The 60,948-nt window shown below is 42.2% G+C and overlaps 8 protein-coding genes across 13 annotated transcripts; 1 reads left to right on the top strand and 7 right to left on the bottom strand.

The window, feature by feature from the left end:
- Positions 1 to 5,238: 5,238 nt before the first annotated feature.
- LOC106571136 (cerebellin-2-like) lies at positions 5,239 to 6,657 on the bottom strand. The gene is made up of 3 exons (XM_014143848.2): positions 6,355 to 6,657; positions 5,900 to 6,037; positions 5,239 to 5,595 (listed from the first exon to the last, which is right to left on the bottom strand). Exons 1-3 carry the CDS (start codon positions 6,611 to 6,613, stop codon positions 5,309 to 5,311), a joined length of 684 nt encoding a protein of 227 aa, XP_013999323.2. The 5' UTR covers positions 6,614 to 6,657; the 3' UTR covers positions 5,239 to 5,308.
- Positions 6,658 to 8,217: 1,560 nt separating this feature from the next.
- Positions 8,218 to 10,104, bottom strand: LOC106571149 (complement C1q-like protein 2). Of its 2 annotated transcripts, none has more exons than XM_045695584.1 (3): positions 9,797 to 10,104; positions 9,500 to 9,631; positions 8,218 to 9,274 (listed from the first exon to the last, which is right to left on the bottom strand). In XM_045695584.1, exons 1-3 carry the CDS (start codon positions 10,044 to 10,046, stop codon positions 9,003 to 9,005), a joined length of 654 nt encoding a protein of 217 aa, XP_045551540.1. In that variant the 5' UTR covers positions 10,047 to 10,104; the 3' UTR covers positions 8,218 to 9,002. The 2 variants fall into 2 exon arrangements, with proteins under 2 accessions (XP_045551540.1, XP_013999359.2); XM_014143884.2 differs by having other exon boundaries at positions 9,791 to 10,099.
- Positions 10,105 to 13,525: 3,421 nt separating this feature from the next.
- Positions 13,526 to 14,909, bottom strand: LOC123727253 (cerebellin-2). Its single transcript, XM_045695582.1, has 3 exons — positions 14,607 to 14,909; positions 14,193 to 14,330; positions 13,526 to 13,888 (listed from the first exon to the last, which is right to left on the bottom strand). Exons 1-3 carry the CDS (start codon positions 14,863 to 14,865, stop codon positions 13,596 to 13,598), a joined length of 690 nt encoding a protein of 229 aa, XP_045551538.1. The 5' UTR covers positions 14,866 to 14,909; the 3' UTR covers positions 13,526 to 13,595.
- A 1,559-nt stretch (positions 14,910 to 16,468) lies between these two features.
- Positions 16,469 to 18,328, bottom strand: LOC106571137 (complement C1q-like protein 2). 2 transcript variants are annotated; one of them, XM_045695583.1, is made up of 3 exons: positions 18,048 to 18,328; positions 17,751 to 17,882; positions 16,469 to 17,525 (listed from the first exon to the last, which is right to left on the bottom strand). In XM_045695583.1, exons 1-3 carry the CDS (start codon positions 18,247 to 18,249, stop codon positions 17,254 to 17,256), a joined length of 606 nt encoding a protein of 201 aa, XP_045551539.1. In that variant the 5' UTR covers positions 18,250 to 18,328; the 3' UTR covers positions 16,469 to 17,253. The 2 variants fall into 2 exon arrangements, with proteins under 2 accessions (XP_045551539.1, XP_013999325.2); XM_014143850.2 differs by having other exon boundaries at positions 18,042 to 18,323.
- A 2,494-nt stretch (positions 18,329 to 20,822) lies between these two features.
- LOC106571132 (uncharacterized) lies at positions 20,823 to 34,841 on the bottom strand. Of its 3 annotated transcripts, none has more exons than XM_045695579.1 (6): positions 34,619 to 34,841; positions 34,211 to 34,368; positions 33,928 to 34,035; positions 33,518 to 33,664; positions 33,027 to 33,179; positions 20,823 to 21,362 (listed from the first exon to the last, which is right to left on the bottom strand). In XM_045695579.1, the coding sequence occupies exons 1-6, from the start codon at positions 34,635 to 34,637 to the stop codon at positions 20,958 to 20,960; spliced, it is 990 nt and encodes a 329-aa protein (XP_045551535.1). In that variant the 5' UTR covers positions 34,638 to 34,841; the 3' UTR covers positions 20,823 to 20,957. The 3 variants fall into 3 exon arrangements, with proteins under 3 accessions (XP_045551535.1, XP_045551537.1, XP_045551536.1); XM_045695581.1 differs by lacking the exon at positions 34,619 to 34,841 and adding an exon at positions 34,555 to 34,608; XM_045695580.1 differs by having other exon boundaries at positions 20,826 to 21,362; positions 33,027 to 33,176; positions 34,619 to 34,839.
- Positions 34,842 to 37,305: 2,464 nt separating this feature from the next.
- On the bottom strand, positions 37,306 to 44,524 carry zbtb1 (zinc finger and BTB domain containing 1). The gene is made up of 2 exons (XM_014143839.2): positions 43,988 to 44,524; positions 37,306 to 42,639 (listed from the first exon to the last, which is right to left on the bottom strand). Exon 2 carries the CDS (start codon positions 42,633 to 42,635, stop codon positions 40,542 to 40,544), a length of 2,094 nt encoding a protein of 697 aa, XP_013999314.1. The 5' UTR covers positions 42,636 to 42,639; positions 43,988 to 44,524; the 3' UTR covers positions 37,306 to 40,541.
- Positions 44,525 to 44,811: 287 nt separating this feature from the next.
- Positions 44,812 to 50,679, top strand: zbtb25 (zinc finger and BTB domain containing 25). 2 transcript variants are annotated; one of them, XM_014143842.2, is made up of 3 exons: positions 44,812 to 44,934; positions 46,095 to 46,231; positions 46,959 to 50,679. In XM_014143842.2, exons 2-3 carry the CDS (start codon positions 46,209 to 46,211, stop codon positions 48,205 to 48,207), a joined length of 1,272 nt encoding a protein of 423 aa, XP_013999317.1. In that variant the 5' UTR covers positions 44,812 to 44,934; positions 46,095 to 46,208; the 3' UTR covers positions 48,208 to 50,679. The 2 variants fall into 2 exon arrangements, with proteins under 2 accessions (XP_013999317.1, XP_013999316.1); XM_014143841.2 differs by having other exon boundaries at positions 46,042 to 46,231.
- On the bottom strand, positions 49,955 to 57,798 carry si:dkey-1h6.8 (uncharacterized). Its single transcript, XM_014143838.2, has 2 exons — positions 57,632 to 57,798; positions 49,955 to 55,983 (listed from the first exon to the last, which is right to left on the bottom strand). Exon 2 carries the CDS (start codon positions 55,847 to 55,849, stop codon positions 54,029 to 54,031), a length of 1,821 nt encoding a protein of 606 aa, XP_013999313.1. The 5' UTR covers positions 55,850 to 55,983; positions 57,632 to 57,798; the 3' UTR covers positions 49,955 to 54,028.
- Between the last annotated feature and the right edge of the window lie 3,150 nt (positions 57,799 to 60,948).

Below are 60,948 nucleotides of genomic sequence, written 5' to 3'. Positions count from 1 at the left end.
ATACTACTTCAGTAAAAGTCTAAAAGTATTTGCTTATAAATATACATAAGTATCAAAATTAAAGGTAATTGCTAAAATATACTTTAGTATCAAAAGTAAAAGTATAAATAGTTTTAAATCCCTTATATTAAGCAAACCAGATGGCACAACTAAGACAATCATTTACAAAGAAAGCATTTGTGTTTAGTGAGTCTGCCACATCAGAGGCAGTAGGGATGACCAGGGATGTTCTCTTGATAAGTGTGTGAATTTGAAAATGTTCTTGTCCTGCTAAGCATAAAAAATGTAACAAGAACTTTTAGGTGTCAGGGAAAATGTATGGAGTAAAAAGTATATACTTTTCTGTAGGAATGTAGTGGAGTAAAAGTAAAAGTTGTACAAAAAATAGAAATAGTAAAGTAAAGTACAGATACCCCACAAAAAAATACTTAAGTAGTACTTTAAAGTATTTTTACTTACACCACCACATTTTTGTGTTAATGGTGCAATCAGTTGGTTGTAGTTTTGGATAGAGCAGACCATATATTTATGTTAGCTGCATGTGTGACATAACTCCGCCAGTCCTATTTATGATATCATTAATAAAGATTATAGCGTTTGTAATTTTGTTTCTCCCCCCAAAAAAATATATACATCAATTTGTATATTTGAGTTGAACCATAATATTTGTTGTAATATGTGTTCTGTCTTTTAAGGTGGATTATACTGAAATTGCAACCAGCTTTCTATAGCTTGTTTTAAAAATAGCGATATTCTGTAAATGATATCATTTTTCATGACCTTAGTTTTGCTGCAGTTGATAACCAGGCCTTCTTGCTGGCCGAAGGACTGGATTTTGTCAATTTCTGGCTTGTATATGTTGGTGTGTGATAAAAGAGTTGTCATCGGTGAAGTCAAGGTCTTAGTAAAATACAAGGTCCATCGTATACCTCTTGCCTGATCTTCTGTTGTTCGCCGCATCACCCAGTCTATTGCCAGGTTGGAGAGTAGGGCTGAAATCACACAATCTTGACAAACTCCAGACTTCACAACAAAGCTCGTGTTGTTTGTTCCGACAGTGCATGAGAAGTTGCTGCAGAACTGTTTTATGATGTTAATGACATGGGTGGAGATTCCATAAATTCTTAATATCTTCCATAAACTTCCGCAGCAGATGCTGTCAAAAGTCTTCTGGAAGTCAATAAAGTTGATGTAGAGCTTCCAATGCAACTCACTGCATTGATCAATAATGTTCCTGAGGGCAAAGATCTGGTCTGTACAGCTCCTTCCTCCCCTAAAACCTGCTTGTTCGTTCATAAGCACTTTGTCTACAGCTGAAGACATCCGTTGTATGATAATCTTGCAATAGATCTTGTTGGGAACTGATACCCATCCTGTTTTTGCAGTTGTGTGCCCTTCTTAGGTACCTGTATGATGATCCTTTTGGTCCAATCTGAAGGTATCTTTCCTTTCATTCAGATGTCAATGAAGATTTTGAACAGCTCTTCATTGAGGCCATCAGGACCTGGAGCTTTTCCATTCTTACTGGACTTGATGGTAGTGATTATTTCTTCTTCGGTTGGTGGGTCGGTGTTTATGTCTAGATCTTCTGGAGCAGTTTCAGGTGTGTTAATTAGATCCACAGGGGGTTCTCTGTTGAGAACCTCTGAAATGTTCTGTCCATCTTGCTTCCTGTTCATTTTCTGTATTTGACTTGAAGTTTCAGTCACAGATTAGGTTAGTGATTTTGTATACTGTTCCTTACGCCTTTTTGTCTCTTCTTACTAGCCTGTTGTCTCTTCTTACTAGCCAGTTGTCTATTCTGACTAGCCTGTTGATTTTTCTGTACTGCTCTTCCAGTTTCTGTTTCAGCCTTTTTGATTTGGCATCTGTTGTTTTCTCTTACAGGTCCCCTCTTTCTTCAATCATTTTCCATGTTTCTGGGGTGATCCATTCCTCAATAATTTCCCATGCTTCTGGGGTGATTAATTCCTCAATAATTTCCCATGTTTCTGGGGTCATACATTCCTCAATTTCCCATGTTTCTGGGGTGATCCATTCCTTGCATTGCCGCCTTCTCTGTCCATGGTGTCCTTGCTGCTTTTACTGTAAGCCTTAATCTCTCTCTCTCTCTCTCTCTCTCTCTCTCTCTTCGCTCTCTCGCTCTCTCGCTCTCTCGCTCTCTCGCTCTCTCGCTCTCTCGCTCTCTCTCTCTCTCGCTCTCTCGCTCTCTCTCTCATATATATATATATATATATATATATATATATATATATATATATATATATAAATTGGATTTCCATTGATTATTTTTGTGTGATTTTGTTGTCAGCATATTCAACTATGTAAAGAAAAAGTATTTAATAAGATTATTTCTTTCATTCAGATCTAGGATGTGTTGTTTAAGTGTTCCCTTTATTTTTTTGAGCAGTATATATATATACTGCTCAAAAAAATAAAGGGAACACTTAAACACATCCTAGATCTGAATGAAAGAAATAATCTTATTAAATACTTTTGTCTTTACATAGTTGAATATGCTGACAACAAAATCACACAAAAATAATCAATGGAAATCCAATTTATCAACCCATGGAGATCTGGATTTGGAGTCACACTCAAAATTAAAGTGGAAAACCACACTACAGGCTGATCCAACTTTGATGTAATGTCCTTCAAACAAGTCAAAATGAGGCTCAGTAGTGTGTGTGGCCTCCACGTGCCTGTATGACCTCCCTACAATGCCTGGGCATGCTCCTGATGAGGTGGCGGATGGTCTCCTGAGGGATCTCCTCCCAGACCTGGACTAAAGCATCCGCCAACTCCTGGACAGTCTGTGGTGCAACGTGGCGTTGGTGGATGGAGCGAGACATGATGTCCCAGATGTGCTCAATTGGATTCAGGTCTGGGGAACGGGCGGGCCAGTCCATAGCATCAATGCCTTCCTCTTGCAGGAACTGCTGACACACTCCAGCCACATGAGGTCTAGCATTGTCTTGCATTAGGAGGAACCCAGGGCCAACCGCACCAGCATATGGTCTCACAAGGGGTCTGAGGATCTCATCTCAGTACCTAATGGCAGTCAGGCTACCTCTGGCGAGCACATGGAGGGCTGTGCGGCCCCCCCAAAGAAATGCCACCCCACACCATGACTGACCCACCACCAAACCGGTCATGCTGGAGGATGTTGCAGGCAGCAGAATGTTCTCCACGGCGTCTCCAGACTCTGTCACGTCTGTCAAGTGCTCAGTGTGAACCTGCTTTCATCTGTGAAGAGCACAGGGCGCCAGTGGTGAATTTGCCAATCTTGGTGTTCTCTGGCAAATGCCAAACGTCCTGCACGGTGTTGGGCTGTAAGCACAACCCCCACCTGTGGACGTCGGGCCCTCATACCACCCTCATGGAGTCTGTTTCTGACCGTTTGAGCAGACACATGCACATTTGTGGCCTGCTGGAGGTCATTTTGCAGGGCTCTGGCAGTGCTTCTCCTGCTCCTCCTTGCACAAAGGCGGAGGTAGCGGTCCTGCTGCTGGCTTGTTGCCCTCCTACGGCCTCCTCCATGTCTCCTGATGTACTGGCCTGTCTCCTGGTAGCGCCTCCATGCTCTGGACACTACGCTGACAGACACAGCAAACCTTCTTGCCACAGCTCACATTGATGTGCCATCCTGGATGAGCTGCACTACCTGAGCCACTTGTGTGGGTTGTAGACTCATGCTACCACTAGAGTGAAAGCACCGCCAGCATTCAAAAGTGACCAAAACATCAGCCAGGAAGCATAGGAACTGAGAAGTGGTCTGTGGTCCCCACCTGCAGTACCACTCCTTTATTGGGGGTGTCTTGCTAATTGCCTATAATTTCCACCTGTTGTCTATTCCATTTGCACAACAGCATGTGACATTTATTGTCAATCAGTGTTGCTTCCTAAGTCGACAGTTTGATTTCACAGAAGTGTGATTGACTTGTGTTGTTTAAGTGTTCCTTTTTGAGCAGTGTATATATATATATATATATATATATATATATATATCTTGATGGTTTGGTCTCTCAGCATGCCAACATGTTGGTGGTCCTGAACGTTTCAGCTGGCAGTCACAAGACGGTGGTCACTGGCAACATTTGCTCTCCTTCGCAACTTGACGTCCCTCAGCGAGCTTCTCCACTTGCCGTTGATCACCAGGTGGTCAATCTGGTTTGCCTCTTCCATTAGGAGAGTACCATGTCAGCTTGTGGATATTCTTGTGGGGAAACTAGCTGCCACCTATCACCAGGTTATTTGTGACGCAGAATGTTTCCAGTCTGTCACTGTTATCATTCATCTCTCCACAGCCGTGCTCCCCATTGCTCTCTCGTAGTTAGTGTTGTCGGTGCCAACCTTTGCATTCAGGTCACCAATGAAGAGGATCAGGTCTTTAATAGGTGTTTTCTCTACTTCAGATTGGAAGGTGTTAAAGAACAGGTATTTTTCTTCATCTTTGGCATCGTTTGTGGGAGCATAACACTGAATTATTGTTAGTTTGGTTGGTTGTCCATTGAGTCTGGCTGTTATCATTCTGCTGCTGATTAGTTTCCATTCCATTAGAGTTCTCTACACCTTTCTGTAGGATGATGTCGACACCGTCACAATGTTGTCCGTCCTCCTTTCCAGCATGTAGTACTGTTTCTCAAGTGCTAGTTCTTGTAGATTCAGAGCTAGTCCACCTGACTTCACTTACCCCCAGGATCTGTAGCTTGTATCTCCTCATTTTGTTGGAAACCTGTGCCAGCTTTCTGGACTCAAACATTGTTCAAAAATTACAAAAGCCAAAGTGCAGTTTGTTTTTGGTGTTCAGTGCTCCCATAAGTCAGTCACTAGTTTCCCGTAGGCTTTCACTGATGGTGCTCATACAAGTCTGGGACTCTGGGAGATCTTCACATCCAATTGTAGAATTGTAATTTGTTGCGGGTTCTGTAACACAAAGTTTTTGCGGTTTTGGGTTTTTAGCCCCATGCCCAACAGTCCAACCTTTCTGCTTTCTGTTTTCGGGAGATTTTGGAGATGATTTGTTAGTCCTCTCCCCTGACCTTTTGTCTTCCTGGTGATGGATTACAGTCTCATGCCATGTGAGGCCTGACAGGCTTTGGGTTGTGTACAAGCATCCCCGGCGCGTCAAGCCCAACAACTACTGCTATGTTAGTTTTACCAGTTCATACCAGCAGCGCAAAACATTTTGGGACTGTATCAACAGTGGACTAATTAAAAAAAATACCAGAAGATAGCTTTTGAGTGGATTATTCCTTTAATGAAATGTTGAAATAAGCATTGCCATGTAAATATCAGCCTTTTACTATTACTTAGTATTGATAGGAAATAGAAGGTAAAACATGCTAATTCTGCTGTTGTCAAAAATGCTACTGCCACTCCAGAGAACCACATTGATTTTGTCTCCTTCCACTAGGTCTAGTGTGACTCCATTGGCCCCGCTGTGGTAAATTCCGGATTTTGGGTTTGCAGTTTCATAGACGGCAATCATTTTCACACCGTTCTTAAGCAACGCTGCATTCGCCTTCCCTGAATTCCCAACATTGCAAGTGAATGTGAAGTAGTAGGCCCCTCCCACAGGTGCAGTAAAGACACTTGCATCAGGTAGGAAAGCAAGGTGGACAAAAACAACTTTGTGTGATTATGACACAACAGAACAAGGACATAAAGACACCTCAGTAACATACATAAAGGTGCAATCTGTATCTTTCATCATTGCCAGTGGCAACTCAAAGTACTACAAACACTTTCATCCAAGAACCGAAATATTAAACAAACTGTTTGATCCGCTAAGTCCCATCCCCTCAGTTTATAAGTGCAGGGCAGCGCTTGACACTAAATGAAATTACAGATTGCACCTTTAATATAATGTTGAGAGACGAATCTATTGGGTAAATACCTGTATCTGGGTTATATGCTTCACCGATGTTCGTAATGACCTTTTTATACACCACGGTGGTGTTCTCGTCGAAAGGTCCTAAGTGATAATGTTCATCATTGACCATAAGTGAAGTGGAGAAGGCCACTTTTGGTTTGCCTGTAGAAAGACATTATGTTCAGATTACTACACATCATACGTTTGAAGCCAGATAGCTTGACAGCCTGAACTTTTGCACTTCTTTCCAATGATGCTGTGAAATAATGACAGAGCATGAACACACACTTCCACTGATCATGCATGCGTACACACACACACACACACACACACACACACACACACACACACACACACACACACACACACACACACACACACACACACACACACACACACGTTCCTGCACACCCGTAGGAATACCGACACACATAAAGAAACTAAGTCTAGGGACAATGATAAGAAATGGCCAACATTACCGTTACACTCGCTCTCCAGTTTCTCCACTCTGGCTGTCAGTTCCCTCAGCAGCCTGTCAACCTCGGACGGGACAGCTGAGAAAGATGTTGAGATGGGAACCTGGTTTGGCCCAGGTGTTGGTGAGATTGGCTCACTCGCCATCTGAGTCTCAACCACACAACAGCAAAGCAACACCACCACAGCCAAAACAGACTCCATCGCAGGGCTTTCAATGAACCGGGTGAGAAAGGTTTGCTGAGATGTCTGACTGCTCCTCATATGTTGAGTTAGATATATATGGATTGGTTTATTTAAAATGTAACCAGGGTTGCACAATTCTGGGAACTTAAAAAAAAAAAAACAGCTTTTGCAGAAATCCTGGCTGGAAGATTCCTGGAATCAGGAGGGAATAAGCAGGAAATCCGGAACTCCTCCAACCGGGATTTCTGGACCACCTGGGAATTTTGTCAAAATTACCTGAATTTTGCAACCCTAGTATCAGCAAAGTTCACTCAACTCTGTGCGTCAACAAATTACATCAAACCGATCCTTCGCTTTTTACCGTAATAGAACAGCGAAGACAAATGTATATTTTGATTAGAGCGTCCCACAATATTTCTATAAAATGTATCTATAGTAGTAAAGGAAGAAAAAATCTAAACATAATACCCGTATGGCCAACTGACATAACCTTGAAATAGCAGATGTTGATGATAACAAGTGTAATACCCTTGTTTGAACCAGGTATTGAGTTTATTTGTTATAATTAATTGGTTATATATTTAAAAGATGATTGAATTGCTCCTAAACTGTAATGTTGTTAATGCATTATGCTTTTTGAAGAAATATTTATTTAATGTATAAATGAATAGTTTGTTTTACTTTGAAGTTTAAGTTTTGACCAATAAGGTCGCTTGTTAAGTTGTGGCCAATGGGAGTTGACCTGCTTAACGGGAGGCCTGGGAAAAAAGAGAGGGAAAAAGACGTTGATGAAAGGATGGACGTTTTACCTTAGGACGGTTGGTAAAGAAAAATTATAAAAGACGACAGAACTATTACAAAACCCATACTTACTAAGACATGAAGGGAAATACATGTTTTATTTTATAAAAGAGTTGTTATAATTTTGTTAAAACTTAGTAAAGACTGAAGCTACCGTCTCGTCGTGGAGGTATTTGCCAGCCTTGAGGTTAGCCTAGCATCGTGTGACACCGGGAGATAATTGCTTGGGAAGCTTAACGAGTTTGTGTTCCCATGGGGATATCGGTTACGGCTAAGGAGTACTGTCTGCATGGGTAGCTGTGCTTGCCTTGGACTTTGTGAGGAAACCTGCATGGAACTGCCATACTTCGCTGAGGGAATATCTACCAAGGAGTGAGTAACCACAACGTGAGGTGCTTCAGGATATTTTTGGGTGTCGTCATTTTTTTTTTTATAGCTCCAACGTGCGCCAACGGTTTATTTAAGCAAACTTGAAATAATTTGGACACGGGTTGTGCACGACTCATTGGGGATTATTTATTTTGATGTTGTGTTTGAAAATGTATTTGTGTTTGAAAATGTTTTAATACACATATGGAACGTTATGTATATTGCCTTGGTGGAGTCATTAATTGTTTCAATTTAATGTAATGCATGTGATGGTTTATCCTGATTCAATAACAGAAACCTATAATCATTTCATCTGAAGTTAATACCCTATTGTCATAATCCTAGATAGTTTACAATAGGAATTCTTATTGGAGATGTCCTTCTCACCTAACATCCCATGCTGCTGAGAAACTGAGTCATATTCGAGCCTGGTGAGAGGGTTACACAAGAAATACACGTGTTTCTCTATAACCAATGATTAAACAAATAAAACAACATTCTTGAGACATGGGTAGGTTGGATCCTTATATTTGCTTTATTTTCCAGAACAGAACAAAAAGCATTTTTTTAAATCAGGTTATGTGAACAAAACTGTTTTCTGTGAGGCTGCAGTATGCATGGTACATTCAGTTTCTGAGGCTCCTTGGTTACAAAAGCAGTAAAAAAAAAAGTTTAAAAAATCAACTAAACATATTGTCACGCCTGCTCCCGCTCTTCCCCCGAGCGCCAGGCTCCCCAGCACTTCACACTCCTGCCATCATCATTACTCACACCTGCCTTCCCCACGTCACGCGCATCAGCGATTACTGGACTCACCTAGACTCAATCACTTCTGTCATTACCTTCCCTATATCTGTCTGGTTCCCCGCTCTGTTCCCTGCTTCTGCATTGATTGTCATATGTCCATGTTTAACCGTGTGCTGACGCTGTCCTGTTACCTGTTTGTTCCTGATTGAGTGTTGACTCCCCGTACCTGCTTCTCATCGCTTGCGTCGGTCCTTACACATATGCTCTAGTACAGTGTGCTCAGGCAAACTGTAGTTAGTGCTGGATATGTTAGTGGGGGGATTCCTATGCATCTGTGACATCTGATAAACCAGTTACTGTATTGGTGATTAAGCATCTTTATAAATCATACATTTGTAAAACCTTCAGAATCCTGTTTGCATAAACGTTGGAGAAATGCACCTGCAGTATTTCCTGAAGGATGACGAACATCACGGTTTGATTATTGTACATACATTCCTACAAAACTTTACAATCATTATAGATACAACAAGCAAATGGTATGCTCTCCTCACATTGGAAAGAGCAGGACACCAGTGAATGTGCTCCTGTATCCATTGTCATAGATGCTGTTGCCACGCCAGAGGATAATGTTAACATGATCACCTTCATTTAACTGCAGTATTACACTATTTGACCCCATGCTGTCAACATTACCCTTTTCAATCACGACAGCCATATTTTGGCCATTCTTCAACAGTGCCGCATTCACTTTTCCTGTAGTCCCAGAATTGCAAGTGAACGTGAAGTAGTAGACCCCTCTCACCGGTGCAGCAAAGACACCTGCAGTGCAGAGAGAGGAGATGCATGCAATAGATGCATTCATTTCAACATCATACTCGTGATAAACATGAATTCCTTTTGGTTCAATTTATACAGAATAGTTGACTTGCATGTTTGATGTCCGAAGGTATATAAAAGTCACGGACAATCAAAGCCCTCAGAGCTCATATTACAATTCAAAATAAATTAAATTAGAAACAGTAATTATGCTGTAAAATAAACTACCTGTTCCAGAGTTGTAAGCTTGGCCAATGTTTGTGATAACATTTGTGAATATCAGGGTGGTGTCAATATTAAAGGGCCCTCTGTGTTGAGATGATGGGAAGAGTGATGCTGAGAAAGCCACCTTAGGTCTCTCTGTGAGGAAACAAGTGTAAATTATTTCAAGAACACACACACACAAACACCAAAACTGACTGAAATTAACTTTGGCTTTAGAAGTACCGGCCATTCGTGAAATTCACAATATTACAAAATGTAGCAAGAACACCATATCGTGCTCAGTCACTCACTCACCATTACCTGCCTTTTCCAGATTTTCCACTTTGGCAATAAGTTCTCTCAGCACAGTGTAGACGTCCGATTGGGAGCCGGTGGTGCCTGCCGCTTCACCGAGACTCTCCATCAGCTCTTTCATCCAGTCGTTTCCTACTTTGTCGTCAAAGTGTTGAGAGCTTTCGTTTGTGACGTTTCCCTTATTACTGCTCTCAACTTCCGCACCAGACAGATTGCAGCAGAACAGTAACAGCAGCAGAACACAGACAGCCTCCATCTCTTAATAAAGCAACAAATGAAGGTGTTTGTAACTTGTCATTCCTGTTGGATATTTATAAACATGCCTGGTAAAACATTAACATCGGGTTCTATGGAAAAGGAGTATGCCAAAATAATAATTCTTCTTCAGAACCATAAACTAAACATTAACTAGATGTTTCTCATCAACTTGGCATCCGATCTGACCTAATGCAGATATTTGTAAGGATACAAGTGAGTGTTTTTGGCCTGTGTCCCCACCCCCTGAGCAGCCATTGGACTCCTCACTGGTCATTACAAATATTTAACCATATTACGAGGAGGAAGTTAACCACAGGAAAAAAAAGTGTTTGTCCCTTCTCAAGTAAATAATTAATGGTTTTATCTGACAGATTGTAGATTAGATAGGCGACTGTGAACCAGATAAGATGTAAAACATTCTCAGATCATAAAAACAGGTTCCTCATCCTTGCATGACTCTTCCAAGGTTTAGATTGTTTACTCAAGGACTGATCAGTCAAAGACACTAAATGAAAATTGCCATGTCGCCCAGTCTCTTCCAACTTCTAGTATCTCCTTGGAGTGGACCCCAAGTGATGCAACTACCACTTCTTACTACATTTACTTAGCCAGGACGGTCCACTCAGTAACACTTGCCACTGTTCTCCCATTTAACCCTCATCTATTAGCGATACCATGTTTATAGACATGCTGGTAGCTGGTAGCATAGATTCTATCAGCATACAGTACACAACTAGGAGAGAGGCAACCAGATCAACTTCATGAGTCCCTAAGAGTATAGTTTGTGGGAGCATAACTGAATTATTGTTAGTTAGGTAGGTTGTCCTGTGAGTCTGGCTGTTTTCATTCTGCTGCTGATTAGTTTCCATTCCATTACAGTACTCTACACCTTTCTGTAGGATGATGTCGACACCAGTCAGGGGTGTGAAGTACTTAAGTAAAAATACTTTAAAGTACTACTTAAAAACCTCTTACATCTAGATGTTCCTCTAGCGGAACGCCTCACCAATATCCAATGGTAGAGCGTGGCGCGAATTACAAACTCCTCAAAAATCCATTTGCACCATTTTAAAGACAAGACTCTCCTTTATCTAACCACATTGTCCGATTTCAAAAAGGCTTTACAACGAAAGCAAAACATTAGATTATGTCAGAGTACCCAGCCAGAAATAATCAGACACCCATTTTTCAAGCTAGCATATAATGTCACAAAAACCCAAACCACAGCTAAATGCAGCACTAACCTTTGATGATCTTCATCAGATGACACTCCTAGGACATTATGTTATACAATACATGCATGTTTTGTTCAATCAAGTTCATATTTATATCAAAAACCAGCTTTTTACATTAGCATGTGACGTTCAGAACTAGCATACCCACCGAAACTTCCGGTGAATTTACTAAATTACTCACGATAAACGTTCATAAAAAACATAACAATTATTGTAAGAATTATAGATACAGAACTCCTTTATGCAATCGCGGTGTCCGATTTTTTAAATAGCTTTTCGGTGAAAGCACATTTTGCAATATTCTGAGTAGATAGCCCGGCCATCATGGCTAGCTATTTTGACACTGACCAAGTTTGGCACTCACCAAACTCAGATTTACTATAAGAAAAATTGGATTACCTTTGCTGTTCTTCGTCGGAATGCACTCCCAGGACTTCTACTTCAACACCCGATGTTGTTTTGGTTCCAAATAATCCATAGTTATATCCAAATAGCTGCGTTTGTTCTTGCGTTCAAGACACTATCCGAAGGGTGACGCGCCGGCGCGTATCGTGACAAAAAAATTCGAAATATTCCATTACCGTACTTCAAAGCATGTCAAACGCTGTTTAAAATCAATTTTTATGTGATTTTTCTCGTAAAATAGAGATAATATTCCGACCGGGAGACCTTGTTTTCATCCAAACACTGAAAATGTAAAATGGACTCTTCACATGCACGCGCGCGCCCGTGTCATTGTTCTCAGATCGACCACTTTCCAAATGCCCTACTGTTTTTCGCCCAGGGACTGCAGAGTCATCATTCCCCGTTCTGGCGCCTTCTGAGAGCCTTAGAAAATGTCACGTTACAGCAGAGATCCTCTGTTTTCGATAAAGAGGCTAGAAGGCCAAGAAATGGTCAGAGAGGGCACTTCCTGTATAGAATCTTCTCAGGTTTTGGCCTGCCATATGAGTTCTGTTATACTCACAGACACCATTCAAACAGTTTTAGAAACTTTAGGGTGTTTTCAATCCAAATCCTCTAATTATATGCATATTCTAGTTTCTGGGCAGGAGTAATAACCAGATTAAATCGGGTACGTTTTTTTATCCGGCCATGAAAATACTGCCCCCTATCCGCAACAGGTTGTCGTTTTTGGGGGGTATCTGTACTTTACTATTTATATTTGACAACTTTTACTTCACTACATTCCTAAAGAAAATAATGATGTACTTTTTACTCCATACATTTTTCCCTGACACCCAAAAGTACTTGTTGCATTTCAAATGCTTAGCAGGACAGGTAAATGGTACAATTCATACACTTCAAGAGAACATCCCTGGTCATCCCTACTGCCTCTGATCTGACCGACTCACTAAACACAAATGCTTCGTTTGTAAATTATGTCTGAGTGTTGAAGTGTGCCACGGGCTATTCTTAAAACAATAAAATGGTTCCGTCTGGTTTGCTTAATATAAGGAATGTGAAATGATTTATACTTTAACTTTTGATACTTAAGTATATCGAAAACCAAATACTTTTAGACTTTTACTCAAGTAGTATTTTACTGGGTGACTCACTTGAGTCATTTTCTATTAAGGTATCTTTACTTTTACTCAAGTATGACAATTGGGTACTTTTTCCACCACTGACACAAGCGTGTAGTACTGTTTCTCCAGTGCTGGTTCTCGTGGATTCAGAGCTAGTCCACCTGACTTCACTCACCCCCAGGATCTGTAGCTTGTATCTCCTCATTTCGTTGGAAACCTGTGCCAGCTTTCTGGACTCAAACATTGTTCAAAAATTACAAAAGCCAAAGTGCAGTTTGTTTTTGGTGTTCAGTGCTCCCATAAGTCAGTCACTAGTTTCCCGTAGGCTTTCACTGATGGTGCTCATACAAGTCTGGGACTCTGGGAGATCTTCACATCCAATTGTAGAATTGTAATTTGTTGCGGGTTCTGTAACACAAAGTTTTTGCGGTTTTGGGTTTTTAGCCCCATGCCCAACAGTCCAACCTTTCTGTTTTCGGGAGATTTTGGAGATGATTTGTTAGTCCTCTCCCCTGACCTTTTGTCTTCCTGGTGATGGATTACAGTCTCATGCCATGTGAGGCCTGACAGGCTTTGGGTTGTGTACAAGCATCCCCGGCGCGTCAAGCCCAACAACTACTGCTATGTTAGTTTTACCAGTTCATACCAGCAGCGCAAAACATTTTGGGACTGTATCAACAGTGGACTAATTAAAAAAAATACCAGAAGATAGCTTTTGAGTGGATTATTCCTTTAATGAAATGTTGAAATAAGCATTGCCATGTAAATATCAGCCTTTTACTATTACTTAGTATTGATAGGAAATAGAAGGTAACCACTAAACATGCTAATTCTGCTGTTGTCAAAAATGCTACTGCCACTCCAGAGAACCACATTGATTTTGTCTCCTTCCACTAGGTCTAGTGTGACTCCATTGGCCCCGCTGTGGTAAATTCCGGATTTTGGGTTTGCAGTTTCATAGACGGCAATCATTTTCACACCGTTCTTAAGCAACGCTGCATTCGCCTTCCCTGAATTCCCAACATTGCAAGTGAATGTGAAGTAGTAGGCCCCTCCCACAGGTGCAGTAAAGACACCTGCATCAGGTAGGAAAGCAAGGTGGACAAAAACAACTTTGTGTGATTATGACACAACAGAACAAGGACATAAAGACACCTCAGTAACATACATAAAGGTGCAATCTGTATCTTTCATCATTGCCAGTGGCAACTCAAAGTACTACAAACACTTTCATCCAAGAACCGAAATATTAAACAAACTGTTTGATCCGCTAAGTCCCATCCCCTCAGTTTATAAGTGCAGGGCAGCGCTTGACACTAAATGAAATTACAGATTGCACCTTTAATATAATGTTGAGAGACGAATCTATTGGGTAAATACCTGTATCTGGGTTATATGCTTCACCGATGTTCGTAATGACCTTTTTATACACCACGGTGGTGTTCTCGTCGAAAGGTCCTAAGTGATAATGTTCATCATTGACCATAAGTGAAGTGGAGAAGGCCACTTTTGGTTTGCCTGTAGAAAGACATTATGTTCAGATTACTACACATCATACGTTTGAAGCCAGATAGCTTGACAGCCTGAACTTTTGCACTTCTTTCCAATGATGCTGTGAAATAATGACAGAGCATGAACACACACTTCCACTGATCATGCATGCGTACACACACACACACACACACACACACACACACACACACACACACACACAGTTCCTGCACACCCGTAGGAATACCGACACACATAAAGAAACTAAGTCTAGGGACAATGATAAGAAATGGCCAACATTACCGTTACACTCGCTCTCCAGTTTCTCCACTCTGGCTGTCAGTTCCCTCAGCAGCCTGTCAACCTCGGACGGGACAGCTGAGAAAGATGTTGAGATGGGAACCTGGTTTGGCCCAGGTGTTGGTGAGATTGGCTCACTCGCCATCTGAGTCTCAACCACACAACAGCAAAGCAACACCACCACAGCCAAAACAGACTCCATCGCAGGGCTTTCAATGAACCGGGTGAGAAAGGTTTGCTGAGATGTCTGACTGCTCCTCATATGTTGAGTTAGATATATATGGATTGGTTTATTTAAAATGTAACCAGGGTTGCACAATTCTGGGAACTTTAAAAAAAAAAAACAGCTTTTGCAGAAATCCTGGCTGGAAGATTCCTGGAATCAGGAGGGAATAAGCAGGAAATCCGGAACTCCTCCAACCGGGATTTCTGGACCACCTGGGAATTTTGTCAAAATTACCTGAATTTTGCAACCCTAGTATCAGCAAAGTTCACTCAACTCTGTGCGTCAACAAATTACATCAAACCGATCCTTCGCTTTTTACCGTAATAGAACAGCGAAGACAAATGTATATTTTGATTAGAGCGTCCCACAATATTTCTATAAAATGTATCTATAGTAGTAAAGGAAGAAAAAATCTAAACATAATACCCGTATGGCCAACTGACATAACCTTGAAATAGCAGATGTTGATGATAACAAGTGTAATACCCTTGTTTGAACCAGGTATTGAGTTTATTTGTTATAATTAATTGGTTATATATTTAAAAGATGATTGAATTGCTCCTAAACTGTAATGTTGTTAATGCATTATGCTTTTTGAAGAAATATTTATTTAATGTATAAATGAATAGTTTGTTTTACTTTGAAGTTTAAGTTTTGACCAATAAGGTCGCTTGTTAAGTTGTGGCCAATGGGAGTTGACCTGCTTAACGGGAGGCCTGGGAAAAAAGAGAGGGAAAAAGACGTTGATGAAAGGATGGACGTTTTACCTTAGGACGGTTGGTAAAGAAAAATTATAAAAGACGACAGAACTATTACAAAACCCATACTTACTAAGACATGAAGGGAAATACATGTTTTATTTTATAAAAGAGTTGTTATAATTTTGTTAAAACTTAGTAAAGACTGAAGCTACCGTCTCGTCGTGGAGGTATTTGCCAGCCTTGAGGTTAGCCTAGCATCGTGTGACACCGGGAGATAATTGCTTGGGAAGCTTAACGAGTTCGTGTTCCCATGGGGATATCGGTTACGGCTAAGGAGTACTGTCTGCATGGGTAGCTGTGCTTGCCTTGGACTTTGTGAGGAAACCTGCATGGAACTGCCATACTTCGCTGAGGGAATATCTACCAAGGAGTGAGTAACCACAACGTGAGGTGCTTCAGGATATTTTTGGGTGTCGTCATTTTTTTTTTATAGCTCCAACGTGCGCCAACGGTTTATTTAAGCAAACTTGAAATAATTTGGACACGGGTTGTGCACGACTCATTGGGGATTATTTATTTTGATGTTGTGTTTGAAAATGTATTTGTGTTTGAAAATGTTTTAATACACATATGGAACGTTATGTATATTGCCTTGGTGGAGTCATTAATTGTTTCAATTTAATGTAATGCATGTGATGGTTTATCCTGATTCAATAACAGAAACCTATAATCATTTCATCTGAAGTTAATACCCTATTGTCATAATCCTAGATAGTTTACAATAGGAATTCTTATTGGAGATGTCCTTCTCACCTAACATCCCATGCTGCTGAGAAACTGAGTCATATTCGAGCCTGGTGAGAGGGTTACACAAGAAATACACGTGTTTCTCTATAACCAATGATTAAACAAATAAAACAACATTCTTGAGACATGGGTAGGTTGGATCCTTATATTTGCTTTATTTTCCAGAACAGAACAAAAAGCATTTTTTTAAATCAGGTTATGTGAACAAAACTGTTTTCTGTGAGGCTGCAGTATGCATGGTACATTCAGTTTCTGAGGCTCCTTGGTTACAAAAGCAGTAAAAAAAAAAGTTTAAAAAATCAACTAAACATATTGTCACGCCTGCTCCCGCTCTTCCCCCGAGCGCCAGGCTCCCCAGCACTTCACACTCCTGCCATCATCATTACTCACACCTGCCTTCCCCACGTCACGCGCATCAGCGATTACTGGACTCACCTAGACTCAATCACTTCTGTCATTACCTTCCCTATATCTGTCTGGTTCCCCGCTCTGTTCCCTGCTTCTGCATTGATTGTCATATGTCCATGTTTAACCGTGTGCTGACGCTGTCCTGTTACCTGTTTGTTCCTGATTAAGTGTTGACTCCCCGTACCTGCTTCTCATCGCTTGCGTCGGTCCTTACACATATGCTCTAGTACAGTGTGCTCAGGCAAACTGTAGTTAGTGCTGGATATGTTAGTGGGGGAATTCCTATGCATCTGTGACATCTGATAAACCAGTTACTGTATTGGTGATTAAGCATCTTTATAAATCATACATTTGTAAAACCTTCAGAATCCTGTTTGCATAAACGTTGGAGAAATGCACCTGCAGTATTTCCTGAAGGATGACGAACATCACGGTTTGATTATTGTACATACATTCCTACAAAACTTTACAATCATTATAGATACAACAAGCAAATGGTATGCTCTCCTCACATTGGAAAGAGCAGGACACCAGTGAATGTGCTCCTGTATCCATTGTCATAGATGCTGTTGTCACTCCAGAGGATAATGTTAACATGATCACCTTCATTTAACTGCAGTATTACACTATTTGACCCCATGCTGTCAACATTACCCTTTTCAATCACGGCAGCCATATTTTGGCCATTCTTCAACAGTGCCGCATTCACTTTTCCTGTAGTCCCAGAATTGCAAGTGAACGTGAAGTAGTAGACCCCTCTCACCGGTGCAGCAAAGACACCTGCAGTGCAGAGAGAGGAGATGCATGCAATAGATGCATTCATTTCAGCATCATACTCGTGATAAACATGAATTCCTTTTGGTTCAATTTATACAGAATAGTTGACTTGCATGTTTGATGTCCGAAGGTATATAAAAGTCACGGACAATCAAAGCCCTCAGAGCTCATATTACAATTCAAAATAAATTAAATTAGAAACAGTAATTATGCTGTAAAATAAACTACCTGTTCCAGAGTTGTAAGCTTGGCCAATGTTTGTGATAACATTTGTGAATATCAGGGTGGTGTCAATATTAAAGGGCCCTCTGTGTTGAGATGATGGGAAGAGTGATGCTGAGAAAGCCACCTTAGGTCTCTCTGTGAGGAAACAAGTGTAAATTATTTCAAGAACACACACACACAAACACCAAAACTGACTGAAATTAACTTTGGCTTTAGAAGTACCGGCCATTCGTGAAATTCACAATATTACAAAATGTAGCAAGAACATCATATCGTGCTCAGTCACTCACTCACCATTACCTGCCTTCTCCAGATTTTCCACTTTGGCAATAAGTTCTCTCAGCACAGTGTAGACGTCCGATTGGGAGCCGGTGGTGCCTGCCGCTTCACCGAGACTCTCCATCAGCTCTTTCATCCAGTCGCTTCCTACTTTGTCGTCAAAGTGTTGAGAGCTTTTGTTTCGAGTGTTTTTGGCCTGTGTCCCCACCCCCTGAGCAGCCATTGGACTCCTCACTGGTCATTACAAATATTTAACCATATTACGAGGAGGAAGTTAACCACAGGAAAAAAGTGTTTGTCCCTTCTCAAGTAAATAATTAATGGTTTTATCTGACAGATTGTAGATTAGATAGGCGACTGTGAACCAGATAAGATGTAAAACATTCTCAGATAATAAAAATAGGTTCCTCATCCTTGCATGACTCTTCCAAGGTTTAGATTGTTTACTCAAGGACTGATCAGTGAAAGACACTAAATGAAAATTGCCATGGTGCCCAGTCTCTTCCAACTTCTAGTATCTCCTTGGAGTGGACCCCAAGTGATGCAACTACCACTTCTTACTACATTTACTTAGCCAGGACGGTCCACTCAGTAACACTTGCCACTGTTCTCCCATTTAACCCTCATTTTTTAGCGATACCATGTTTATAGACATGCTGTTAGCATAGATTCTATCAGCATACAGTACACAACTAGGAGAAGCAACCAGAACAACGTCATGAGTCCCTAAGAGCATCGTGCCCCACTAGCAATGGTTTCGTTTGCACAGCAAGTGAAAAGATGCCAATACATACATGGATTCAGAGTAGGTCGACGAGGGCAAAGAGGATCAGGACACCTAGGTCTTTGCAATCAATTTTTAAATCATTGGGTGGGTTTTACGTAAGCCTGATAATATTGAGAGTGGACAGCGTTAGCAGCAGAGGCGTTTGTCCTCTTCAGGGCCCTAATCTCTGCAGGTGTCGAAGTGAAAACAAAATTACTTACAGGCATCATAATCCCAACGATGCCCGCAAACACAATACACACAAAGCCCCACACAAGCACACAGCTGCAGAGGAACTCCACCCCCACCAGCCAAGGTCTCAAGGGCTGTCCCTGCATGCCACTAGGGAACACTGAACCACAAAGGATTCAAAAAGGATGACGTGTGGCTATAGGGACCATACTTTCAGTGTTCTACATACCATGTGAGATTGGGACAACACAGAGCCCGGTTCAGTGATTGATGCCAATTTCTACAGATGTGAACAATTTACACTCACACTTGTGTCATGAAGACTAACCCAGAGAAGCCAAGTAGTTGTTTGATGTATATTTGTTAAGATGTTTGGGCCTATTCTAAGCATGGGGGTAAACAATAGCCAAAACAATTCAATGACACCCCAAAGTCAACATTGGCCAAAACAATTCAGAGGCAGGCTTATTCCATTTCCAAAAGACAAAGTCTCTTCAAGTTGTTAAGTGACTTTACACCTCATGAAGTACACCATGAAGTTATTAAAAGCCAGACAATGACCTGTCATAAAACAAATGGAATTGTGATTTAGAGACATTTGACCTTGATATAAAACATACCGACACTTTAGTCAATCATTTTGTAGTCCGCTTTCAACAGGCTTTTGGTTGAAGATTTAACACAAGGATTTGTCATCTTTACTACTCCCAAATATGGCGAGGCATTCCAACCCCATAGTAAAAATAGTCCCCCGCCAAACCATCCACACTGTATTGTCTGAGAACAAGCTTTTCTGGGAATTCATTTGCTTCCTCTCACCATTTAATTGCACGTCCTAATCTGTTGGTTTAATAACTACTCCAGATGCACACCGTGACTTGGGAAAGTTGTGAATAGCTTATGTAGGCTATTCTAAACTGTATTATGCACTTAGGTACTAGTCCCAATTGAATGTACTTATTAGGTTGCAATATACTGTATTTGCAGAGCTGGCAGACGGTCAGCCAAGTGGACATAGTGACAACGCAAAAAATCCCCCCCACTCGCTACGAGGGACAATGTTCAAGGTAGTTTGGTGTTCAAATAACTTAAATTGAAAAACATTAACCAGAGATAGCACATAAAGCAACTTGTCATTACAGTATCTGACAAATGTCTACACTACCCACCCACCCAGATCCATTAATGGTATAGTTCTCCCAATAACTTTGTTTCCTTACCCTGTAAGCAATCTATGGACAAGGTAAAACAGCAATCCATGCTTCGGTTTTTTCCCTGGGGATGTGTGAAAAATGCTAATATAGATACCATGACTTGGGATTTGTGTCAAACGCATCTAGTTACGCAGGCCCCTTTGATCTGGTCAAACGACATCAGAACAGCCACTATAATGAGGACCACTAAATTGCTTCCTCTATACAAATGAAAATGCCCCTTAAGAGGTTTCAATCAAAAATGGGTCACTGGCATATATAGTACCTAACATGACAGTCAGTAAACATCAGTTCTCCAGGTGAGTATTATTTTTGTCAAATGTTTAAAGAACCAAAAAGTGTATCAAATTGCACATCAGCTACGCAGACAAAAAAAATAACATTTACAACAGGGGAATTCAGGGAACACTTCATTACACAAACAGAACTGTGTCAGCGTACACACTAAGTTACGGTTTGGATACAAAACTCAGAGTAAAGACAACTTTTAGTCAAAGACCATGGCGGTCCATCTCCCCTGGGCATCATGCTAGAATAAGAAATTAGAGAAGTCAAGTACATTCAGACTGTTAACTTTATCTCTGTCAGAGAAAGTGTGAGGAAAGAGAAACAAAGCTTGTGGTTGCTCATTTTACAGATTGTTTATAAAGTACAGAAAATTGTAACATTAACAGTGAAAATATCAAGAAATAAAGTGCAATGCACAAATACAAACAGTGGTTAACTGAACAAGAAAATGAGAATTGTGTCATTGTCCAGCTAACGGGCCTTCTTACGCTGCTCCCTGCTGCTCTGTAGGTGAACTGCCAGGTCGTCCTGGTTGAGCAGTTCCATCTGCTCCTTGTTGCTCTGTAGGTGAACTGCCAGGTCGTCCTGGTCGAGTAGTTCCATCTGCTCCTTGTTGCTCTGTAGGTGAACTGCCAGGTCGTCCTGGTCGAGCAATTCCATCTGCTCCTTGTTGCTCTGTAGGTGAACTGCCAGGTCGTCCTGGTTGAGCAGTTCCATCTGCTCCTTGTTGCTCTGTAGGTGAACTGCCAGGTCGTCCTGGTGTTGGTCGAGCAGTTCCACAATCGAGTGGTTGCGTCTCTTCTTCCAGCGTAGGTACTCTCGCCTCTCTACGTCCGATGTGCTGCCACTGTGGTCTGTGCAGTAGTCTCCTGCATCCTGGGAGATGAAGAGAGATTACTTAGAAATAGGAGCCAGTTGAGGAACTCTGATGTTACGCTGTTATTTTGCTTCCAACGGTCTTGTGGCCTTTGTTAATAAGGTCAACAGCATCATGAACTTTACCAAGTACCAGTTTAGCCAAAAACCTGGTTGCCTCTGCCAGGAAGCTGACACTTGGCCGCAAGTGGCTCTACCAGCAAAACATCAAGCACACCAAAATATACAAAGAAATGGTTAAGACAAATCAACATTTTGCAATGGCTGTCTCAGTCTGCGGACTTGAACCCCATTGAAAACCTGTGGTTTGAATTGAGGAATTCCATAAGCGCAGACAAAGGATATCAAGGACCTGGAAAGCATCTGTGTGGAGGAATGATCTAAGATCACCCCCAATGTGTTCTGCAATTTCAAAACATTTTAGAAAAAGGCTCAGTCATTATCCTCACTTGTGGAGGGTGCTAGAGTATTGAAAACAGGGGTGCCAATCATTTTGACCCTCATCTTATTACTTGTTCAACAAAATCTGAGCAATTGTATCGGTCTAAAATATACTTTGATAATACATCTCAGCATTTGCATTACACAGTATTTTTTTTTTTTTAGCTCATCTTTGTCAAGAGTGCCAACAATTATGGACCTGACTATCAGTCAACAGCTAACTAGGTTTCCTCTTGACATTCAACTTTTAGCTACAAATCACAATATTTAAAATTGAAGGCAATGGAAGGACTAGTGAAGAATCTGCTTAGACTTGCTTTCTTTTTGGATAGCCAGCTAGCTAAGTTAACCGCGATAGCTAATATTAGCATGCTAGCTAACTGCTTCTAAAAACAGCCAGCAGACCAACTCTTACAAACAACAATTTGAAAAAGTAGTGACTGGCGAGAAAGCAAAATGCATATACAACTAAAACACCAGCTGTGGATTGGTTGGCTTGCTACATAGCGTGTGTGCAGTGTGCACTCCTGAGCCCATGTCTCTCCTAGGCTCCTTCTCCACCTGAGAATTTAAGTGGGGAAAAAAAAAAGAAAACTGCTGGACAAATCACCTACGGGCCTGTGTAAGCCAAAAGGGATGATGTCATGTTCCAAGCATAAAAAAATAAGTGAGATGGGTGTTACCATGTGTTTTATATCATTTCTAAAAACCTGTTTTCACTTTGTCATTATGGGGTATGTGTGTAGATTGCGGAGGATTTCAATTTATTTAATCCATTTCAGAATAAGGCTGTAACGTAACAAAATGTGGAAAAAGGGAAGGGGTCTGAATACTTTCCGAATGCACTGTATGCTTTGGCCACAACTGTAAATAAAAGGACAAGTCAACAACTATTTGGGTAAGAGCAAAAAAATTATTTCTCTGGACTGTTTAACTACTGGTGTGACTGTGGCGTTTGAGCTGGGGGGGGGGGGCACATACAGTGGTGAGGGACTGGTTGATTTCTGTGAAGGCACCAGAGCAGGTAAGCAGGGAAGTTGGGATAGGGTCTAGTGAGCAAGTGGTGAGCCTCATTGTCCTAACCAGCTTGTTACATCAGCTGCAGTAACTGTGGAGGAGAACCTTGACTCAGGGATCGAAGGAACTGGGTAGATCACCTACAGGGGCTGGAGAGGACAGGATGTTGTCGTTTCCAATATTGAAATTTGGAAGAAGCACAGGTATTGACGGCACCATTCTGAGGAGGCTGAGGTAGGTTGGAGAAGCTTGCTCACAGTAGAGAACAGCACCTGGGAGTTTGTATTTATTAGGGATCTAAGTCAGCAGCTACTCTTCCTGGGGTCCAGCAAAATTAAGGCAGTTATACATGTTAAAACATTACATTCACAGATTTCACAACATATTAAGTGTGCGCCTCTACCACATATCTTTAACACAAAATCCATGTCTACATGTGTGTATGGTGCGTTTGTATGCATGTGTCTGTGCTGCTTCACAGTCCCGCTGTTCCATAAGGTGTACTTTTGTATATCTACATTGTACTGTTGGCATGAGTTACTTGATGTGGTGGAATAGAGTTCCATGTAGTCATGGCTCTATGTAGTACTGTGCACCTCCCAGTCTGTTCTGGACTTGGGGACTGAAGAGACCTCTTGTGGCATGTCTTGTGGGGTATGCATGCATGCATGGCTGTCCGAGCTGTGTACCAGTAGTTCAAAACCGTCAGCTTGGTGCATTCAACATGTCAATACCGCTCACAAATACAAGAAGTGATGAAGTCAATCCCTCCTCCACTTTGAGCCAGAAGAGATTGACATGCATATTAATGTTAGCTCTGTGTTCACCACTGCCGTTGCTGATCAGTTGGGAGTAGTACAACACCCATTTGTAGTTTTGCTGATGTTGCTCAAACATCTGCAGTTTTCATATACTGTGTACAAAACATTAGGAACACCGTAATATTGAGTTGCACCCGCTTTTGTCCTATGAACAGCCTCAATTCGTCGAGGCATGGAGTGTACAATGTGTCAAAAGCATTCCACAGGGATGCTGGCCCATGTTGACTCCAATGCTTCCCACAGTTGTGTCAAGTTGGCTGGATGTCCATTCTTGTAACAAAGGAAACTGTTGAGCGTGAAAACGCCTTGAGGCATGGACTGTGTATGTGTGCCGTGCCTTTTGAACAGGGTATGGTAGTAGGTGCCAGGTGCACCGGTGTGTGTCAAGAACTGCAATGCTGCTGGATTTTTCCACACTCAGTTTCCCGTGTGTGTATCAAGAATGGTCCACCACCCAAAAGGACATCCAGCCAAATTGACAACTGTGGGAAGCATTTATTTACCTTTATTTAACCAGGTAGGCCAGTTGAGAACAAGTTCTCACTTACAACTGCGACCTGGCCAAGATAAAGCAAAGCAGTGCAACAAAAAAAAAACCAGTTACACACATGGGGTAAACAAACATACAGTCAATACAACAATAGAAAATCTGTATACAGTGTGTGCAAATGAAGTAAGGAGGACAGGCAATAAAATAGGCCATAGTGGCGAAGTAATTAATTTCAGCAATTAACACTGGAGTGAGATGTGCAAGTAGAAATACTGGTGTGCAAAAGAGCAGAAAAAATAAGGGGATGAGGTAGGTAGTTGGATGGGCTATTTACATATGGGCTGTGTACAGCGATCGGTGAGCTGCTCCGACAGCCAATGCTTGAAGTTAGCGAGGGAGTTATAAGTCTCCAACTTCAGTGATTTTTGTAATTCGTTCCTGTCATTGGCAGCAGAGAACTGGAAGGAAATGCAGCCAAAGGAGGTGTTGGCATTAGGGATGACCATTGAAATATACCTGCTGGAGCACGTGCTATGGGTGGATGTTGCTATGGTGACCAGTGAGCTGAGAAGGCGGAGCTTTACCTAGCATAGACTTATAGATGACCTGGAGCCAGTGGGTTTGGCAGCGAATATATAGCGAGGACCAGCCAACGAGAGCATACAGGTAGCAATGGTGGGTAGTATATGGGGCCTTGATGACGAAACGGATGGCAGGCTGATAGACTGCATCCAATTTGCTTAGTGGAGTGTGAGGCTATTTTGTAAATGACATCGCCGAAGTCAAGGATCGGCAGGATAGTCAGTTTTACAAGGGTATGTTTGGCAGCATGAGTGAAGGAGGCTTTTTTTTGCAAAATAGCAAGCCAATTCTAGATTTAATTTTGGATTGGAGATGTTTAATACGAGTCTGGAAGGAGAGTTTACAGTCTAGTCAGACACCTTCATATTTATAGTTGTCCACATATTCTAAGTCAGAACCGTCCAGAATGGTGCTAGGTGGGCGGGCAGCGATTGGTTGAAGAGCATGCACTTAGTTTTACTAGCATTTAAAAGCAGTTGGAGGACACGGAAGGAGTGTTGTATGACATTAAAGCTTGTTTGGAGGTTTGTTAGCACAGTGTCCAAAGAAGGGCCAGATGAATACAGAATGGTGTCGTCTGCATAGAGGTTGATTTAAAAAAAAAACAAAAAAAAACACACCTGCAGAAAGAGCGACGTCATTGATATATACAGAGAAGAGTCGGCCTAAGAATTGAACCCTGTGGCACCCCATAGACTGCCAAAAGTCCAGACAACAGGCCCTCCGATTTGACACACTGAACTCAGAAGTAGTTTGTGAACCAGGCGAGGCATTGGAGTCAACATGGGCCAGCCCTGTGGAACACTTGGCATCTTGTAGATTCCATGCCATAATGAATTGAGTCTGTTCCGAGGGCAAACCAGGGGTGCAACTCAACATTAGAAAGGTGTTCCTAATTTTTTGTAACATTCGTAACATGTATATTTCCACACCGAGTTTGGAATAATACTGTGACAATGATAATGCCCTTTTAGTGTAAGAGAGGTTTGACTTTCTGCCCGTTTTGGTGGGATGGAGTTTTGGCCTGTCTAGTCACCAGGCAGTAAATTATACTGAACAAAAATAGAAAAAAACTCAACATGTAAAGTGTTGGTCCCATGTTTCATGAGCTGAAATAAAAGATCCCAGAAATGTTCCATATGCACACATTTGTTAACATCCCTGTTAGTGATCATTTCTCATTTGCCAAGATAATCCATCCATCCAGCTGACAAGTGTGGCATATCAAGAAGCTGATTAACAGCATGATTACACAGGTGCACCTTGTGCTGGGGACAATAAAAGGTCACTACAAAATATGCAGTTGTGTCAACACAATGCCACAAATGTCTCAAGTTGAGGGAGTGTGCGCAATTGGCATGCTGACTGCAGGAATGTCCACCAGAGCTGTTGCCAGAAATTGTCCTGTTAATTTCTCTACCATAACCCACCTCTTAACGTCATTTTAGAGAATTTGGCAGTATATATCTATATTTAAAAAATGTCTTCATTGGACCTTTAAATAATTTACTAGGGTACTTTTGGAATTTCCCTGCGCCTTAAAGTTCAACCATACGTAAACTACCCTTGGGATCAATGAGCGTTTCACTTAGGGAGAAACTCTTGAAACACCAACACATCTCTATATTAAAATGGAAGATTTTTCCAGGTGTTCCATTTTCTAATCAAGGCTTCTTTCTTGGCAAGACCATTAGGTCTCTGAAGGCTCAGTTTACAGTGATCTACACGATGTGTGTTCTTTACGTGCTCCCTCTCCTTGCTCTGCTGACTGTGGGAAACTTGTGTAGGGATACACTCACCAGCAGACCAACATACAGTAAGTACAACTTATGGAGTGGGGCTAAGCCATGGTGGGGTACGTACATTTTTACAAAAAAAATTAAGTAAGATTCCCCCCCCCCCCCCCCCCCCATTTCCAATTCGTAAACTGAATCTACCGTCAAAATGCATTTGACGTTGACTTTTGTGCTGATAGGCAGAATACAGCGTCAGCCCTCAGGCACAATGCTCCACAGACAACTAAAACGATAAAGTATTAAAAGGAAATGACAGACCAGACGTCTGTCACGTGCTCAGTGTGAACCTGCTTTCATCTGTGAAGAGCACAGGGCGCCAGTGGCGAATTTGCCAATCTTGGTGTTCTCTGGCAAATGCCAAACGTCCTGCACGGTGTTGGGCTGTAAGCACACCCCCCACCTGTGGACGTCGGGCCCTCATACCACCCTCATGGAGTCTGTTTCTGACCGTTTGAGCAGACACATGCACATTTGTGGCCTGCTGGAGGTCATTTTGCAGGGCTCTGGCAGTGCTCCTCCTTGCACAAAGGCGGAGGTAGCGGTCCTGCTGCTGGGTTGTTGGCCTCCTCCACGTCTCCTGATGTACTGGCCTGTCTCCTGGTAGCGCCCCCATGCTCTGGACACTATGCTGACAGACACAGCAAACCTTCTTGCAACAGCTCGCATTGATGTGCCATCCTGGATGAGCTGCACTACCTGAGCCACTTGTGTGGGTTGTAGACTCCGTCTCATGCTACCACCAGAGTGAAAGCACCGGCAGCATTCAAGTGACCAAAACATCAGCCAGGAAGCATAGAAACTGAGAAGTGGTCTGTGGTCACCACCTGCAGAACCACTCCTTTATTGGGGGTGTCTTGCTAATTGCCTATAATTTCCACCTGTTGTCTATTCCATTTGCACAACAGCATGTGAATTTTGTCAGTGTTGCTTCCTAAGTGGACAGTTTGATTTCACAGAAGTGTGATTGACTTGGAGTTACATTGTGTTGTTTAAGTGTTCCCTTTATTTTTTTTGAGCAGTAATATATATATATATATATATATAATTATTCCCGGACCAAATTCCCGACACTCTGCGTCGACTGCGCTAGCGAGGCGTTGTGCGGGCTACCTGAACAGACTACGTTGGCGAGTGGATAAACTGCCTCTACCCTCCATTCTATTGGCGCACATGCAATTACTGGAGAAAAAAACTGCATGAGCTTCAATACAATATCGGAAGTATGAATACAATATCGCAAGTATGCGCTAGCTTCTGGGCAAACCAAGTTAACAGTTGATACAATGTTTCAAGTTCAGTTTTCCCCCCGTTCTGATTAGGCGATATTGATCTCTGGCTCCTTTAGTAATTTGTGCATCTTCAATTTTAAATCAGTGCTTAAACTATCTGACAAGCTCAGTAGCCTACATACAGTTGATTTTATTTAAACATGGGGTGTGTCACTATATGGAAGAAAAGAAGAAAAAAAAAAATCATCATGTTTCATGGACAGCCCTAATGTACACATTTACCTCGTACTCCTGCACATCGACTCGGTACTGGTACCCTGTGCATCTAGCCAAGTTACCGTTGTGTATTGATAACTTGTTCCTTGTGTTATTTTTGTATTATTTCTCTACATTGTTGGGAAGGGTCTGTAAGTAAGCATTTCACTATTAGTCTACACCGGTTTACCAAGCATGTGAAAAATTATATTTGAGGGGTTAGTAATTTGGCAACAAGGACAAATATATCCTCTGAGGCCAACCATAAAATCCCACACATAGCCTGGGTCGTGTTCATTGGGCATCAAATGGAAGAAAACTGACTGAAACTGGGAGGGACTACCAGGGCTTGCCCAATAAGGAATGCCTATTTTTGATTTATGTTGTAAAGCATTTTAAAATGTTCTCTTTTGCTAGCCTTAATGAACACAACCCTAGTCACGGACGATTAACTAGGACCGTAAGCACTGTGGTCTAAGACAGGGGTATTCAAGCCTCTCCTTGGGTATCCCGAGCCGTTCAACATATTTTAACTATGCCACAGCTAGCACACATGATTCAACTTGACTACTGTAATCAAGCCCTTGAATAGGACATTCAAGTGACCTAGTTAAGGGCTACAAAAAAAAAAGGGTCCCAGAGGACAGGTTTAAAAACCACTGGTCTAGGGCTCAGTGCCTGGGAGATAAGAGTTGGCGGCTGGGAAAGAGTAGATATTTCCAATTCTTATCCCTAAGGAAAGAGGGGTGGAGGGGATGTAACACAGGCAGGAAACAGCTGGTTAGTCTTCAGTAGGGCGTTCAGATAGAAACATAACGTAGAGCAGACAAGCCTTTGACATGTGGACAGAGGAATTGGTTTGGCTCTAGCTACAACATTCAGTTCTTTTCCCCCTGGGTGAACACTGCAGCCCTGATGTTTGGATAGCAAATCCCTTTCACTTCCCTCTTGTTACAGCTAAAAAGTGGTCATATTTCAGTTTAAAAAGGAGGACTTCAGGGAGAGAAAAGAAAACCAAAGAGAGCAGGGCTAGGGAGAAATCTGGAATGTGTCGAGATAAAAGCATGGAGGGAGAGAGATGAGAAATTTTGTTGCATGATGGGCTGCCCATCTCCTGAGATTTGGAGGGGGGTATTTTCCATTAGTGCTGGGGGACAGCATGAGGGACACTTAGGGCTGGGCGATATGGCCAGAATATCATATCACAACATTTAATAGTATGGCGGTATTTCATGTTTGTGAAGTTCTTAAATATTTTTTAAGAGTAGGGCAAGGACCCTAGGATGACATATGAAGTGGTTTTACTGGGTTCTCCACTCTGTTTTATACTCAACCAGACGAGAACAAAACTGACAGTGAATTAGTCCAATTTGTTGAACTTTTATTTATTTACTAAACATTCATACCAGTATGTGAATCCATACCGGTATATACACGATATTGCCCAGCCCTAGGGACAGTTGGCGGATTACCACTCTCGCTCCCAGGCCTCACCAGGCTCCCACAGCAACTAGTGCTTTCAATTTCCCTCTTCCTCCTGGGTCGCGGTGTGGGTGTGTGTGCGCAGTGTCCGTAGAGGCAGACAACGCCCCTGTTGCATAACCTGTAGAATAAAAAGGCAGACTTGGTGCCGTGCGCTTCCATGTGTGTGTCACACCTATCCCCTGGAAAAAGACTTCGATTGATCGTCACGACAGGGGTAGTGTCATTTGTTCCCAAGAAACACCAGAAGGCGTTTGTGCACATGCGAGCGTCAGTTAGTCACAATCCCCAGAGACTAGGGTGGCCCCGTCATACCCCATAATTCATCTCCATTAACAAGTCCCATTACTTTGTTTGTACAGATCCTCATGTTGAGAGCATAGCAGGAGGTATACAGTCTTGTGGCCTTAGAGCGTGCTTATGTTATGTTACTAGGCTGTGGGGGCAGAATGATGAATCAGGAATACAGACAAAACAGAATTCAAGAGATGTATTTAACTTAGTAGGGAATCAAATAAATGTACTTGCCCAAGTTTGTCATAAGACATGACAGAGATTCCTATCCCCCCACCAAAAAAAGTAATTGTGTACAACATCCTAAGTGGTGGTGGTACAAAACTGTTTTATTAAGACAGCAAGTTCGAGGTAGTTTCTCGAGCCAATGTTAACTAACACAACGACTGGAAGACTTGGCAGCAGGTACCTTAGCTGTTAGAAGCGTTGGGCCAGCAACCGAAAGGTCGCTGGTTTTGAATCCCCGAGCCGACAAGGTGGAAAAATCTGCCGTTCTGCCCTTGAGCAAGGCAGTATACCCCCAGCAACAACTGCTCCCTGGGAGCCGATGACATGGATGTCGATTAAGGAAGTCTCCCGCACCTCTTCGATTCAGAGGGGTTGGGTTAAATGCAGAAGACACATTTCAGTTGAATGCAATTAGTTGCGCAATTGACTAGGTATCCCCTTTCCCCTATGGGTAGTTACAGCATGTGGTGTGCAGTGTGGGAATTTGCTTGATGTCAGTATACAAAGCAACACACCAATGAGAAAGCTCAGCACCTACCAAATGAAAACAGTTGGCCTTCGCTACAGAATGATTTGCTGTCCATCAAAGCCTGGCCCCTCCCTACAATCAACCTGTGATCATAGGCCTCAAGCCTAACATGAGACATCTCCCATTGACATCAATGCATGATTTAGCCTACACGTGGGTTTGGAATTAAATGCGCATATCTCAAGTTCGGAGTCGGGCCTCACAAAGATTTGCCCAAACATCAGAAGGTGGTAGATGGCACCAGCAACCTACAGGGCTGTATAACCGAGAGGCTTGTTCAGAACAACCCAACAGACCACAACACATACCAGGACACTGTTGAATCCATAAGCTTTAGCCTATGGATTCAACAGTATGCAATACATAGAATCATTATAAGATTTCCATCGACAACACTCTGAACTTGGCATGATATAGGCCCATTATAGTAACAGGGTATGTACTATAAAATTAAAGTGAACACTGCTAGGCCTAGTGTGACATGTATGGTCTACGCACATTTATACCCGTGTATATCAGTCGGCAGATTATGGCCAGCAGTGAATTCTGCGTCATGTCTTGACCGGTGGGTGTAATCAGGCCTAATTGTTATCGCTCAGGAAACTGAGAGAGACTTCAGTCTCAGTGGGGGAGACATGTGACGTAGCAGCTTAGATTTTTGTTTTGTGGAGAGGGCTCCACAGCTGCCCAACAGAACAAGAGGCACTAGTTGTTGGTCCATTTGACATTTAATAGCTTCTGATCATGCACTTTAATAAGTGAAAAGTAGAATTCAAGAAATAAAATAAACTTCATTAAAAAGCTGCTACATGGGTAAATTAACATATGACTAAAACATGGGTCAATACATACAGTAGAAGAGCCCTGGCCAAATTCAAACAAACAAGTAGGAGAAACCTGCTCAGTGTACAACAGCACACTCAAGTGGACAAGATAGGAACCACAGTCCAGGAACCACAGCACAGTGTACCAATGTCAAAATATTGAAAAGACAGGACAACTTAAATTCATCACCGCCAGGATGATTCATTCATCCTTCCTATATTGCATCATATTAAAAGTGAACAATGTGCACCATCAAACACTAGGCCTACTGTGTTAATCAAGGCATAGTAAACAAGGACGACCATTCGACAACACATTTTGCAATAAGATTATGGCGGTAACATGCCTCCACAGGGATCTATTCAACTAGTCCAACAACAATCCCCATGGGGAATAAATAGTAACACCGCTGCAGTTGAATAGAGGTCAGATTGACATCCATCCCTGAGCTTCCATTCCAGCCCAATTCCACTGTCACAGCCAGTTACTCAAGTTTCTAAAAGTGGGGCATTTATGTACTGTGGCCTTGTCTGGGCCGTGCTCAAAAAGGACCAAAAAAAGGGTAGAAAATGCTTCAAAACAGTAAAATGGGGACGTACTGTGATCTTGTCCAATAAGAAACACTAGTTTCCCCATTGCAAAACAATTTGCCACACTGTGCCATAATAAACACCATCCTGATGTGTGGTGGAGCGTTTTCTGGCACAAAATGGCTGCCATGGCATCATCCAGGTGGGTACATCACATTAGCGGTGGATGAGGAGAGTATTCCCCATACAATGTTAAGTGCCAAGAGCACCACTAGCTGCCTATAAATCCAATATCAAGTTCAAATTCTCAACAGGACTACACACAACTGATGTACAGTGGGTTCCACAGTAGTGTATACTACTGCTGGCCCTATGATATAGCTGTAGGCCCTATAGTAGCTTCCCATATAGTACACTACATGGCAGAGCACTAGCTCCTACCAGTTAGCATGGGATAGCGTGCTATGCAGTTCGGCCTAGTGGATGACATGCTGCTTTCATTTCACTTGGCAGCCTACAGGGCACTGTGCTCTGCCTGTGAGTGGTTTCTCAGCATTCCATGGGGATCAAAGACAGCTGTTATAGAAACACGAGTAGAAAATGGTCACGAGTCTGAAATATCAGTTAATAGTGTAAACCTTTTCTTGCGTAACATTTCCCAAGGGGGAAAAGGAAGCTAGGTCTATTGGATTGGGACACGACCCATGAAGCTCAATGGCAGGCGGGTTCAAGAGGGATATGACGTCAATATATATATTTTTTATTGTCATATATACCAGAGATGCTGTGAAAAATCACTTCAGTTTGAGCGCTGCACTGAAAGCTGACGAACATGTTCATGTTTTAGCAGACAGGGCCGCATGAAAAGGTTTTACGTCGCATTCATCTACATTTCCAGAGACACATTAGAAGAAGCGCTAAGCTTCACAAACACTCAAAACGACAAACATTGACGTCAACCTCACATTAGTCAATAGACAGCCTCTTTTTCAAGGGTAATTTCCTACTCATGAGAGCGGGGATGGACCTTCCTTGTCAATATTTTATTGCCTGTATGTTTCTTGAGCAACACCAAAAATCACTCATTTAACGCTTAAACCCTTGTCAATGACAGCAGAGTCCATGTCATAGTGGACAGAACTTACCTCACCGTTGTCTATAGTGCAGATTATCAGCTGCCTTTCCTCCAAAATGTTTTTCTCCTCCCCACATCTCTTTTCCAGGCGGTCCTCCAACCTCCGTGATTTGGCCTGCCTTCTGCCTCCATTAGACCGTCTTGCCACCAAACGGGAGTCCTTCTCCATATGACACATAGGAGAGGGGATATTAGATGGTAAAAAGCATTATTAATTTTCAGAGGGAAAACTATGTCACCAGCAATGTCACCCCATCAACAGAGATTATGGGAAGAGCAATGTTGATACTGTAACTACAAGTTATCCCGTATTATTATCAGCAGGGGTGGGGGTGCGATCAACTGGATGAATCCAGGTCAACTTTGGGAATCTTTCAATCCATTTCAATTAATTTCATGACTCAGGTTACTGCTTTCTTATGTTTCCTTGCAGTCGAGTAGCAAGTGAGAAGTGCAATGTCTCCCCCAAGTGGGCTGCACAGGAAACACCTGGGTTGGCACCTGGTTCATTACGGTGATGGTGAGGCTCTCCCACTGGTCCGACACGTCAGTGGTAGGAGCTGAATAACTGGTTTTGACCAGTTTGGTGCTTTTGGGCAGCAGGGCTGCCCCCCTAAGCTCAGCCCTTCTCCTGTCCTCCTCAACTTCCTATGAAGAATGAGACATGTCATGTGACTTAGGTGAGGTGACTATATCTGAGGCCTCAATACAGCCAAAGACATGAGGAAAATGTAAAGGTAACCAATTCAGTGACCATTTGCATCCTGCTTTGTAGGTAACATGATGAAAGGCTTCAGTTTCAAATTCCTTAACTAAACCTTTTCAAAATAGTAGCATATCGATGTATAGGGTTTACCTTTGTATGATATCAGTTTCAGTCTGGGCGCTGCACTAGCTACTGATACACTTACATTGAACCGTTTCAGCAAAGCGTCATTTCGCCTCCTCATCTCCTCAATCCTCCTTTCCAGTTCCATGGCTGCATTGGCTGGGCCTACAACCTCTGTCTCTGCAGAACACTAGCAAGGGGAAAGCGATGGGTTTATTAACAAGTATAGCATCTTAGAAAAATGTACGTAAGGCAAAGCAATTTGAATGAGAGATACACCACCATCGGCCTTTAGTGCCATTCTCCTGAGCAGGTAACCTGGCGAGTTTGCTAGAACACCGGCAATAACTAAATCAAAGCCTTGCCTTCACAATGTCTTCTTCTGAAGATTCCTCAGATGATTCTGAAGAATCTAGTTCCAGTATAATGCTGCATTCAGGGTCGTGCATGACCACATTATCATTGTCATGGGGACTCTGGCATTGGCAAGACTCTTGCATCTGACCCGACCTGCGTCTGTCACCTGCAGACCATCAACAAGTTTGCAAAACATGGTGTAAAAGGTTGGATAATTGTGTGACTACAGGATTTCGTTTGAAACTGAAATATTGAGTAACTTAGTGTGCACCGCTAAATAGCTTACTAAAGCCAGTTTAGCCAACACAAGCAAGCATAGAACTAGGGTGTGAAATTGAATGAGTAAACTCACTATCTAGCCATAACTGTTTGTAGCAACTACATTACCTAACTACCTACATTTACTTGTAACTTACCTTCAATACTTTGGGCCATGGCGAATTTGTAAACAAAAACACTTTGGCGCGCGCACACTTTCTCCGCCTTTTTGCTAGCTACTAACCACCGATAGCAACGGGGGGCAGCATTTCCGTCAGAGCACCAGGTACAAACAAGCAACTACCAGTAATCAATTATCTAGTCAACATGGCCACCTGGCCAACAGGCTGCATTTAGACAGGCAGCCCAATTCTAATCTTTTTTCCCACTAATTGGTATTTTAGCCAATCAGATCAGTTCTCAATTTTTTTGTTGTTGATGCGATTGGCTAGATGGGATACAGTTTGTGAAAGGCCGCATTTACACAAGCAGCCTAATTCTGATCTTTTGCCCAATTATTGGCATTAGAGCTGATCTAATTGTTCAAAAGACCAATTAGTGGTAAAAAAAAGAAAAAAATGATCCAAATGTATCTGTCTGTGTAAACGCAGCCAAAGTTGCATGTTGGGGGAGAATTTGAGCATTTTTGCTAACCTTTCCTAACCTTAACCTAATTATCCTAACCCTCTGCGTAAGTTCTCCAACCTGCTACGAAAAGTCACTTTTGACCGTAGTTGTATACCACCTAGTCAAATCTAACATAGTAGGCCAAGCCTTCTCTAGCTACCTACCTGCATGGTGATAGATGAAATAAGTTTGCAAAACACCACACTTGGTTGGTGAGCATCTTTATTATCAATGTTGTTTATTTAATTTTTCATTTCATGCAATCAATTGCTGAATCATGACCATCAACTATTGTTTATCCTAAAAATGTCTCATATCGACAGTGTAGTTACAGCAAAACCACTCATCATATACAATTTACAATGCAATTGAACATGGCTCTATGGTTGCATTTACATAGGCAACCCAATTCTGATCTATGCCCAATTATTGGCAAAAGAGCTGATTTGATTGGTCAAGAGACCAATTATAGGGTGAAAAGATTTGGCGGCATGTGTAAATGCACCCTTTGTTTTCTGCCCTGTGTGTGGATTAGAGAACAAATCAGTGCTCCCTCCGATATATATATCTTGGATTGTTGTCAGGTGCAGACCATAGGAGCTAGTCCTAGTTTGGCTGTGTGTAGTTAAAGCAAAATCACTCATCATATTCGATTTGCAATGCAAATGAACATAGCTCTATGGCTGTGTTTACACAGGTGACCCAATTCTGGTCTTTTGCCCAATTATTGGCAAAAGATCTGATTTGTCAAAATATAAAATCTGAATTAGTCTTCCTGTGTAAACAGCCTTTGTATATTTTTCCTTCATGAAATATAAAATACTACAACCCTTGCAATCCTTACAATCTCTCCCAAGTGGGTTAACTCTATAAAAGCCTCACTTGAGGTGACATGAGTTACCAGATTGTATGCATACCAACACATTTTCGTACCCATTTTGCATTACTTTAACGGTTCTAAAAAGCAATAACAAATTTCAATTGCAGCAGTAAAAACACAGAAATTACGAATTACTTATACTTTTGTTTAACACCGGTTTGGTTTTCAAACTCATCTCACTCTAATATACTTATGAAAGAAAACCATTTTTCCCCCTCACAACCATGTTATTTTCTTCTTCCTCACAACCAAGGTACAGTTACTGTCTGAAGAAAAAAAAAGGATAATTTCAATTTGTTTTACCTTGCTTTTGATTGGATAGGGCCCTGAGTAGTAGATCATATACAGAAATTAGCTTGCTTGCTCATTAATAATTATTAATTTACCCCCTGAAGGGATGTCACTCCTGTTAAGGTTACTAAAATACAACCTCCATACAGATGTAGGATCTTAAATTTGACCTATATAGCAAAAATAATCCTGCAGCAAAAGTATTTGAACACAATGTTGCTTGATCTGTGGTAAGGCTATTAGCTGGCCAAAAGTGAAATGAAAATTCCATTACTGTTAATATAACCGTGTGTTAGTGTGGGTTTTCAGTGAATTTACAGTTTAGGAAAATTCAGGAATATTCTCAGCAACAAAAGAGTGATCAAATTAAGATCCTACATCTGTACATGGTCATGTTGTAGGCCTACATTGTGATGGCTTAAAATAACTGCTCAGTCAAAATCTAACTTTTAAAAGCTCATCTGTTAACTCATACCCAAATAATGTTTTTGACTCATTCTATACTTGTATTTGTGGCCAAAGTTTTTGGCCAAGACGTCTCAATGAGGGGTTTGATTAATCTCGCCCAGGCGCCCATGTAGGCATGTTTTGCACTGGGTGAAAGTTGATTGCATTCATTTTGGACTTGGGCTGCCTTCAGGCATGAGCTAGGTGCGATGTAGGAGTACGTGGAGTAATGAGTAGGACTCTGTGTTTTAAAATGCAAAAGTGATTGCTTTTGAGCTTTATCTGCCTTCCCAATGAAAATGAGTTAGCAAATTCTAACATTTGTTTTATGGAAAATATATGTATGTTTCTGGATGATGCACCATGCTGCCTTGTTGACAAAATGACCGAGCAGCGTAGATTACTGTTCCATTTGAGAAGGGTGCTCTTCCCTCCCCTCTTTCACCCGATGATATAATGTGCCTTTGCCAGGTACCCCGCTGCTCAGTATAATCGAATCTGCCCACTGACTCATTGGCTGAGCTGGCCAATCAGCTGTTTACTTGTCATGGATATTTTTATCAACCGGTATACGCCCACACCATTCAAACACAGAAAAGCTGCTTTTTAACTTTTTTATTCTTTTTTTTTTTTCCAAGAAAGATATTTCACTCATATTAACCAGGTTTCCAACTAACCTTTTTATGCGAGTAAAGTATATGTCAGATATAAAATGTAACGACAGGCCTGATGGAAACTGAAAGGTTTTCGGTAAACTTTCCAAATGTCGACAAAACAAAATACACTAGACAAGGTGGGATCTTTTTTGTGTCTGTAAAAATGAATTATGTGAGAAATGTCAGTGGAAATGCTTTTAATAATAATGTCATCATGTAGGCTAGGGTTCCCCAACTGGCGGCCTGGGGGACAAATTTGGCCCAAGTTTTCTGTGAAGATGTGTATATTTTAATTTTATTGTTGGTCATAAAAGACTGTACAAACACCAGCAAATCAGCTCCAAGTGATTTTAGATTTGCAAATAGAGAGATATACAGTATGTGATCGTATACAAATGTAAGCAAGGTTTGAAATGATTCTGTTTTAGTTAAATATTATATAGTTTGGGCTTCTTGAGGTCAATTTGCAGTTGACAAATGATTTGTAGTTATGTTCTGGCATCCTGACCATCCACTCAAGAAAAGGAAGAAAACAAAAAAATCAGTCCACGGCTGAATCTAGTTGATGATCCCTGATGTAGGCTATAAGTGCGCTCTAGCCAACAGTACTGTATCTGTGCACTGTTGACTGGAGCGCACTGCCAATACCGGAGTGGGAACATTCAGCTATATAATGCCATTTTTTGGGTGAGAAAACCATAAAAAGAGTTGAATGTGATGGAAACCCATTTAACTTGTATTTTTTTTTTGTCGGTACATGGGAATTTAACCGCAAAAGCTATTTTTACGTGCACTACGTCATCACGCATAGCCTTTAATCTGCAACATCTCTGGTGGAAAAATGCGCATTTTGTTTTTATGCAGATTCTTTTGAATATTCACATGGAAATCTGTCACCATTAGATGAAAACCTAGCTATAGTAATTAATTATAGATCATATTTTATAGAAATTTGGAAACACTGGATAGCTACTTTAAGAGGCTTTACCAGCTTCCACACTACTGCATGTTGTTTCAAGATGTTTTAAAGGAGTATGTTCTCTCTGCAGTGCAACAAACAAAAGAATTAGCATTTCACAATAGCAACACGTGACATTGTCCAACATGCAGGAGACATACTGCTCAAGTAACTCCCCGCAATATAACACCACCAACATAGGACAAAGCTTAATATTGGCTGTGTAATGCAATCAAACAAAAGTTCATACAACGGCAAATGTTAAAGGAAGCTTCTGACTAAATCTATCCAAGCTGAAGAGAAACAAATGTAACATGAATGAAGTCTTCGATTAGCACATAGAAGTTCCCAAGAGTGGATTCAGACATAGTTTTAGTCTGTGTACAGTATGCAAAAATGAAATATTACAGTTTTTGATTGTCTATAAAGCCAAATTACTGTCCTATAGTCACTGGGTCGAAGTTTTGTTGCTAATTGTATAGGTAATATACAATACCCCTACCTTACCAGGAAAACTGAATAAGAATCAATGCAGACATCATAACTGTTTTCTCACACAGTGATAAAAGTAATTAATTACTGTATATCAACAATAGAAATCCTTTGAATCGAAGGCTGTTTGAAAAGCGAATGAAAGTTTCAGAGTTGTGTATAGCCCAACATTGCATAGTAAACACGTGAAATAATTGATTAAGCAAAAGAGCGAGTGCATGATCTTGCCTTGGTGACATGAAAGATTTCATATGGAATTAGGTGACAACCATTGTCAAGAGTAAAAGCATTCTAGTGTTTTTTGTGTGTCCTATTTACAATCTGAAGTTCTCACAGCTATTGAACTTTCCTCTTAAAAAGCAACTTTCATGAAGAAAAAAAAAGTGTTCATATCTGATATGAGTTGTAGTCATGTGTATCAACTCTGGTAGAAAATAAATCAACCTTATGGTTTAAAAACTATCATTTGGGGCTTAAAGGTCCAATGCAGCTGTTTTTATCTCAATGTCAAATCATTTCTGGGTAACAATTAAGTACCTAACTGTGATTATTTTCAATTAAAATGGTCAAAAATAAACAAAAATAGCTTCTTATCAAAGAGGAATTTCTCAAGCAAGAAATTTGCTAGGACTGTCTGGGAGTGGTCTGAGTGCGGAGGGAAAAACTGTTATTGGCAGAGAGGTTTGGAACTCTTTGTTTTTGGTCTATTAACTAATTTATCACCTTAACTAATTTACCACCAGGCAGGCCAAAACTACACCCCACCAAAACCAGTCTTTTACATTTTAGTCATTTAGCAGACGCTCTTAACCAGAGCGACTTACAGTAGTGAGTGCATACATTTTTGTACTTTTTTGTGCTGGTCCCTATGGGCTCTTACACTAAAAGGGCATTATATCATCATTTTCACAATTTCACAGTATTATTCCAACCTCATAGTGTGGCAATATATATAAAACACAGGGAAATCACGTTTTTGACTGCACTGGGCCTTTAAAGACAGGAATTTCTGAGCCTGTCTGAAACAGAATGTTGGAAAACCGTGATGTAGCATATGTTATGATTGGGCTAAACAAACGATGCCTCTCTTTTCATTTCGTAGCATCATTTTAAAATACAAGGAGCCAGATCAGTCAATTTGTTGAGATATTCAGTTAGGCTTGTCCATGTCACTAATGCTTTACATTGAAATGAGAAAGATGTGAGCATTGCAAAGTGGCATCGACTGGCAGACAATGTTCAGAAATGCAATGCCACTCTCATGCACACCTGTAAAGCAAGAGCACAGCACCGCCAAAGCAAAGGCAAGGCCATTCTTCATTGTAAATGCACAAGTGCTATGTACAGTAACTAGTCAAAGACTAACTATATTGAAGTGTGGATTCATATTACAATCAAAACACACCTCTTTGCAAGGAACTTAAGTTGAATCCACTTCATTCCATGAACTGTGTATTGCATAGGCTGTTTGCTGAGAAACACTAGATTCCAAAAGCCTTAAAAGATGAGCCAAGGATTTGTCTACTGTGGCACTGTGAACAAATGGTAATGTGTGTTTAGTACAGGGGTGTGAAACTAAATGACAAAATGGCCAAAATTTGAGGCAATAACACACTTTGATTATTCATACAAATTTGAAAGTGCAGATTTTATAGGTTTTCTTTTTTTGGTGTTCAAGTGCATAAATTTGTTCTCACATTTATGGCTTTTAAGTAACAGACGCATAGAATTCAGGCAGGACACAGTCTTTTGGTGTGCTTGGAGTTGTAGTGGCTCCGCATGTCCTTGCGAAGGCGAAACTTCTCCCCGCAGACGCCACAGATGTACAGGTGCACGTCCATGTGCTTCTCCAGGTGCTCTCCGCTGGGAAAGATCTGGAAGCACACCTGGCAGATGGTCTCGCCGGCCGACAGGTGCGAGATCATATGGCGCACATGGTCGTGTTTGAGGAAGGTTCCCTGGTCACACACAGGGCAGACATAGCGCGCCATGCCCTTGTGCATGTCGGTGTGCAGCCGAAGCTGCCGCTCACGCAGGAACTGCTTACCGCACGTCTGGCAGGTGAACTGCTTCTCCTTGGTGTGGACGGTGTAGTGCTCCCGCAGGTGGCAGCGCTGGTAGAAGCCCTTTCCACAGATGGCGCAGAAGTGCTTGCGCCGGTGGTCCGGCTCGACGCCGCCATCCTCCAGCAGGGCGGGGCGGAACAGCTCCTGCTCGTGGCAGGCCAGAGCATGCTCCAATGCTAGGCTCTCACTCTGGAAAAGCAGGCCACACTGGGGGCAGGCCAGGTCACCCCCCTCCAGCAGCCCATCGTCCATGGCCTGCGGGTCCTCGGGCAGGGGCGAGTCTGCCTCCTCACCATGGGAGTCGGTGTCCGCACCCTGAGGTTCGCCACAACGCTCAGCGTGCTCCTGCAGTTGCCTCCCCTTGATTAGGACCTGGCCACACCTCCCGCAGGCACAGATGTGGCCCATGTGGCTAGAGATGTAGTGAGCTGACTGGTCCTCCTTTGTGAGCAGTTCCCCGCACAGCTCACACGGTGCACTGTCCCCATCCTGCTTCTCTTCTTTAATCTTGCGCATCTTAACAGGTATGCCAGAATCCTTGTTGCTGGACATGTGCCCTTCGAATGGCTCGTTGCTGTCGTCCATGACTGAAACACAAGCCTCGGCCTCCTGGTTAAATTGAATCGGTTCCCTCATAGTGTCGCTGAGTGCACTGTGCCTCGCACTGATCTCTCCCACCTGAACTACCTTAATGCCATCCATCTCGGACACCACGTTTTCTTCCAGCTCCACCTTGATGGTGATATTCCTGGCAGAACCAGGCTCGTTATCCGTACCAACTGTCATGGACCTGATCACTGTGTCAGCGTCTGACTTGTGGTCCGGCCAATCCTCTTCACCCTTGCAGACCACCCTGTGCTCCTCCATCCCCTCAGAGGCCGAGCTCTCCACCTTGCTGGAGTCGTTGTCTGCCTCGGAGCTGGTTCTGGGGACCTGAAAGGCCTTACGATTGGTGCAGGTGAGGATGTGCTCAATCAGCAACTTCTCGCAGCTAAAGACAAAGCCACAGTCGTCGCAGGTGTATGTGCGCCCGAAGCGGGGGCGCTCTTTCAGGGTGGCACTCCTGCCACCGGGCCTCTTGCGCAGGTCACAAGGCTGCTCAGCCACACTGTCTAGAAACGGTGGTGGTACTACCAAAGGGGATGCCACATCCTCCACCACAAGTGGAGGCCTGTTGACTGGGACAGGAATGCTTGGTCGCACAGGCACAGCAGTGATGGCAACTTTGGGCAAACTTTTAGGTTCCCCCTCTGGGGTGCTTGGCTTCTGCTGCTCGTACATGCGGACTCCAAACATCATTTTTCCTGCAATTGCTGGGCCAATGGAGGAGGAGGAGCTGGATGAGGTGGTGGAGGAAGAGGAGGAGGCCGAGGAGGACGGTGTGAGGTTGGAGGCATTCCTGATGTCCCTGAGGTCCTCCAGGGTGTCTGGGATGTAGTACATCTGCAGGTAGGCCATTGAGACCTTGAGCTCCTCAAACTCGTAGCTGCCCACCACGATGCAGCCCAGGTACATGAGCTGCAGGATGAGGTCGAAGCACTCTGCGCTTATCTGCATGTTGCTGAGATCCATGCGAGCTGTCCCCTGCTGGTCCCGGATGAACATCATGCGGAAGTAGGAGCTGCACGCAGCCAGCACTGCCTTGTGGGCCCTGAAGTAGATGTCGCCAATGGCAATACAGCAGTCGCACAGGAAGCCCCACTCCCGTTGGTTGTTGAGCTGCTGCAGGACATGCTCGCTGTGGCTCGGCCTCGCCATCACCCTGGAAGAGTGAAGGGGATAGCAGCAAATTAGCAAAGCAATGCTTCAATCTAAAGATGCTACATTTAGATATTTAGCCGGTACCAAATCTGTTTGAAAACACAATTGCACATCTTAAGCTTAATTAAGTGGTTATTATCCCTGTACAATAACCCTCATTAAAAACAAAGGTTAAATAAAACAACAAAGGAAATAAAAAACTCTCACGCCTTAATTAAGTTCTCAGAATAGTGCTAAACATTGCATGTTGAAGTAAAGTATTTTTAAAAGGTTTGCATGTGGCACATACTTAAAATAACATCACCCTAAAGATAATTCTTGTCACCCAGGTATGTACTCACACAAGACTATATTATCAAATTGACGATTTCAAAACGATCTAGCCTAATTTTATAATATACAGTAGAGCACATTATGTCTTGAACTAGTGTGGCGGCATAAAGCCTAGAGGTTAGAGAGGTAGGCCTGCAATCGGAGGGTTGCTGGTTTGAATCCCACGTACGATGGGGAAATGTCTGTCGGGATTCTGGTATTCCATCTCCTGACTTTGTGCCCATGAGCAAGGCACTTAATCCCTTAATGCTACACTCTAACAGACCCTGGCCTCCAAACGCTCAGTGTGTGTGTGTTTGTGTAAGCGTTCCCCAGGAAGCCGTGCTTCTCTGGAAGCAAAAAATACACATATCTACAGTATATAGCTAGCTTATCATTTTTATTTAATTTACAGATTTACAGTGATGTCAATTACAGATTTTCTACAGTAACAGTGTTTACATAGTGGAGTTCAGTCTGCACTGCATTTGTAGCCTTTTTTAAAGCCTATAACATAAAATGTACTTGAACTTAGTTAATCACAATGAAATATCTGTTTGTTTAACAGCTGTAGACGAGTCTATCAATGGTCTACTTTGATAATGTGCAGTGAGGTGATGTCCTCTTATTTATGGCTCAAAAATAGCCGTTTCTTTGTCGGTACTCGTTGACTGCTCAAATCCCGCCCACCAATTTTCATTGGCCTGTTTTGGAGACTAAGTCGTGCGGGCATCGTGACTGTCAATCATACCTCACTAAAAGTAACGATGACCTAAACAGCTTTACAATCGTTCCAATCGAAGCATCAGCGTAAATTAGTGATTATTATTTCTTGTTGAAAATATCGGGAGGACCAAACAATGTGAAACCAAAATGGAGAGACCTCCACGGCAGTGGCAGTGTTGTCGGGAAATCTCACGCAAGCACGCACTGCCACCCCCGCGCTCCTACCCGCATTCACTCAATGAGAAAAAAGGCACAGGGTTTTTCTGAAAGCAGGAATGTTTACTCTGTGAAAACACTGAATAAATACTCACCGACAATAAATGGGGCAGACTGTGGATGTAGTAAAACTCAAGTTGGGGTGTACTGTCCAGAAGTTCCACCTGAACCGCTTTTATCCAACCATAAACTTGTGACGAGAGTAATCGCGAGGGCGAAGCAAGCCCCTTCTGCAGCACGGATGAAAGAACTTCCGCACAGCCGCTCTGCCGAGCTCGTTCACCGCACTGAGCGAGATCCAGCCCCACTCACGCAAATCCAAACCTCCCGAGACTGGGTGTTCTGTAACAAGGCAGTGACTAGGCTGCTCAGCTGGACGCTTACAAGTAAAATGGACGAACATAGAGACTGTGACTGTGGCATAGGCTATTTAGGTTAATAGCGCCAATGCATAACATTAACAAGGTTTATCTTCCTCCGCATAAATTTGTTTAAAAGCCTAATTTTATTGCCTATTTATTTCGCCTCCATATGCACTTACTCGAATAACAAACCGATAACGATGGTGTAGGTACACATTTGATTAATCTTAAAGTTTTTACAGAAGTAGGCTTACATCTTGATAGGATGTTAAGGCTACATTTCAGCATAAAGGCACATTTGAAAAAAGACCAAATCTCCAAGGCGTATGTTTATGAGGCTGTACTACTTGGTTATTAGAACTTTGAGGCGCTCTTAAATTGACTGAACATGTCATGTCAATTTTATAATATATTTAGAATGTTACCCTTACTTCAACGTTTGTCAACCAACGACATATGTTTAGGGGAAAGTAAAACACGGTATTTACAAACTGTTCACACCTTTTATGACAGAACAGCAAACGTACAGTAGGCTACTGTATAGTCACGTGACGAATAACACCCTCAGGAGACAATCACATAGGAAGACGCGCGAGACCGTGCGAGAATTTCTCTGTGGCAACAAATAGGCTACGTACGAAATATAAACCTTTATTTAATATATATTTCGCAAATAGGTGGTAAGAAATACTTCCGATTATCGTATTTGCTTTGTTTTGCAAATAGGAGGGGATATCCAAATGCATGCATTGGGGCCCGTGTGGGTTATCGAGGCTGTTCACGGTTGTTGATTTTGTCTAGAAGGAATACTTGATTCGGTCGGCAGGAACACTTGATAGGCTACAACGCAGACGTGTGTGAATCGATGTGATGCTGTAGTGAAACAAGCTGGCGAATATATCTTGAGACCGCCTGTGGGTTGTAGGCTACATAGGGGACTGGCATGTTGACCATCATTTAGGATGGTATTTTTCAGTTATTTGCATATTTCATTTGAAAGCTGACCCCTTTATCTGTGGCGGTTGCAAGAATGCATGCGTTGCTATGTCTGACAGTCCATCATATTGTCCCGTCTGCTTTGAAGTAGGCAGCATAAATGGATACAATTAAATAAAGGGTTTGCTACAATATAAACATGCCCTATCTATTGCAACAATGTAACGGTATATTATATCGGCCCACGCTCTGTTACAATGTAATAACCTTGCCGTAAGTATACATCGACATAAAATGAACTGTTTTTATGTCAAAGTAATTATTAGGTTGCGGCTCCTCAATGTTTCATCTTTTCACACCGGAAGTGAAACTCTTATTACCTCAGATGTCAACAGGTAGAAAGTTACGCAGATGCCAACATCTGGCCAATAGTCTTTTTTTTTAGGGGGGGCGGGGTGCTTCTTTCAGTTTTTTGACCAGTAGAGTACGCCATTGTTTCAGCAGCACTTTCAGAAATTCCTTAACGCATGCTTCAGAGGTGTGACATTTTATGAACATATGTTGGGTGTGTTCTAGAGGCCGAGAAAATAGTTTGATCATATAGAATCACATGTTGTCTTTGCACAGCAATCAGACCTCGCCTGGGTTCCAATAGTATTTGTGTTCATTTATTGAGCTTACCTGGCACAATGGAACCAATTTGAATAGTCCCGGAAGTGCAAACTCCACCCCAAACTATCTGAAAGGAAGCGAATACTATTTTAACCCAGGTCTGCACAACATATCCTCTCCTGAACCTAATTTTTATATTATGAATTACTATGTGCGTATATTTATGTGTGTGACATGAGGTGGAGTGGGGGGTATCATGGACGTGTCCAGCCACAGCCTGTTCCTCTTGCAGCAGCTCAACATCCAGAGAGAGTTTGGCTTCCTGTGCGACTGCACAGTCGCCATTGGCAACGTGTACTTCAAGGCCCACCGGGCCGTGCTTGCAGCCTTCTCCAACTACTTCAAGATGATCTTCATTCATCAGTCAAGGTTAGATGAATACTGCATGACTATTGCATTCTGTCACACTAAGGGTGTAATTTAATTTTACTAGGCAAGTCAGTTAAGAATAAATTCTTATTTTCAATGATGGCCTACCAGGGAACAGTGGGTTAACTGCCTTGTTCAGGGGCAGAACAACATATTTTTACCTTGTCAGCTCGGGGATTTGATCTTGCAACCTTTCAGTTATTATTCCAACGCTCTAACCACTAGGCTACCTGCCACCCAATGAATGCCTATGTGTATAGCAAGTCCCTTCAAGTAAATAGTTGGACCAAATGTTTTGGTCTTGTTGTACAGTACCAGGGTCTAGTGACCATCAGAGGTTGTTTCAGTGATATTGGGGATTAGAACGGGTGTTGTGTAAGTTGTCTCACATTGCACTGATTGTTAACCACATGTTTCTTTGGCTGCAAGAATAGATTAGTAGAATAGAATTGAGACTGGCAATGCACTTGTGTGTTTGTTTTTGTACATTGTATTACCTGAATGTCCTGCACTAGAGAAGGTCTTAACTAGTTTGTATACATATATCTAACTTTACAAAATCCGAGGGATATTTTGTTATTAGAGACAGGATAAGGATAAGAGCGTCTGCTAAGGATAAGAGCGTCTGTGAATGAAATAAATGACGTAAATGACGTAAATGAAATATGAATGTGCTTCGAGAGTAAAGGCTAATATACTCTCCCACTGTCTATCGTCATCTTTATAGTGAGTGCATTAAGATCCAGCCCACGGACATCCAGCCAGATGTTTTCAGCTACCTGCTCCACATCATGTATACGGGCATGGGCCCCAAGCAGCCGGTGGACCAGGGCCGCCTGCAGGAGGGCATCAAGTTCCTCCATGCCTACCAGCTGTGCAGTAAGCCTGGTGAGGGTGGGCCCGATGCCATCACCGCCGACCTTGTCCGCATGTCCAACCTGTACGGCATTCAGATTTCATCCCAGTTAGCAAACAAGGAGGGTACTGGGGTCCCTAAAGGTAGTGCAGGGGCCCGAGGAGGGGGCGGCCCCGAGGACGGGCGTTCGTCCACTCGGGCAGGCCGCTCCCACGCCACCCAGTTTTCGATGACTGTGGGGATGGAGGGCATCCCCTCATCAGGCCGTCAGCCCTTCTCTGGTCTCCTCCGTGGTGTCTCCTCTATGGCTTCCGGCGACGACTCAGACATCTCAACGCGCATCAAGCAGGAGAGGGTGGAGGAAGAGGGAGAGGAGTGCCATCAGGCGCCAGGCGGGGGAGGGTCCCCAACGTCTCCTTTGGCCCAGGGCGGCAACCCCTGCCAGGGCCTCTTGTTCAAGGATGGCCCCCATGCGCTGCTGTGCCCCCAGTGCGGCAAGCGCTGCTCATCCCCCGAGGGGCTCCGCGAGCACCTGTTCAGCCATGCCACCTTCGCCCTGGACCCCAGCGGACTAATGGAGGGCCTCTCCCAGGGTGGGGGAGGGGACACAGTGGGCCCTGAGGACCAGCAGCAGCAGCGGGGGTGCCCCCAGGATCAGCAGGATGCAGGCTACCTGGAGGAGGCCCTGAGACAGAGCCAAGCCCTAGCTGACGAGCTAGCCACCGAGCTAAGGCGGAGCAGGGGGGGTATAGCCGGTGGCACCAGTACACCCCCCACCACCACCATGACCACCTCTACTACCAGTCACACACGAAAGCGCAAGATCGCCTGCTCCGTGTGCAGCCTGCGCTTCACCCAGAAGAGCCAGCTGCAGGAGCACATGTACACGCACACGGGCAAGCCGTCGCGCTACCATCGCTACAGCCACCTCTGCAGCCAGCTCATCCACACTTCTGGGCACTTCTGCAAGGGGCCACCGGAGGGCGGCGGGATGGCGGCAACCACTACAGTAGCGCTGGCGGAGGAGGCAAACAGGGATGCTCAGGACAACGGCAGCTCCTGCTATTCGCTAGACTCTGAGATCTCGCAGGAGAGCGTGGACAACGTCGCTGTGGAATGAAAGCGAAAACAAACTGTAGAAATGAAAGAAATACATCAACTCCCATTTTACATAGGTGATGTGCTGGAGTCACCACCTAATTTGATAACTCTTGTTTGTGTGATTATGCAGTAGCCTCTCTTTTTTTTGTGTGTTTTCTTAGAAACTGGATTAACAATGGTAATTGGTAAGAACTATGTACTTATACTTGTTACAAGGTAATTGACATAAGTTATTCCCTTACAGTTACCCGGGGATAACAGCTATGTAATAAGAAGCGTTTTGTGAATACATCTTCATTCACCCATCTGCACTCACCAGAGACTGCACATCTGGTTCGTCTTCATTAGGGCACAACAATAGTAAAATGTTTTTGCAATGGAAAACAAAACTTTGTGATTCTTATTGGACGATTCCAGATAGTACCTCCTGTTTCACCCTGTTTGAGTTTGTTTTCTTCAGTTTGATTCCTACTGAACATGACCCTGTTTCACTTACGTTCCTTACCTTTCGTCATTATCGTTCCACTGATCCGGTTTCCACTGATCCGGTTCGTCATTATCGTTCCACTGATCCGGTTTCCACTGATCCGGTTCGTCATTATCGTTCCACTGATCCGGTTTCCACTGATCCGGTTCGTCATTATCTTTCCACTGATCCGGTTTCCACTGATCCGGTTCGTCATTATCGTTCCACTGATCCGGTTTCCACTGATCCGGTTCGTCATTATCGTTCCACTGATCCGGTTTCCACTGATCCGGTTCGTCATTATCGTTCCACTGATCCGGTTGTATCCTGTCCTTTTGTCAATACCGTCATCTCTCTGTCAGTTAGATGAAACCCTGTGATGTGAATCCAGTGTAAAGTGTATGTTCTTTTATTCAGTGAACGGTTGAATAGAATAGAACATGGTATTTAAAAGAGGAATGTGTTGTCTCTCTCTCAGTTGTCATATTTTACCAGCTGGTATATTGATTGGAAATTAGCAAATACTATGTATCTGCATTGTTTTCTGAAAATGTGCACTCTCAGAAATAAGTAGCTGTTGAAATGGAGCTTGGCTTGTTGTTATGGAGGGTTGTCAGGGTTACAGGAATTTGCAAGGGACAAATTCTTACGCCCACAATGTTGCAGTACACAATTGATGTATGGTAGTACATCATTACACATATTGGAACATTTAAATATTTCCCTCCAAAATCATGAGCAGGGGCTTGGTGTTCCATTTTCTTTCTTTAATCTCAACAAACTAGCACTTACAGTATATCTAAACTTGATCATTAGCAGAGAATTTGCTTGGCCAGCTTCATTCACCTTCAAGAAGTGTGTACTAGCTATGAAAATGGACGTGTATGCAAAAGAAGACAAAGTCACAAGTGTCATCCCAAAACCTTTAAAGCTGGAAAACCTGGGGATGTATTCAAGCGTCACAGGAGAGCTGATCTAGGATCAGGTCGTCCCCCCCTGTCTTATTCATTCTAGATCTGAAAGGCAAAACTGATTCTAAATCAGCACTCCTCCTCTGAAATGCTTAACACATACGACCCTTAGCAGTGTTTAACTACAGAGGAAACATGTTGAATGGGCTTTATCCTGCGCTCCTGAGTAGCACAGCAGTCTAAGGCACTGCAAGAGGCGTCACTACAGTCCCTGGTTTGAATCCAGGCTGTATCACATCCGGCCATGATTGGGAGTCTCATAGAGCGGCGCACAATTGGCCCAGCGTCTTCCAGGTTTGGCTGGGGTAGGCCGTCATTGTAAATAAGAATTTGTTCTTAACTGACTTGCCTAGTTAAATAAAAATTAAAAATCCTTGACAACTTAAGAGGAAGGACTTATTTTAGCTCATAACAGGCTAACATGAGTAGAAGTAGCCTGACGACTCACACTAAGTTCTTCCGCTGCTCTGTCGTTGGCTACATACTTCAATCTGAGACTGCCATCATTGAAGTTGTTTTTGGTGACGAGGGGCATTGTACAAAACAAAGTATTCGCATTTGGTAAAGGGTGGAGGGTTGGGGAGGTACTCAGATCCAGACTCATGGCGGAGAAAAAAACTAAAGTCTGTGGGCGTGGCGTAGTGTTTGGCCGGAGCAAAGAGTCCGGGTAGCCAGGCAACAGTAGAAGTGACTAAAAGAGATACTCTGAACTTATTTAGTCCTCTAAAGCTTTATGATTGTGCGATTGTAGATTCATATTTGACGGATATGTGGCAATGGCTATCAGAGTGTGTAATGTCGAACCAGGAACCTGTATGTACTGCGATAGACAGTTATAAACCTAGGATTATCAAATTGACCTTTCTGGGTTTGTTTCCATTCTATCCTGTTGGTGTGTGTGACCTCTGGTATGTTTCAGTTTGCTACTCTACTATGGCTTTTCCACTTTGTCATACACTTTGTCGTTACCACGTGGCTGTGGTTTCATGTTTTCTTTCATCTGTGTCACTTTTCCATACATGGAAAATGTTTTGTAAATAAATATATTTTTTAACAGATTGTCTCATGCAACTCGTCTCATTGATAGGTATGTTTACAATTCAGAATTCCTTTCCCTCTCACTATTTCTGTTTGTTTAATGCTGCATGTAATTGCGATGAGGTAAATGTTACACACACACCAGTGTCTAAATACAATGGCTGTTTTCCACAGGAGGTTGGTGGCACCTTAATTGAGGAGGACGGGCTCATGGTAATAGCTGGAGTGGTATAAGTGGAATGGTATCAAACACATAGTTTCAATGTGTTTGAAGCCATTCCATTGACTCCGTTCCAGACATTATTATGAGCCGTCCTCCCCTCAGCAGCCTCCACTGCTTTAGTCCCATGCTCTACCCTTATCCCCGAAGTGTAAAAACACGTTCACTCACTCATGGAAGTAAAAGCAAGATTTACAGTGGTAACTTCAATCAGCCTATGATTACACCAATACAATGTTTTTAAACCAGTGAGGACAGAGAAAGTAGGACACACTTAGAGAAGGTTGGAGAATCTCAACACAGCTCAATTTATAGAGCACACCTAGTATGTTCCCTAGCCTGAGTGCCAGTCTGTTTGTGTTATATCATGCCGACTCCTTGTCACTCATTGTCATGCCAAACTTCGCTAGACAAGGACTGCAAATGAGTAAGCAAGAACAGCAACATTTCTGGAACCAGGCTTTATGTTCCCTGTTCTTGTAGTAACAACTTCTTACCACCAGAGGACACTTAAGAGCTGAAGGACACATCCCCAGAAGGTACCATCAGGCATCTCTTCTACCCGGTGCTTATTGGTCTGCGTCACAATTTTCATTCTCCACCCTTTTCCACAAGTGTGCACTTGCACACGTTCCCGACATGGATTTAACAAAGGTGGAAACTCCCTCCAAGCCAATGCTTACACCAATCATGTGCTTTTAAATCCATTATGGGGAGTGTGCAAGTACACACTTCTGGAAAAGGGTGGAGAATTGGGAGTGAAGCAGGTTAATGGAACAGCTACACAGAATGTTTTATGTATCCCTCTGGAGCTCAACATTAAAATATTAAAACTGACAGATGGCTCTGAGACAGCACAATTCTCTCTCAAGCACTAGGTTAAGTATATTCTACTTTAATATAGGACAGCTAGTGCTGGAACCCATCAAACTCTTACTTGTGATAATAACAAAATGTCCAAAAATACATTGTTACAATCTGCCATAAAGTAAGATTAAGCCGAGGCTGTAAGAACAATAAGTAGTACCCCACCCTCCCAATCAAATGGCAAATTATTATTGTGCCTTAATTAACAGAGAAGAAACATGATGAGAAGAAACTGAGAAACTAAACAGAACTGTAATGCTTCAAATTGGTCGTTTCTTGATGATAGGTAGGTTATAATGAAATATAAGATAGCTCTATTGCTATAGAAACACACTGCAGGCTTCACTGGGGAAGATCATGTTCACATGTTGAAGCTAAAAATAGGTAGATCGGGAGTGAGATTATGCATGTCTGTCCGATCATTTAATTGGTGACCGTTTTCAAACAGAAAATATAGTTATATTCATAAATAAATATCCACCAGCACGTTATACACATTTAACATAAAACAACAGCAAATCAACCAGATATTACTCACATAACTCAATTAGAAAAGGTCATTTTTCTCCTCACAATTGAATTAATCCTCACCCGTCACATTAAAAGACTGTCAACACCCTTCACTCCTCTGAAGTGATTAACTCCGTAGCCAGATCTCAAGGGGGTGATCACACATACAGGACATACTGCTCATGGTCATATCAGAGAGTTGGCTCATATTATTGGATTACACATTGTTTTGGTTAAGAGAGCCTGGTATCCACCTCTAATGATGTCATTGCTGTTTGCCTCACAGTCCCCCACCTCTAAAAGAGGCCTTTGGGAAACCAGCGAGCCTCCATATATTGAATGTTGTGCTGCACCAAGACAGATGTTTGCTGGTCTTGTTTCCAAATACTGCAAATCTTCTCTGAAGTCCAGGAGGTCAAGCTATGATGACAGAATGACAGCAAATAGCCACCTGGAGACTAGGTTGTATTTATCCATATACACCAGGTCTCAAACTGTTTAATCATTATTTTCCCATGACAGAATGACATTCACACAGAAAAACGACAGCACAGAGTTCTATTCGGACTAGGGTACCTAATATTTTCTTATGACAAGTTACAGGTGTAATGCTAAGCGTTGTATAGTCTCTATACACATAAGAGAGAAAGCTTTTTAACTGAGCAATGTATGCTTAAACATCTATTAAACAGCAACCAGAAGGCAAGCCACTATTCAATAAGAGCCTAAGACTTTCATCGTGTGAAATAATCACCATATCTTAAATACATCATCAAATGTTTGATTAATTAAAATTGGAATCGGTAGCGGTGAAACTGCCGTGTCCATTTGTGACAATGACGTTACATCAACAACCAGCACTGTTTTTTCCCCCCTCTGACATCGTTACACGTCATTGCGCTTGCGATAGAACAGCAGAGTAATGTACCACGATGCTGGTTGCTCATTGGCTCAAAACAAAAACAATAACAAATACGCCTGGGGTGGCCAGTGGAGCTGTTTCCGTATCGCGGATCTCAGATTTTTAAGAACTATAACTTATTCAAATTAACAGATACATTTTATCTGAGAATCTGAGACTTTCAGTTCTATAGGTAAATAAACCGTAATTGAGGTATAAGGACTATATTTAATCTGTATCACTGAAGCGCTACAGATTGTGCGCTAGAAATGTAAAGGTAATTTCCGATTGAGGTGACATATGCAGTTTACTGAGAATGCAGTCTCCGCTAACGCGGGAACATTGCCTTGAAAATTCAATCACACAATAACGCTGAATTTCTGCGATATGGATTGAATAGAGCACTTAGTTCCACCATTTTCAAAACACAGTCACACTGAACAGTTAAAATGTTTGTGATGGTAATTGTTAAAATTGAGTGCCACCTCTTGTACAATATAAGAGAATATATTGTAAAAATGTATTGTGTCAATACGGTTCTCTGGTTTAGATTTATATGAACAACAGCAGTTTGGTCTGTTAACAACAAGTTGTAACCAACAATAACTTTAAAAGTGGTTTACAAATGTATACTTGTCTAATTTAAAAATATATATTTTCTCAATAATCCTGGGTCGTGTTCATTAGACACAAAACGGAAGAAAACGGATTGAAACAGAAACTACTGGTTCAATAAGAAACTCACATTTTTATTTTCTGTTGCAAAATGTTTTCAAACATTTTCCACTGTCTGCCGTAATGAACGCAACTCTGCTGATCCAAATGGGGTCATACATACGTGTTGTCACAACATGCCGGAAGGGGGTGTCAAGCGTGATCTCGACTCCCTTGCGCCTCCCTGTGTACAGTGGTGGGAGTGCCTCTCTGTTCCATCGAGAGCTGCTCCATGGCAGCCCTCATGGCTGCCTGGACCAAGAAGCGAGCCGTCTGCACTAACAGGTTCTCTCCACACAACAACAAGTCCTGGTCGTCCTCCGTCAGGAGGCCACTCTTGCCGCTTTCATCCCCCACCTCATGGCCATCCTGGTCGGACACATCCTGGTCTGAGTCAGCCCCGGGGGTGATGCTGATGTTGGTCGAGGGCTGGCCATTCTGCACAATGTTATCTTCCGTGATCCTGCAGAGCGTGTCATTCTCCTCAGATGCATCAGCAGCGTCCTCGGCAGCATTCTCTAAAGAAATTATCTGATTTGAGTCTGAGGGATACTCATTAGTGTCCATGGCAACGCTGTTGAGTGTATCGATTATCGCACAGTCTGACTCAATGACCTTGTCCTTCTCTAAACACTGGATATGATACAGCTCATCTACTCGCATCTCGTTAGCATCCATGGTAACATTGATGACCTCACTGAGATTTGAGTCTGTGCCAGTTTTGGCACAAGTCTCAGTTTCCCATAACTTAGTTTTGAAAGAAGTCTCAGGTTCCAATATCTCTATTTCCTTTGAATCATCCGTTGGACTGGTCACTGTGTCTTCTGTATCTACCTCTGGTCTTACAACGCTTGTCGGGATGGGACTCACTAGTAGGGACTCTGGGCTCGTTGGGGTGTCTGTTGGGCCTCCGTCCTCGGGCTGCAGGGCGCTCACTTCGGCACACACTGTCACTCTCTCTGTACATTGTCCTCTAACCTCAGCCCCCTTTTCCAGAAGCTCAACCCCCTGGATGTCAGATGTGCACTGTTGTCCCGTGTCTTGTGTCCCCATTGGCTCCACCTCAGTCTCCTTGTCTCCAGTGTCCTGGGTGTCCTTGTTTCCAGGGTCCTGGGTGTCCTTGTCTCCAGTGTCCTGGGTGTCCTTGTCTCCCAGAGGGAGCACAGCTGAAGGTGCCCTTCTTCCACACATCAAAAAATGCTGAAATGTCTTCCTGAAGGTCACTGACGGTTGTTGTTGGACATCTTCAGAGACCTCCTGTACAACATTTCCCTGTTTTGGCCTTTGGCCGCGGACGTAAGACGGTGTCAAGAGCCGCTTGAAGGTCGGCCACGTCCGGATGGTAAACCTGCGCCTCCTTTTCATGACATTGTCAATGTCAGGAGCATTGCGGACACACTTGTCACTCAAGGAGATGGGGTCTTCTCCCATTGACTTTGCTTCAGTATGAGTTAGTCTCTCAGCTTGTACAACTCCCTGGTCACCATCCTGGATCGAAGATTTTGCAGCGTACTTCTTCCTTTGTCTTCTGACGCAAATGAGAGCCGGGGAAAATAACCTTCTCCAGCCATGCTTTGTTGATTTCCTCGTCTTACTGTGTCCTTCCAATTGGCCTTCACTGGTCTCATCCTCATCTGAGGTGGAGCGCCACCTTGAGGGCTCAGTGGGTAGTTCAGATGAAGCTTGATCCTCATCCATTTTTGAGGTTGTACAGATGTCGTCTGAAGTGGCTACAAGTTGTGATGATCCCGTCTCTCCAGCTTCTATATTTGACTGTTTGATGGAGGAATCCATTTGAGTTCCATTGATGATGTTCACTCTTTTGTTTCTCTTCTTAGAATGAGCCTCAGACCTGTCACCTCCCTGGTTGTTGGATTTTGATTTGCCCAGGAGGAGTCTGGGTGGACCAGTCAACTTCCTCTTCAAGACAACTTTTTCCTGACGCTGTCCATCTTGGCCCCCCTCAATCGCCATTGGTTAGTTTATAGCCCAGCACCAAAGTGAATGCTACTGATTGATTAGAAATGAAGAACACACCTCACTTATGCACAGCAAGCTGTCATGGAAAAGTTCTCTCTTCTAATTACCAACAAGGAAAATCCTCAAACCTGGGGAACATCAACAGAGAATGACTAAATTAGAATTGTAATTGTCATGTACATTGCCATGTTAATGAATTAATTCCAAACGTTGATTAACCTTCAGTTATGCCCAAAGCTACTGTAATCATGTATGTACAGCATTAAGCCATTAGTCTACATTAAATACAGTGAGCTCCAAAAGTATTGGGACAGTGACAAATGTGTTGTTTCCAGCCCTTTGGATTTGAAATGATACAATGACTATGAGAGTAATGTGCAGACTATCAGCTTTAATTTGAAGGTATTTTCATCCATATCGGGTGAAACTACAGCATTTTTGTACACAGTTCCTCTATTTTAGGGGACCAAATGTATTGAGACAAGCTTAAAGTAGTCAAAAGTTTAGTATTTGGTTCCATATTCCTAGCACGCAATGATTACATCAAGCTTGTGGTTCTACAAACTTGTTGGATGCATTTGCCGTTTGTTTAGGTTGTTTCAGATTATTTTGTGTCCAATAGAAATGAATGGTAAATAATATATTGTGTCATTTTGGAGTTACCTTTTATTGTAATATGTACAAAAAGTGCTGTAATTTCTAAACGGTTCACCTGGTATGGATGAAAATACCCTCAATTTAAAGCTGACTGTCTGTACCTTAACCTCATAGTCGTTGTATCATTTCAAATCCAAAGTGCTGGAGTACAGAGCCACAACAACAACAAATGTGTCACTGTCCCAATACTTTTGGAGCTCACTGTATATAAGATCACATGAGCAAATTTAACAAAGTATTTTCATAAACTGACTGACAGAAGTTAGTCTTTGAGACAGCTTTCGGGTATGATATAACTGAAGTAAACATTTAGGTTGTCAGGTTCATATCACATTGTTCCCAGAAAAAGCGATCAATCTGACTCAGACTGATAATGTATAATTCAATTACACAGATGTTTTCCTAAACATGCCTCTTAGAATGATGGACAAGACAATTACAGGCTGGCTCAGTTGACTCATCGTGTTTACCTTGTTATAAATGGCTGCTTAGTTTATAGTTTTCCTTGAATGATCGCAAGTACATAGCTGTGTCCTTTATCTAAGATTAAATTACTATATGAATTCATTTATTGATCTGAAAATGAGACAAATATCCATAACAAAAAATGTATAGGGCTATTTAGCCTATCTGAAGGCAGAACATTATAATCATATTTCAAGCATCACCTGCCATATAATGTATTATAATGTTGTCCCCTTTATAATGAATTCATTGAAAAATCATTGGCTCAATATCAGACAGGCTATCAGCTTTTAATTTCTAATATCTAATACATTTCAGTTAAGCTAATTCCAATGATCCAAGCTCTCATCAGGCTATTGAATTGAATGAGTTTGGGATATTGGATTATGCAAGCACATGCGACAGTTATCATGCTATCAGTAATATGCTGTAATTTATATTTTGGGTTACAATTTATCTTTTTCCTTTCATCTAGGCTGATGAAGCTTGTTTGCATTTATGGCGCCAAATGATCTTTACCAACTAAACGATGAACCCTGCACTCCCTCTCACCACCTTGCTTCACATGCGAAACGGACAGATGACATGCTTGGTTGAGTTTTAAATCTATTTACTGGTCAACAATAATATCCTGGAAATACACGTATAGCCTACCTGGGTCTACCTGATAAAGCCTAATCCTGAAGGACAAAATTAGTCGGAGGTTATCGGTTGGCGTTGACGGCTATAGTAGAAATATCCAGTTTCCTTCAACTACAGTGCGCCCCTGCCACTGCCAGGCTTGAGTATCCTTTTCAAACCCATGCCTGCTCCCTGCCTGCAGCGAGCGAGAGAGACTCCCGCGAGCAGCACGAAGGTAGCGTACCGCCCAGTTTCCATGGAAACCAGGTGATTGACAGTTTATTTAGAGAACTATGTCATTCAATAAAAATATACAATGTGTGGAGGCCTCCTAATCATATAAACGTTACTGAGGCAGGACAGAATGGACTAGAGTAGCCTTGCTATCCAATTTCTGTAATGTCTTTAGATGGTATGCATTTAATATTCAGTTCTGTCTCTTTCAGTTGCTCCATCCATGAAAACACACATATCCATCATTTAAAACGTATAAGAGTACCGTCAATTCATTAATACATGTTTGTGTGCAGATGGTTGCATGTGAGATATCAAGATTTAGATGCAATGAAAAATGCACTGACACCATATTTAAAAAAATTCAGAACTGACATAGTGGAAGAGACATTTTCTTTAGTGTAAAATAAAAAAAATGAAAGTAGAAAATCCCTAGCCATGATAAAAAAAACATCCCATCTTTCAAATCAGACACGCCCCACCTACAGGATTTTACAAAATAATCTTAAAAATAACCTTAGATTAGTAACCATGTCACTAAAATAGCCTCATTTATTTCATGAAATGTGTCATGTTTAGCCCTGAAGAAGACTCTGTGGAAGATGAGTTAGCTATAGGCCTATCTGTTTTATTTTTGTACACTGCGACTTCAACTTCCACTGTGAGTTCACATCAGAGTTCCCTCATTAAAGTAGGTTAAAGGTCACATAACCTATATAGAAAATAGAGTAGGTCGATTTTTGTAGACAAACAGTACAGCATCTCATTGACATATTAAGATAAGACATGTCGCCAACAGTGGTCTTAATTAACCATAGATTTTTACCCAAGCTGTCACTATTATTGCCCATGTCTCAATTCTTTAATTACAGTCACCCTAACCTCTGAAGAAGAGTCAACTGAAGATGAAGTAGGAGGTAAGGAGGTAGATGGTAAGGAGGTAGGAGGTGAGGAGGTGGTTAAAGGCTTATACATGTAAATATAATCAATTCACTATATTTCTATGGCAGAAGGTACATTGTGAAGTGTTCCAAGAAATGAATGAAAGAGTCGTAAACAAAACGCATTGGGGGCCTTGGCAACTACAACTGACCACCTGATCATGATACTGTACCATCTTGAGAGCAAAAATAGACCACTGACAGATGGCACGGCCATATAACCATAACCATACGAATGGATATTGACATCATAAAGACAATTACAGTGCCTTCAGAAAGTATTCACACTCTTTGACTTATCCATAAATGTTGTGTTACAGCCTGAATTTAAAATGGATTAGACTGAGATGTTTTGTCACTGGCCTACACACAATACCCCATCATTTCAAATTGGAATTTTGTTTCTAGAAATATTTTGAAATTAATAAAATATTTAAGCTGAAATGTCTTGAGTCAGTAAGTATTCAACCCCTTTGTTATGGAAAGCCAAAATAAGTTTAGGAGTAGAAATGTGCTTAACAAATTGCATAATAAGTTGCATGGACTCATTCTGTGTTCAATAATAGTGGTTAACATGATTTTTTAATAACTACCCCATCTCTGTACCCCACACATACAATTATCTGTAAGGTCCCTCAATCAAGTACTGAATTTCAAGCACAGATTCAACCACAAAGACCAGGTAGGTTTTTACTTTGAGCATGGTGAAGTTATTCATTAGGCTTTGTGTGGTATATCAATACACCCAGTCAATACAAAGATACAGGCATCTTTCCTAACTCAGTTGCCAGAGAGGAAGGAAACCGCTCAGGGATTTCACTATGAGGCCAATGGTGATTTTAAAACAGTTAGAATTTAATGGTTGTGATAGGAGAAAACTAAGGATCCTCCACCAACATTGTAGTTACTCCACAATACTAACCTAATTGACAGAGTGAAAATAAGGAACCCTGTACAGAATACAATATTTAATAACATGCATCCTGTTTGTAACAAGGCACTAAAGTAATACTGCAAAAAATGTGGCAAAGAAATTAACTTTTTGTCCTGAATACAAAATGGTATGTTTGGGGCAAATCCAACACAACACATCAATGAGTACGTCTTCATATTTTCAAGCATGGTGGTGGCTGCGTCGAATTGAATTCAGGCACTGTATCTAGAGCTCTTGCAAGGTAATCAGATGGATTCAGCATCCGTAATATATCAGTTAATGGTTAGGTGTGGACCATATTTGGAACCTAATGTGCTCCAAGGTCTCCTGGGTAGGAACAGAACAGGAACAAAACCATCAGTATAGACGCTAGGTTAGCCTGTAGCTGAGAGGAATGCAAATGTGAACTCTAACTTTATTTTTCAGCTCTTGGCTAAAACATTTTGAGATCAAATGTGTGATTTTACCTTGGAGTTCTGGTGCTGTATACTTACAGAGTGGGCAGGCTTTAGTTCTAGCTGTGCACTAGTACACGTGATTGAACGAACCAACTAATATTCAAGCTCTTATTTTAGGATTGGGGTTAAACACCACACTTTTTTTGTACTACCACAATAGATTAACAAAGGGCAACTAACCAGAGAGTGTTTTTACTGTATGTGGAATGTGGTGCCACTATATGATCATAATAATAGTAACGCTCTCAATACTGTTGCCTTTCATCAAATAATTCACAAGCATCATTTACAAGCAAAGCTTAAAAGAGTCACCAGTTACTTGCTGACGAGTTAATGTCTGCATCCCAAACGGCATACATTTTTGTAATGGTGCCCCGTAGGAATCAAATGCCCTATATAGGGCACTACTTTAGACCAGGACCGTTAGTTATCTAGTCGAAAGCCGTTGTCACGGTTGTCGTAGAGAGAAGCGGACCAAAGTGCAGCGTGTGTGTCGTTCCACATTTGATTTACTCTGTGAAACTATGCGATACATAAATAAACTGAATAAACAAAACAACAAACTGTGACGCAGAGGTGAAACATACACTACTCAAAAATAATCTCCCACAAACCCAGGTGGGACAAACACCAATTTAAATATGACCTCCAATTAGAGACAACGATGACCAGCTGCCTCTAATTGGAGATCATCTCAAACAAAGCCCAACATAGAAATACAAAACTAGAACAACCCAACATAGAAATACAAAACTAGAACATAACAACATAGAAAAAACAAAA

Source organism: Salmo salar, chromosome ssa15, assembly GCF_905237065.1.
Source record: "Salmo salar chromosome ssa15, Ssal_v3.1, whole genome shotgun sequence".
Classification (NCBI taxonomy): Eukaryota; Metazoa; Chordata; class Actinopteri; order Salmoniformes; family Salmonidae; genus Salmo; species Salmo salar.
This window is presented reverse-complemented; position numbering and strand designations above follow the sequence as displayed.

Excerpts from the sequence above, each read along its gene's own strand:
- zbtb1 (XM_014143839.2), bottom strand. The coding sequence starts at position 42,635 with ATGGCGAGGCCGAGCCACAGCGAGCATGTCCTGCAGCAGCTCAACAAC.
- LOC106571149 (XM_014143884.2), bottom strand. The coding sequence starts at position 10,046 with ATGGAGGCTGTCTGTGTTCTGCTGCTGTTACTGTTCTGCTGCAATCTG. Across the intron at positions 9,632-9,790 it reads TCTGGAAAAGGCAGGTAATG|AGAGACCTAAGGTGGCTTTC; the intron begins GTGAGTGAGTGA and ends GTTTCCTCACAG. Across the intron at positions 9,275-9,499 it reads AGCTTACAACTCTGGAACAG|GTGTCTTTGCTGCACCGGTG; the intron begins GTAGTTTATTTT and ends TCTGCACTGCAG.
- LOC106571137 (XM_014143850.2), bottom strand. The coding sequence starts at position 18,249 with ATGGCTGCTCAGGGGGTGGGGACACAGGCCAAAAACACTCGAAACAAA. Across the intron at positions 17,883-18,041 it reads TCTGGAGAAGGCAGGTAATG|AGAGACCTAAGGTGGCTTTC; the intron begins GTGAGTGAGTGA and ends GTTTCCTCACAG. Across the intron at positions 17,526-17,750 it reads AGCTTACAACTCTGGAACAG|GTGTCTTTGCTGCACCGGTG; the intron begins GTAGTTTATTTT and ends TCTGCACTGCAG.
- si:dkey-1h6.8 (XM_014143838.2), bottom strand. The coding sequence starts at position 55,849 with ATGGCGATTGAGGGGGGCCAAGATGGACAGCGTCAGGAAAAAGTTGTC.
- zbtb25 (XM_014143841.2), top strand. The coding sequence starts at position 46,059 with ATGGACGTGTCCAGCCACAGCCTGTTCCTCTTGCAGCAGCTCAACATC. Across the intron at positions 46,232-46,958 it reads ATCTTCATTCATCAGTCAAG|TGAGTGCATTAAGATCCAGC; the intron begins GTTAGATGAATA and ends TCATCTTTATAG.
- LOC106571132 (XM_045695579.1), bottom strand. Across the intron at positions 34,036-34,210 it reads CAGAAGAAGACATTGTGAAG|TGTTCTGCAGAGACAGAGGT; the intron begins GCAAGGCTTTGA and ends TCCCCTTGCTAG. Across the intron at positions 33,665-33,927 it reads CTTTGCTGAAACGGTTCAAT|GAAGTTGAGGAGGACAGGAG; the intron begins GTAAGTGTATCA and ends CATTCTTCATAG.
- LOC106571136 (XM_014143848.2), bottom strand. The coding sequence starts at position 6,613 with ATGAGGAGCAGTCAGACATCTCAGCAAACCTTTCTCACCCGGTTCATT. Across the intron at positions 6,038-6,354 it reads ACTGGAGAGCGAGTGTAACG|GCAAACCAAAAGTGGCCTTC; the intron begins GTAATGTTGGCC and ends GTCTTTCTACAG. Across the intron at positions 5,596-5,899 it reads AGCATATAACCCAGATACAG|GTGTCTTTACTGCACCTGTG; the intron begins GTATTTACCCAA and ends TACCTGATGCAA.
- LOC123727253 (XM_045695582.1), bottom strand. The coding sequence starts at position 14,865 with ATGAGGAGCAGTCAGACATCTCAGCAAACCTTTCTCACCCGGTTCATT. Across the intron at positions 14,331-14,606 it reads ACTGGAGAGCGAGTGTAACG|GCAAACCAAAAGTGGCCTTC; the intron begins GTAATGTTGGCC and ends GTCTTTCTACAG. Across the intron at positions 13,889-14,192 it reads AGCATATAACCCAGATACAG|GTGTCTTTACTGCACCTGTG; the intron begins GTATTTACCCAA and ends TACCTGATGCAG.